The sequence below is a fragment of the Saccoglossus kowalevskii genome, chromosome 11 (assembly GCF_978046115.1).
Source record: "Saccoglossus kowalevskii chromosome 11, keSacKowa6.1, whole genome shotgun sequence".
Lineage (NCBI taxonomy): Eukaryota > Metazoa > Hemichordata > Enteropneusta > Harrimaniidae > Saccoglossus > Saccoglossus kowalevskii.
This window is the reverse complement of record NC_140651.1, coordinates 26,998,841-27,062,790: the sequence shown is the minus strand read 5'-3', so window position 1 is coordinate 27,062,790 and position 63,950 is coordinate 26,998,841. Positions and strand designations below refer to the sequence as shown.

Genomic DNA, 63,950 nt, shown 5'->3' with positions numbered 1-63,950 from the left:
TGTTTTCAGCAAAAAACGAATAACCCTGGAATACACACAATATACTGAATTTCGGAACAAATCGTGCATTACTTACAGCAGCAGAATACCACAGAAATATCAGACGAAACATGAAAACACTATATATTGTATTTCAGCTTGAATCCTCTATATTGCAATTCAAGGAATTAACCCCATATGTGCATCCATTTCCCACCTTGGTATCACCCACCCCTGAAAACAAACTCTTAATACCACGCTGAAGCGTTTGGTAATTAGTGGCAACGATACCATAGTTACAACTAATTCGGTCCATGAGCTCGTTACAGAAATGTACAATCTGGATTTAATCGATTACGACACGTATAAATATAAATATACAGACCCATTTAACTACAAAGTTAGAACGCCCCGGCGGTATTTACTGCCTAAAGTACACAAACCACCACCATTATACTCGTCGGTAGACCAATAATCAGTCGGTGGTTGCTCTGGTCCGACAGAGAAAATATCAGAATTGATTTACCACTTTTTAATTCCAATCGTTAAAAGGCAACATACATACATCAAAGATACTACTGATTTTATTAACAAAATCGAAAAAAAAAATAACTGAAAATAACATCCATAACCATGGATGTCGTATCAATGTATACTAATACTGTTCACGACGGAAGAAGCGATTCGAGGAACCGCTAAATGCAATGCAATGCAACCGAATTACAATAACAATATGGAATATATTGTGACATAAATTGTAAGTTAAAAGTACAGAGCCCTGGCTGTGTGAATGAAAAGCGCAAATGTTTGGATACTTTGCAACAACCCATTGCACATGTTTATTTTTAAGACTGCTGATACAGTCACTGGATTGTGTTGTCAGCAGAGGTTGAGATACATACATATTGTCCCTCCATGTGGCATAATGGTATGTCTCAGACAGTGACATGGTGATTGTGAAATACCTTGGAATGTGCTGAGCCCAGTGTTGTTGGCAATGAAAATAGATATGACATCATTGACCCGAGTCTCCTACTTTAAATTGGTAGAGCTTGGATTAAGAGTGGTTTATTCCACTACCAATATTGGCATCCTCTGTACACTGATTTGTCGGCTATTTCGAGATAACCAATCATTTCGCTATATACATTTTATTATTTGCATGGCCATAAATTAGCTAGGGTATTTAAGTTGAGACATAAGGGGAAAATCTTTAGTCAGGAAGGTGACCTGACTTGATCCTGTAACATCTCGTGATGCTGATTCCTGACTCCAGTGAGCTGTACCTTATACAGGGGTACATATGCAGACGTGCTGTGCAGTAATCCCTGCTGATCAACAGGAACCACTGAAGCTCACTGCCTGAACTACTCCCGTTGTACCAGTAGCAGCAGATAGCAGTGTAGTTGCCGATACTCCCTGGACACAGAGCACGAGTTTAAATTGTAGTGCAGCTGCTTCGTCAGTGTGCCAGATACGAAGGAACGCAACATTGCACATTGCTGTCCAATGGAGAGTGGAGTGTTCCCTGCAGCATCGATCAAGTCTCTAATTTATTTTATTTTACAGTGTATGCCCCTCCCCTTGCTGGTTCCAATGACCAGCATCCCTGTTATTTGTTTATTAAAGTACAGGAAACCATATATATTGTGTTGTGTTGATTTGTTATAATCGTTACTGGTATATTTCTTTCTCTGCACAGTCTCAGTTGTGGTGATATACATTCACCAAACGATCCCCACCCTGTGACAGCGGACGAGCTGAGAGAGAGGAGACTTATAAGATAAACACGCTACCAAAGACAAAGACTATTAGACCGGTATTAAAGACAAGCTCCCCGATTCTGAATACGGTGTAGCCCCATAAAGCCCCCCCCCCCGCATTTAACGTCACAATATAATTAAACTTCTTGAAATCATTCTGAAAAAAACACATTCGAGTTTAATAATGAATATTATACCCAAACATGTGGAGTTAGCATGGGATAACCATCTTCACCTAATATTGCTGACATTACATTCCATCTACTGAAAATAGAAATGCTAGCTTGAATTGATTGATTGATCAACTTCGTAGAAATACTAACTTGAAAGATAAACTTACAAGTCATACTCTACGTACTGACAAACTCGTGAAAAACGACACACCATGCAAACAGCGAAGAATTACTTTCCATTTTAAATAAATTGTATAATGAAAGTAATAAAGTCGAACATTCTGAAAGCTAAATAAATCGAACGATTCGGTTAAGTACTGTTCCGGCTGATGAAGGGTTCAACAAAGAACCCGAAACAGCACCATCACACTAGTGAATAATCCAATTACGGATAAATTTGAGTGCTGTATTCAGTTTCGTATTCTAATAGTGTTTCCGTGTTAATATTTTTTAACACGGAATAATATGTCTGTTACGTATTTAGTTAGCTAATGCAATACTGCCTTCAGTCGGCAATCCACCACCCCCATCGATAATAAATGCATTGTTAGAGACAGTTTATACAGAAATATAGCGGAAAGTCATTGTGAAAGAACTGTTAAATAACATAGTTGATGAAATTGTTGAGGTAAAAGATCAATCAAAGTCATTTTTAAAAAAAAAATAATACTTTTTGTCCTGTCTTGTCTTGATTTTTTCAGGGGGTCAGACAGTTTCAGAGTTTTTTTACATGCATATAGTGTAGGATTGTTTTTCCAAGCATTGTCATAGAATTTTTTTTTTACAAAATCTTCCTGGCCCGCCCCAGGATATCAAATGGTCCGCCCCTTATACCCTGCCCTAAAGGCTGTTTTGCCAACCCTGCGATATTTTTTTTTTTATGTAAGTACCTTACCCACCAAAAAAATGTTTCCCTGTCCTTGCATTTTTATTTTTGTAAATCTGCCCTGTCCACTGGGAAGGTATTGATACAAAAAATAGATAAAAAACCCTGCCCTCAACAAAAAATCCCTTTGGAACAGCTTTTCCGATGAATAGCTGTATTGGCTGCACCTGAGAGCTACCGTAAAAACGTAAATCAAAGAAACTGAAATCCCTCAAACTATAACAAGTAAACAAAGAACGTTGCGAAAAAATAATAAACTTCACGAAACTCCACCATGCAAAACTGAATGAATAAATAATAAAATAACTTGCGTCTTAAACTGGACGACGCGCAAGTTGTTCAACAGTTTCCAGATTGTCACAAGAGATAAACAAGACCCAAGTCAAGGTAAGTTTTGTTAAAGTGTCGATGGCGTTCCCTATATTACGAAAACAATTCAGGCAACAGACGAATATATTATGTGGTGTTGTGGTATTTATATGGTGTCTGGAATTGTTGAGGGTTCGAAGTCAGCAGTTAACATTTTGTTAGAAAGTTTCACAATTAAATCAAATATCCAATTATACCAGTATATTTATTATTGATATAGTAACATAAATGCCAAAACGACCAGTTAGTCCATCGTGGTATTGTGGGTCCGTTGTTCAATTCCCATCTCTGTCAGTCTTTTCTCGCAAACACTAACTTGCAATAAAGCTAAGTATGACAACAAATTATTTTGTTTGCATGACTGCCCACATGGTTCAGTGGATTTGTACACTGTCACCAAAGTTAGAGATCGCTGGTTCGAATCTACTGGTTAGTACGATTTTTGAATCCTAGTAAGAACAGTGCTCCTATAAATAGGACTTAAACCCTATCACATGTGTGAAGACACTCGTGGTACAGTGGACAAGACAGTTCGAATCACGGACTGGACACTCCTACAAAAGATATGAAAGACGTTAAAGACATATACAGCTTCAGTATATCAAGAACTCAAGTCTTTTGTATTGGCCCCTAAGGATCGTTAATTCTCCCTTTCTAACTCTTGCCCCAAAAAATATTATATCTCCCCTTTTAGAATGTATAGACCAACTAATTAATGAATATTCTAGAGAACAGAAACTGCCATGTCATGAATAAATTAGCATAATTTTTAAAAATTTGCGTAAAGTGTAGGTACGTCTCCTGGCCATTAGACAATTGGTCCTGGTCTGACAATCTAAACAGTTTCTAAGATGAGAATCCATTTGAAAGCACTAAATAGTGGACATATCGTTAAAACTGCTTTGAAAGAATTGCTTATTGGATCATTTTAAATCACGAAACAGTTTAGTATGAGTTTTGAGGCTAATTAGGAGCTAAATATCGACAAATGATATAACTGCGCTAACAATATTTGTCAATATTTAGTCTGAATAGATGTGTTTAGCTTCATTACATTTAGTTCAGCTGGCACATATTTAGGTTTAAATAGTGGTTTATGTTGATCAATGTGTATACAATACATTACCTTTATTACCTTGAATTAGTTTTAATTAAGACAAATTATTAATATATTTCTATGGCAACGAATTGAAGTGTTGAAAAAATTGTGTGAATCGGTTAAGAAGTTGCAAAGATTTAAATAATTTACTCTTTTTTTCCTATATAATTAGTGCTAATTGATGCCACTGTATTGTCTATTCATCAATGCTTAACAAAGTGAATCATTGTCTAAAATAATGACAATTGTATTTAACTTCAAAGTGGTGTAATTTAAAACAAACATCATTGCTGATTATTATGTTTTGTTCGCTAAGCTTCTTTGGTGTTAGCTAGATTATGTTATGATTTTGTTTTGTGGATCCAATTCAAAGTTTAGAAAATGAATGTGGTAGAATTATTTATTTATTGTTAAATAACGATCATGTATCTTGTAACAATGTTTCATCATTAATAAAAAAAAAATTGAGGCATTTAGCATTGCTAGCTCCCGGTGTAGTTTCAAGCAATTGCACGCCCTCGTCGTACTACTAGCTCGACTGCTCGTGTTAGTCCTGCTGTGTCGGTTTTCAGTAAAGAACGACCCGGTAAAATTTACTGGTTATGGAAAAGTTCATTATATTATTCGTAATTCAGTTTTTAAGACGTAGTTACAAACGCAGTGTATAAGTATTTTCCCAACAAAAACACGAGTAGATCAACGTCATGTTACGTCTGGTGATAACCACGTGATGATCACGCCATCACTCGCTCTCTCGTGGACCGCGCTGTCGTAGACCCTTTCTCTCGTGGCCTGTCTGCAGCCACACCTCACTCCTTCTGGAACCCTGCCCATTATTGTAAACCATCTGTAGAACTGGAGTTTAAGTAAAACTCTTTCAAATGATATATAACTTGATGGGTAAAAGTTATATTTTATTCGTGTAATTACAGTAGTTAGAGCCAATTAAAATTAATGTCTCCCAACCTACCTTAAAGCGCGGTGGTCGTCGCGCAGCGCGTGTTCGAATTTCATGTAAATAAACAGTGTATTTTACACGCGTTGTATACGTCGCTATGAGTCCCATATCAAACAGGACGCGACACGACACGACACGACGACTATCGTCCTTTACTAGTAAATACCATTGACCAGTACTTTAATGTTATTATTGTTGGGCAACACAAATTGTAAATTCGTTAAGGCCAAGTTCGATAGTTTTCCCTTCGTCAAACTCGTGACCTGACCTAAGTCTATGATTCGCATATGAACTTACTTCCTTTTCTTTAACTCGAGACGAAGCTATTGGCCCGAATGCATGTGTAGGCATGAACTAACCAGTGCAGTGCGAAACTTAGCCTAATTGCCTGCAGTGTGAAGTGTGGTGATTTTTTCCACAAAGTGCATTGAACCGAGCTTGATACTGTTTTTTAGCTTGACACAAATCTGATCGGTGAGTGAAATTACATCGCCTGATGGTCATTAACGCCACTGTCTACTCAATTTTGTATATTGGACAATATTTGATTTTCGTAGTCCCGAGCAATTATTCAAAATAGCGAGACATTTTGGCGATTGTCCTTCTTCAGTAGCTTTTGAACGGCATATTGCTGTTACCGGCGGGTATTTCTGTATTACGCACACCGTTCGGGTCACACGTCAATCTTAAAAAGGTGCCGGAACAAGTATACCAGTTCCCGGGGGGGAGTACCCCCATTCAAAATGAGTGTAGGTATGCAGCAAAAGACCCACCAACCCCGGACAAGTTCCGCTGACGGTAAATTTGGTGCATTACGATCCCAAGCCGAGACTTTCTGGGAATTTACTTTTTGTTGTAGCAAGTCCAGAACCGGACCGGCATGCAAACAAGCCAATACCCTCCAAACACCTATATATGTTTTGTGAAAACATACAGCTTTGCATATGGGGGTGGTTATGTAGTAGTCAACAACAGTAGCCTCGCTATTATGCGCAATGAATTGAAGTCGACAACACGATTCGGCGCGAACATGGTTATAAATGCGTGTATTCACTGGCACGAAACTCCGGCATACGCCCCACTCAAATCACAGCATGGGGTAACTCACGCCCACCTTTATTATCAATCTTAGTTTTTGAGACCGGATACTTTTTTCAGATTTTACGGGCATAATTTCACATGACGTAATCAGAACTTGTGTAAAATTAATATATATATTTAAACCGAAAATTAATAAGACAATGGAAATTAAAATATATGTTATTTTGAAGCTATAATTTATCACTCTGAGTTAATTTTACGGAATATTATTTTAGAAAAACGCGTTTGTTCATGGAGCACCATTCTTCCAGTTTGTGTATACGGTTTACAACATGCAGCCAGGACGACCCGTCCAACGGCATATATATATTCCAATTGAGATATATGACCTGGTCAAGATATAGCTTTGTATCCCGATAAGGATATTTTACCGTATCGCGTTGTTTTAACAGCATGGCGCATCTTGAAACGAGTACGTATACTTTTCTTTTCTAAAGTTCTACAACAAAAAACAGATGTCCGATCGAACACAGGTTGAGAGGATTATTTTCCCGATTGTGGTATTTATCCCGATCGGGGGTTAGCCCTGACTGAGTCTTCACTTAGTGCTACGAGGGTTCAAAGACAAAATATCCCGATCCAGATAATAGTTATGTGTCCATGTTAAACGGTTAATCCTGATTAACACGTGTTTTAAATTTACGTATTTATATATTATTCAAGGGTTTGAAAAATGGATACCTGCCTTCATTTCGCGCTTCTGGGTCAAGGGTCAATATTTTGTCCAGTTATCGATTTTGGTGCAACCTTTTTACAACTTTTTTCTGGAAATCTCTGTTAAATTTAGAGACTGACATAATTTCCCATTCACTGCGTGTCTTGATCAAAAATTGTGAACAAAAGTACAAGATTATGCGGTGACTTTGGTGTTACATGATGAATAGTTATGCCAATATAATTGTTACTTTACATCGATGCCAAAGGAAGTAAGCATTGAGTCATTATACACATTTATTAGGAATTTTGTGTGCAATATTGAGGGAAATAAGCATCTTTTTCAGAAAAGTTATTTGTTTCACATTGCATAAAAATATCTTAAATTTTTCATCATTGGTTGGTGACACAGGGTGAAAAATTATATAAAGGCACGACGTCATTGTCTTACGAGGTCAAAAAGTAATAGGAAACAAAAAAATACGTGTTCATTGTCGCTGCTATATGCGCACATTTCTAAATAACGTGTTGCTGTTGGTGATCTTGAAAGTAGCACAAAAGCGATCTATGTATCAACAGGTGTCTGTGATTGAAAAATTGCTTTATGTTTTGTAACATATATCGTAGAGGGCGTAGTTGTAGAGACTCCTAACGACATGGCATAGTAAGAATACACAAACAGTTCGCAATACAGTGGCAATATATGAGAGATCATAGATACGTGAGGTGGTTAGATTATCACTTATTTAAACTACCACTGCCAGTTTTTAAGATCAAGTTTATAAGTAGCACTCGCCGGATCATCTTATAAATAGTATGGTTTGGCGAACTCGATGCAAACATGCCCCACGCACAATTGTCGAGCGGATAGCCGAACGTACAACCTTGACTGGTGAAGATAACACCGACTTCGGTAATCGGTAATTTCACCCACCCGACCCCGCTCACAATATCTAGACACAAAACTTTTGGTGAATATCATGGTGATGCATTCTTCTAAAAAATCGTGATTACTCGAAGAAGGGAAGTTAAGGCAGACTACCTGGAACCCGAGGACACATGTCCAACCACCGGTAAATGCAAATTCAACAAATTTTCGCCTAATTGGTAAGAATACTTTTATATGTATTATATATATTTGTCTATATGTATATTTGTATATTTAAAACGGTTGGAAAAAAATCATAGTGATGTTTGTACGTATTTTTCTCCCTGTCACACATTCTGTTTCTAGATCATAAATTAAAATATACTGTTTTGGAACGTACTATTAATGCGAGGGAGGTTTGACGCGGCGCGGGGATTCCTCTACGAGACAAACAAACACAATTAGTATTCATCGGTCATTCGTGAAGTTACATTAAAATGCACAAAATTTCTACTTTTGGTATTACTACTTTAAATATAAATAGTACTTGAACCGACAAGTTCAATCTTCACGTTCAACATTTAATGCTCGGTGGGGGCGCACCACTATCGTCCACTATTTTGACCGAGTCGACTGAACAGGTCCACGATATAGTCTGATTGACCCACGCCAGTTGCGTCAATTTACGGTGTCCTGCGTTTTACTGAAATTCAACGGGAGTGAATTGAATTGAGTTTCCTGCGCGCTCATATAATTTGTAATATACCAGGTGAGTGTCAGGTCTCGGCGTCCTTATTGTACTGCCTATGTATATGTGTTGACTTCATTTATTTAACCAATAATAATAATCATTTGTATCAACTAAAACAATAACATCGCGTACACGATCTTACCAATGTTATTTTCTATTTCCTACGTACGAATACAGATTATTAATTGTTGATTTTATCGATCTTTGCTTAGGAAATAATTCAACCTGTGATCATGTTTGTAGCTCGTACGAAACGTACATTACGGACCATATTTAATTTGCATGGGGTATTAGTCTATTTATACATTGAACCTAAAAAACTGTGAGCTTATAGGGTGGTTTAAAATAATACCGGTAGATACGCACACAGGGAGTGTGCGATTGTGCATATGTCGATCTTTGCTACCATAGCAACTGAAGTTGGTTCCGTCTACGCATGCATGGTTTTATTTAAGAAAGTCCCCGGGCCAGTTCTTGGGACGTTGGATGCCGCTGCTTATATCAACATCGGACAAGGTTTTGACATTTTGATTGGAGAGTATTCGCGTAGTAGTCAGTTATTTGGTTTCCATGGTTGAAGGATTTATTTATGTGACAAAATGTCACTCCCAATTCTGAGTAATTAATTTTTTTTCCCGGAAATTAGTTTTCCGCCTCAGTGGATCATCATACTTAAAACGCTGCAACTTCCGATGTGCGATTTCCATATCGGATTTTGGACATAAAATTTCAGATTTCATAGAAGCTAGTTTACAGCTGTAATTAGTCTAGTTCATCTACTGAACTCCATTTCAGGGTACAATCTAATACAAAATTATGGATTTTATCAATTTCACACAATTTCAAGAAATTAATACTTCAAGCTTCTCTATAATTTTGTTAAAAACTGACGAAAATAAGATATTTACATTTCTTGTGGAACATTTAGGCTGCTTTACACTTTAGTGAATGGTTTTACTAAACTGCAATTAATTGCCATACATTTACCTTCTGGTTTAAACATCACTGATATCTCAAGAACCACATATCAGATTTTAAAGCGCGGTAGTCGTCGCGCTACACATGTGCGACATTTGTATTGATAAACATTGATTTTCCCACAATCCAATGCGCACTTCAAGTGGAAATCACAAGTATGGGATTTGACCTGGGCGCGATTTGCACTGATTACTGCTGGTGACTCTTTCGATACCTTCCAATCACTCGAAAATTACCTAATTAAAGCTTGAAAACGTCTCAGTTCGCACTCGTTGATCTGCGCAACAGTCAAAGCCGCCATCTTTGTTTATATGAGACCCATATATCTCGCACATGCGCAGCGCGACGACTACCGCTCTTTAATGAAACTTTCTGGGATGCTCGGGGATAATGCTCAGACCTTTTTAGTTTTTGGTTGATATCCGTGCATATTAATTACCTATTCAGTATAAATAGTTTTATGTGTCTAAATATGCACTGCTGCAGATAGTGGCACGTGACCAGCACTAAAATTAAGGTATCTGCAATGTGATATGACTAATATATCAGATGACTATATATGGTCATGTGACCTCATTAATATGCATAACTTTAATATCTTAAGTAATGTTGCAGATACGGAAATACAACTGGTACTATAATTTTGTTGTCTGACAAGATATGTGACCAAAATATCAAGTGATCATATATGGTCACTACTCATTAAATATTCATAACTGTAAAACCAAAGCTACCACCCTAATCACTGCTTGCAGTTATATTTTTAAATGCTGTATTTGCTCTATTAGAAGCATGTATTACAAAGATATGTCTATTGTCAAAATAAGACATATTTCAATAATTTTGCATGCAATAAACACAATTTTTGCTTTATCTGTATTTAAGATGTGTTTATAATATAGTAAATACAGTATATCTTATGTGTATGCCTCCAATACACGGGAGTTCTTTCTAAGCTTTCTTTGATTTCTTATTGCGATTAGGTGTGAGAGACGCATACGTTTTCATGGAAGTATTTCGTTGACACTGTGAAAATGGCGCTGCAGTGTTCTCTTCGCGCATTAGAGGAACTGAGGGTTTTCGCGTCAAATTAAATTTACAGAACACTTTTTGCATACTGGGGGCGGGGTCATTATCAGAGTAGACGGTGAGGGCGCAGCAGAAGGTCACTTCTTATTGAAAAGTGACCGCTTCTCAAAAGACTGTATGCATGGACATAGCTACAGACGACAACAAACAGTAGGTGTTAATTCTTTCGATTTGTCAGCAGACTGGCCTGATGAAGGGTTTTAATCTCTGGTAACAGTGTTAATGAATTTATCGAAGTCTTTGGGATCTATACAGGTGGGTATCCAGGTAGCGGTTCTGGCTGTCACAATTGTCTTCGAGTGACACTGTGCTTCATATATGTATTTCAAAGTTCAACAACACGCCATGACTTGTAACAGATGCTTCTGTTATAGTGGTTATTCACAGATCACAAACTCAGTCACTGTACGCCATACGCTGGGAGCAATGAAATATTTGTTATTGAATTGCGGTGTTAAACCACATACCCACACGAATGTACTTTCGTTTAGGAGGACACACCTGGCTGGTCGTTCCAATCGGGACAACATTCAAGGCAAAGTCGACGCGATAACTCAGTTGCACAGGACACTCAACTCAATTCACCGAGACATAGTTAGTCAGGGTCTATTGTTACGACAGGTTACTCGAACAGTCACCTGTCCTATGATTTACAGAGAACACGGCTCGTAAAAACAACATATGAAGCCATGAATGTTACGTGTTTATTGACGTGTTATACTCCCTGTGCCTAAACTGGGTCGCATACAACGGCGTTTGCACGTGACCAGTGGGAGAACATTTACCAGCTTTACTTTCGCTTACCTATCGGGAATGTCACGTTCAGTTAGATCTTGTAAAAGAGTCCGTTGTCCACGCCTTATCCACTTGTATTTCTGGCTATTGTTCGTATATTTGAAACGTATTATTGTGATCACGTGACACATACCCAATATGCGTTTTGAGTGAGATAAAGCATGAGACGAAATCATATTATAGCCAATTTGGAAATCATTATACATGAGCGAATTTAGGAGGCGGGCCGAGGGGGCCGCCGCCCCCCCTATTTTTAACAACCAACAGAGCTAGCTTCACGCCATCGGCGCTCGCGAACTTTGCCTTCGGCCAACTTATCGCCCCCCCCCCTATTCCAGAATCCTAGATCCGCCCCTGTTATACTAATTCAGCTCAACTTTTTATGTTATCGTAACAGAGCGCCACGACAGGAAAAATGGGTGATGCTGTGAATGGACATTCATCGTCCTCTGACCTTTTCGTGCGGGAATATGACTTCGAGGCATGTGTTAATAATCATTACCTCGCCACGAGAAGACATATGGAAACAAGATGGCATTACTCAATCTACGCCAGCGTGGTCTATCTTATAGTTATATTTGGTATACAGCGTCTTATGAAAGATCGACCCAAGTTTCATCTTCGACGGCCGTTGGTGGCGTGGAATTTAGCGCTCGCAATATTCAGTATAATCGGCGCTGTCCGTTGCACAATAATGCTCTACCTGGTCGTGACAGAGGATGGATTTTATAACTCTGTTTGTGACAATACGTATTATTTGCGAGAGACAGAGTCGTGTTACAAGTTCTGGGGTGTTTTGTTTGTCCACTCTAAATTTGTTGAGCTTGGGGATACATTATTCGTAGTTTTGAGAAAGCAGAAGTTGACGTTCCTGCACTGGTACCACCACACTACTGTACTTGTGTTCTGCTGTTTATGCCACCGTGAAATTGCCTCATCCGCCTACTGGTTTTTGACAATGAATTTCATAGTCCACGCATTTATGTACCTGTACTACGCAATTAGATCGTCTGGTTATCGTCTGCCGGTTAACATTCAGATCTCCATAACCATTATGCAAATTAGCCAAATGATAGTTGGTTGCGGCGTTCTGATATACGCATGCGTAATGAAATTTGCCGACGTTCGATGTGACGTCAGTTTCCCTAACCTCACTTATGGCGGTGTTATGTACCTAAGTTATTTTATGTTATTCGCTCATTTCTTCCATCGAGCTTATATCGGCAAGGTTTCGTTGTCGAAAAATGTCAAGACAGAATGAAATGGGCACGTATTTGGCCACGAATTATTTATTTTTCTGTGTATTGTTGATAGTACTAAATCACGCACTTGCTTTACTGGGCTGTGGCCAATATCAATGTCAAAATCAATAATAGCAATTTGAGTTCGATAATTCTTGATATCGGCCGTCGCCGGGTTCAATAAATATTTATTATCCCTAATAACGACAAGAAGACAGTTATGATATGTATGGCGTGACACTGTCGTATTAGGTATTACAAACGCACACATTATTGGCTTGGTATGTACTGTTCCTAGTCTTGATCATCACAGAACCCCTTTCCATCAAACACATGGTAACACTTCTTTTCACGACCAAACGAGATTTTTCAGACCTATAATGAAAATATATGTAAATTGGCTTCTATACCCGACGAATAGTGAATGTGTTGCCATCAGAATATAATTCCAATGCAGTGCTGGGATGCAGGAGGCAAATATAAAATTCGCACCCTAACATAAACTTCCTAATTCCAGATTAAAGCGGAGTGTTCGTTACCTGCGCACGCGCGGGAATTGAGTTCAAAGCGATGATAACAACGCAAGCTGAAAACGCGGACGCTTGTTTGTAAACACTATATGACGCATGCGCGGGTGACGATCCCCTCGCTTTAATATTCCGCGACGATAATGTAAACATGTATGTATTAGCCAATCAACTTAATAGTAATAGTATTCAGACGAGTCACGGGGATAGAGGTCACATGCCAATAGAATAATCCAGATAATGAAATGAGTTAAGTATAAAAAAAAAAAAAAAAAAAAAAAAAAAAAAAAAGTATAGGAGTAAATTACTTAAAAGCGATCATTTGGTGTAATCAATTTGTTGTACATGTAACGAAATAAAGTGGCCGTAAATTACAATTATGTGATGTCTTGTCAATTATTCTAAAGTTCAAGTTGAATCTCGCGTGAAACAAAATTACCATTGTAAAATATAATATATTTCCATTCGAAATGTATCAGCTTCAATCCGTAATGGGTACATTGTGATAAATTATAAATATTTTGCAATATTAGAGAATATTATCATTAATATTATCACAACACTAATCGGATAGCCACAGCCTTTTGACTAATATCTATAAAATATTTGTTGTTTTTGTTTATATTGCAATATCAATAATAGTCTCAAATTTATCTATCAATATATCGATTATTTTGATGACTAATGGGTGATAAGTTCAAAGTTGAAATATAGTTAATATTTAGTTAAAACTCATAGTTCAATAATGTTTGTTTGTTTACACAGTATTTGTTTTTTATTACTGTGCATATAAATACTTGCTCAACAAGTTAGTGTGATAACTGCAGCGGCAAACATTAAGCAGTGGAAATTGCGAAGCTGTTCCATAGAAATTGAAACTTGTAGCACACCACCTTTGAAATATACTTGGCAATTTGGTAATGGGTTTATACGAGTGCAATTGTAAAGCATGTTGTGCGCCACAGTGACAACTTTCATAAATATTGAGGATTTTCTCATTCATTATCAAACTATACTTTAACAACTCACAAACGTTGGAGATGCTGAATTGTTCGAGTTACGGACATTGAATTACGAACATCGAGTTACGAAAAGTGCCACGCCCATATTTTAGAAACCACGCCCAAATTGTAACTCGCCTACACAAAGGCCAATTTAATATTGGAGGTATTTTTTTTTAATTTCACTGTATGTTTTGCTGATATTTATGGTTAGTCTAGGAACAATGTGTTATTACTATTACTACGAATAACAATTACATTACTTATTTATTCCCATCAGTTTGAGTCCCTTGGAATATTCTAATATCGCTTCCGTCGAAGATTCTTAGGGGTGTTTGTTTTGACTTTGGTAATTTCAATCCTGAAAGCCCCCCCCCCCCGGACACAACCATTCTCACCAAGGGTGTTGGGTTATTTGAGAAAATCATATACAGAATTCTTTTTTTTCAATTTTTCTATTTTACACATGTAACTCACGTGTTGAGAATGAAAATTCAAATCACTGTAAATATGGCTGAATATCAAGAGACGTGGTCGCTTGTATTCAAGTTACAACTATTGACTAGCCCTTTTCTGAATCACGTTGATGAGGATGTATGCGGCCGCTGTGGGCGATGTTTCTCTGTGAAACCGTTATCAAATTTTCAGCGAAGGAACTGTGTGAAATATTACTAAAATGGTAGATTTTTGCATCATAGGAGAGTTCTACACTTGAACACAATGAATTACTAGTATGTCATCACAAGTGTAAACTTGTATTTTGTACTTTCGATATGCAAGTTTCCAACAGTTGAATTCAAAGTCCTACCAAACACTCGGCTCTTTGAAGTAACAAAATATTTAATTTAATTTATCGTACAAAATCAAAGAAGAAACGTTTTTTCTCCATCGTACCAAAGGTCAGACGCATCCGGGCATTTTATGTGGTTTGACATTTCGAATATACTTATTTTCTGATTGTTACTGGTACATACAATAAAAATACAGTATTTGCATAGTGTCTCTCATATTACAGCCTACCAGACCAATACAGAGAAAGCACTCTCCGGACCCAGATTCACTTGTAAGTTGGTTATTGTATACGTTGTTACGGTTATTTAGAGCATTATATTAGTCAAGAAGCTGTTTTTCTTGTATGACCTAGAAATTAAGTTTCGTTAAAATACTATATAACAGATCTGAAATCACAGTCTGTTAGAGAAATGTCTCTATGATATTTTTTAATACCATATTCTACAGGAATTTGGGCTATACTTAAATGCATACTAAATAATGTAAGTTATACATTTGGATTTTTGGAATCACTGATGTATCTGAATGGGTATAGATGTCTTCATGAACAATCGCTATTCTATTTATTACACCAGTGTATGCCCAATGAACAACATGGAGCTGTAGCATTGTATGTATCTTATAAAAAAAACACTTGGGATTTCCGAGATACAGAAGTAGATGTTAGGTTGTATAGTCACCTGACTCTATCTTGCTTTTTGATTGTTACAGTGCTAATTAACAAACTGCATCTTGGAATTATGTTTGTATTTTTTTTTTCGAAAAAAATAGCATGAAAAGCAAACGCAAATTATTAGAAAGCTAAATTCTGCAGAGCTCCCGCGTAATGAAAACAACACGGGGTCTCGCATATAACAGAAAAGGGTTTATTGATAGTTACGGCATATAAACCTCGTTCGCGAATTTGTTTTTTGTTCACATTTAGTAATTCGAACTTTAATTAACACTTACATTCGAAATTCGGATTACTAAATTTGAACGTTAAACAAAAAACAACAAATCTATGTTGCCCGTAACTCGAAACTCGGTTATAACAGTTAACTGAACAACGAGTTACAATTTGGGCGTGGTCTAGGCGTTGTCATGTTTGTGGTAACTCCCGATGTATGTAACTGGGACAAGTCAGTATCTCGTTTAATTGAAAGGTTTCGTTCCTGATACAGTTTACAGTAGAACATTGCTGTGTTGTTTGAAGCAATAAATGATAAATCATGATTTGTTTTCCAGAAAAAAAAGCGCTTCGTCTACTTTTTGATTTCCCCTTCGACTGTTTTTGTATTGACCTTTTTTTTCAAAGCTGTGCGTTATGTCAATCAGACAATAATATCCTATTTCACTGCACTTTTCATATTTAAATGTTTATGAGTGGTGATATGTTCAAGGTGGTATGCATAGCCATATGTCACGATCAACAAGTAGAACAGCGAACTTTAGGTTACCGCGTGTTACAACACGTTTTCGAAAACCGGAAAAGTTGTTGCACGCACCCAAACGCACACGTGATAGATTATGACGCACTAAATGACGTCTCACGTTTTCCGTAGTTGCATGCCTCTGTATTCAAGTTGTCTGGTGTATTTTAGTCAATCCAACTACACGTGTTGGTTGAAACAATTTTAGTTACGTGGGTCAAAATGTATATGTTTGCGTATACTGTGCAATGTGCCTATACGACGTATTGGTGAAAAATAAACATGTTGAAAAAGCGGCATGCAATTTTAGCGAATTGTGGTAAAATGACATAATAGCGAAATGTTGATTTAGCGAATCTCTCTTGTCATTGTTTTTTTTTTTTTTTTTTTTTTTTTTTTTTTATTTAAACAATATTTTTATTTCGTTTCAATAATGGACATACAACACAAAAAATTACAACACATAAAGGAAAAAGGAAGGAAAAATAAAACTAAGAAAAAAAAGAAAAAAAATTATTAAAATTAGTTAATGGTTCCCATTTCTGATAATGGATAAGCTCTTTGTTTTTGTTTATTGCGATTTGTAGTTCAATATTTCTATTTTCCCTGATCCAACTTTTATATGCGTATTTTGTTGGATGAACCTTTTGAACCCTACATGTATATACATATTTTTTAAATAATAAAATAAAATGATTTAATAATATATTTTCCGGTTCACATAGACCTATAATAATATTTTTGACATTACAAACCAAATTGGCAATAAGTTTGCAATCACTTTGCAACAGTCTCCACAGTCTCTTTACAACAATACAGTTAACAAATAGGTGTTCTAATGTTTCTTCTTCTTTTTCACAAAAAGAACAGTGGGGGGAATTGATTATTTTCCATTTATACAGTCATTGTTGATTTTTTGTTTGGCGGCCATTTTGAATTGATAATAAAGTCATTAGCGACGTCTTGAATTAGCGAATCAGTTCTCTCGCTAAATTCGCGAAAAAGGCATGCTCGCGAAAAAGACATGTTTAACAGTATGTTCTCAAAAAATAGTTCCTAATACCGGGCATGTTCGTTTTAACCTAGAATCCAGCTATACTTAGTACACTACATAGTCGGCACAGAATTCTGTGTCATGATTAGCTGTCTCCATGACTTCAGTATATTACCATGACAATACGCAGACTAGCCGATTCACTATTCAATTTTTCAAAATCTCGCGACCATAGACGGCATCGTTTGAGATTTCTCAAGCACGCCACCAACGGCAGTAATCAGTCGATGCATGGAACACGCAAATCATTCCGTCGACCACTAGGGGCGCTGTAGAACACTCGTCCGGCGATTCGCACCCAGGCTTGTCAATTGAGTATGCAACAAGTGTACCACGCCATTCACAGTTGTATTAAACTTTTAGTTAATAATATACGATGCCGGTTCGGATAATCATACTGGTCCAAAGAATAGGTCAAGCGCAAAAACAATCATGTCTTACCTAAAGTACAATGGCGAATTATGCATGATTATCCTGTCATCCACCCACGAACACCGAGGGCATGGCATTCCCAAAATATGGGCCAAAGCCTGTACAATTAAACCCACCCAGTACGTAAATAAACACATGCACGTACACTGATGATATCATGCTATACAAGAGAGTCATAGACATTCCACATTGCGACCCTTACACACGCATCTTGTCTGTCTATGTTGTTAGTATTCCACTATATTTGTATGGCAAAGTTGAAATACGATACTATCCATAAATACATCCTACCTTAGTATCAAAAATAGTGGAAAAGAACGGTAATGGGCACATCAAATTATTGGGGATGCCCCCTGCAAATTTATCAGTCGTATTAATAATATGATCAATATGTTATTCCATTATGTTTAAAGGGCGGTTGTCCTAGCACGACGCGCGATTATAATTTCGTGTAAACAATGTATATTACACGAACACGTTGCATGGGACCCGCCCTTTATTAATGCTCTGTATTATTTTGCATCGTACCTTAGTAAATAATGCGGTTGATATCAATTATTTTTACAAAAGATCTGCTAACACGTGTATGCACACTGTAATACTCTACTTTTAATTTGAGATTTGACCTATAAATGCGGAGATAGGTTCATTTCTTCTTATCTGACCCTCGCAAATGATGACATAAGTTTCAACTACATCTGTGCCAATATTGACATATCAATGTTAATACTTAATCACTGACATCAGTTTGTTCGTACAATATTTATAAACTATCATAAGTCATAGGTTATACCGTGTTTGTATCTTATTCACGTTTATCCACTTCCATACACGACCCCGGCGCTTCGTAAATGTTGAGCACTTCCGATTCTGATCGCCCGCATCAGTGGAAAAGGTCATCAGCGATCTTACTAGTACGAGTCGACCCACCCACTTTGTTTTACATATATGGATAAGCGGGCACTCGGCCTCGACATTTATCGGTTCGTTCAGTACGACTAGTGTAATCATTGACTTGGCGATATTTGCTTCGACAGTTTGTATTCGTATGAAGGTGACAGTTGGTACCACGCACTAAACAACGAAATTTGACGTCAGACCCAGCACTGTTCCGAGTTAATATTGAGCTGGTGTCATCCTGAAGTCGATCGCTGTGCAGTAACGGGAATTGTAGACGTTATTTCTCTTGGATTCCAGTGTAAGATTGTGTATTTTTCTTAAATACGAATCGTTGATGTATTAGCCGCGGCCGTTCGCATCAATAGCGCATTTTAGACCTTCTATTATCCACTGAGGAAAACGTAATAATCTGACGACAATGAGGCAAGGTTATGTGTGTTGGAGTTTTACTCTGCATTCGCTGACTCACTGAACATTTTTATTTGATAAAGACATGTGGTATTGATGTGGTGGTGTTTGAAGTACGCGCGGGCAGTAAACGTTGGATAATGACGTCACGTGGGGCTATAAAAACTGCTACACAATACAAGTTTCGCTGATTGCATGAGCATTCGATGCGGCAATCAAAACACTAATCCGCTAATTATACAAAATGGCTATTATCTAGGGTTCAATTTGACGTCTAAGTATAAATATGATGGAGCCTTCGGTCTGAACGGCTACCAAGACAGGCAAAGATATAAAATTATTGTCTGTGCGTGTATAAACGTAAAGTACGTTTTCTAAATTTTCTGAAAAACGTTTGTAGTAGTAAAATAGCAGCCTGACATTTCGTATTTTTTGTTGACCGGAAGTCAATCTACGTAGATAGTACCTGAGAAATTGAGGAAAATCGTTTTTATCCGGTTCCACTTCATTTTAATTCTAGGGGCATAACATTACAGATACTAGTATGCCCATTTCTCGTATGTGTTGTCAATGGCAACGAGAATTAACTCAGGCGCGTCGAGGAGGAAACTATATTACGCCATTGAACTAAAGAACCACAGAGAAATAACAAACTGTTTAACTCATTTCCAATCTACCAGGCAGGTACGAATATATCTCTGCCACCACACGATATTATGCTTGTCGTTGATTGGTCGATGCATCATAGTGGTACTCAATCTCTTTCCCATAGGTCTTTGCGCTTTACGCAATAGTACCTCTGCCACAAGCAGCCTTCAATTTTGTGGTCAATCACCTCACTACTAGGCATGGCCATTTTCCCGTAGTTGTTACATCTTAAGCTGTTTTTCGTTGGTGCCGACCAGAACCATATTTATTTTGTGCATTTTGTGCTAAAATGTGCTTTTTTTGGTGAATCTTCATTCTCAAAAGTACAGTAGCGTCAGCCTCGGAAGTGTGTATTTATGTCACGATGTCTTCTTTTTTTGACAATTTCAGAACCAATTTTGAGCTCCGTCGCTATTGTTACCACAATCGTAGAGAATAACGTACGCATGTTGTTTTCACACGATGTAAGTCGTTTATCGTCAACAGTTCTATATATCGTATATCCTAATGTATGATAAACTAACGTTTTATAGTTTATAAATATATCGTCTGTATTGTGTAGGGCTTACCCATGAGCTTTGAGATCTGGCACGTCAGTGGCTTGCAATCATTATTTTATGACGTAATGCCTCCCTCCTATACAATTGTATTGGAGTTAGTAGCTTGTCCGAAGACCATTTCGCTGTACGAATAGACCATAGACAGCTCGCAATATTTTACAGTAAACCTTCTTCTTTATCCCGTCCGAGTAAAAGGTTACCCACCATAGACTGATAGCTATTTCAAACACTGGTAAAGACTGCTGGGGTCTAAGTAACGACTCTTGCAGCCACCATATTTTTATATTTTTATATTTTTGGATTATTTTTTTGATTTTTCGCCAAAGGGGGTTATTTCAACTATATTCCAAAACACGTTGTGTAACCTTTAAACAACAAAATCCGCTCTTGAAACATCAAAAATACTGAATTATTTGTGGTTGGAAAACCACGGCATATTCTATTACGTATGGAAGGAGTATTCACTTTCCCATTACGGCTGTCTGGAAATGGATAGGGATTTTAGTGGTCCAGATGGTGCGTCCCTGGTACATTTCCGTGGAAGTACAGCCGTCCCATCTCCCGGGCCGGGCGGTGCTCCGCCATATGTCGCAAAGAAACCATGACAAAGAGGCCGTGACAAAGAGGCCGTGTTTTCACTATGCCTTCTCTTGGTCGATACACATACCAACTATGCACCACCTGATTAGGCTACATATCTACCAGTATTTTACAGTCTTCTTATTTTGGTTCATTTACTATTATTGTAAACATATTTTACTATTAATACACATAACCTATCATACATGACCCTTGTACAACGTGGTAGAATGCCACTTGTACAGCACGTGTGCATCGACGGAGACACCCTCTGTTTCTGACTCCTACAATTACGCAGTATCCAACAGTTAATTACCCCAGTTCCTCTGTGTTATTACACTCGTCTACAGTCCGAGTCAATGAGTGTTCGTATACGGACAGAAATTCACTGGCCTTAGGCAATTGTGGTTGATGTGTTCTGATGTCACGAAGAACAAGAAAAAAATTACTCATATATGTACATTTCTTTCAGTTGACCCCTACAAACACACACCAGTCACATTTTTTTAACCACGATACGCGTTTAACCCCAAATCCCACCCTAGATAAATATTATGAATGTAATAATACATTCTTGAAAGGCGGCAGCCGTCGCGCCGCGCCCTGTTCGATATGGGACTCATATCGACGTATACAACGCGTGTAAAATACATTGTTTATTTACATGAAATTCGATCACGCGCTGCGCGACGACCACCGCGCTTTAAAGGCTCGTTTTGTGCCGAATGCAGGGTAGTGAAGCAAACTGAAACGTATTCGGTTAAAGGTTAACTCTTAATCAATTAAATCTCAGACAACTAATTAGATGTCTGAGATTAAATAGAAGATCATTCACTTCTACGAGTAAACCTGTTCAACGGTTTGACTTGTGACCTTCCGACCTTACCTCGGTAATACCACGGTAGAACTCTTGGCGTTCAGAGCGTACTATGCAACGGTTGCTAGGATACAACCCACTACGAACAGAATCGCAACGTACTTAAACATTATGTATTCTTGCCGCTTATTTCGGGTTCTACTATGCCATGACAACGCAGGCACGCGCTCGCGACTGTCACGTGGTAGTAGCACATGGAGTAAACACTACTGATCCCACACCAGTGTCGTCGTACGTTACTATATGATTGCGGGCATGGCGAGCGTGGAAACGATAAAATAAATATGCACGGGTCAAAGGCCGGTTTCGATGAAAGGGTTATATCTATTTTTATGCACATAATTCAGATTAAGGTAGCATGTATATGTACAAGACTGATATTAATTCCTGCTATGTCAGTTTTACGTCACTATGACGTCAGTTTCTATCGACTTATGGGTATAACAATCGATAGGGTGGTTGTACTAGTATAGTTAATTCCCGGGAGTTAATTCCATTTCTGGTCGTGAATTTACGTCTATATTACTATTGTGTTTTCTTTATCGTTTTACAGCGTAATGGACAGTATTGGTAAATATGCCGACGGTGAGATGGTACGACTCGCCTCGATGGGTAACGGTCACGCCAAGGCTACGTTTCTGAGACGAGAATACGAGCTGGAGAGACAGCTTGTGGACGTGGGCACCTGGATTGAGCATATGCGCGATTATTGGCATTATTCAATCTACGCCAGTGTTATCTATGTCGTAGTCATATTTACTATACAACGTTATATGAGAGATCGACCCAAGTTTCATCTTCGACGACCGTTGGTGGCGTGGAATTTAGCGCTCGCAATATTCAGCATAATCGGCGCTGTACGAAGCACCACAATGCTCTATCTAATCGTGAAAGAAGACGGCCTATATCGATCCGTGTGTGACCATACGTATTACTTACCGGGTGTCGTGTCGGCGTTTAAGTTCTGGGGTGTTGTGTTTGTGCATTCTAAGTATTTCGAATTGATTGATACACTGTTCGTAGTTTTACGAAAACAGAAATTAATATTTTTACATTGGTATCATCACGCCACTGTTTTGATTTACTGCTGTCTATGTCATTGCGAACTTGCCTCATCCGCCTACTGGTTTTTGACAATGAATTTCATAGTCCACGCATTTATGTACCTGTATTACGCCATCAGATCGACTGGTTATCGTCTGCCGGTGAATATTCAGATCTCTATAACCATTATGCAAATTAGCCAGATGATCTTCGGTTGTGGTGTTCTTATCTACGCATGCGTGATGAAAATGGCGGGAATTCGATGTGACGTCAGCAATCTCAACCTCACGTGTGGTGGAATTATGTACCTAAGTTATTTTATGCTATTCGCACATTTCTTCTACAAAACGTATTTCGGCAAAGTTTCGCACTCTCTGGCAAAATCTTATAAAACAGAGTAAATCGTACGAACCGCGTGGTTCGATGGGAACTGTATAACGTGGCGGAGGAATACACAAACCTACAAGAGGTCAGTATCTTGAATATACCGAGCCTTATAAGGGTGGAACGTTGATAGACTAATACGCATGCGCATAGATACATCAGGTCTCAGATCACTAAATATTTTCCCATGGATACAAAAAAAACAAACATTCTTCGTTATAAAAAATTGAACAGTTCAAGGCCATAAAATATGAATGGACACAGAGAACTCAGTATGTCTACCTTAAACTACTTCTGTATTTCTGATCAACATCCAGGCTAGGAATGTCGACCTTGAATATGTCGAGCCACTAGTCCATGTCCAGGTGTTTAATTTAAAATTATTAAAAATTACGTCAATGTTTTAAAAAAATCGTCTAACTATGGTCGCTATTAGACTAATTCAGTCTTGGGTTGTTTAACAGATGGTGTACATGGTGGATTGTTACCAGGTGTTCCGTAAGCATATTCAAAGCTTTGTATTTATAATATTAGTAGAACTGACTTCAAAAAGGTTATGGGGAAACTAGGCTGCGGATACTAGTAACTTCTGATCGAGTTTGTTTTTATTTATAGAATGTGGTGAGGCGGTTGGTTTGGAAAAAAATTGGGTTGTTTTTATTGAATGTATTACAATTGTATAACGGATAATTTCAAATGAAATGTTTCATTAAAATATTATATGACGGCTTATTTCATTGAATCTGGGCGACATATACATAATATTAGTAAATAGTATTTATAAAACAAATTTATAAATAGTGTCTTGAAAAGTTGCTGTGTTGGTTTAGAATGTTGTTTGCATTTGTTTTTGTTTTTTATTTAAAACACAATTTTTATCATATCTAGTGAAAGGAACGAGCAAGAGAAATCAAACTATAAAACCGTCCGCTCGCACGACAATCAGATATCACTATCAACGCAAACACGTGGGCGCTTTACAGGTACATTACACTGTGAAGGTTGCTCACAGGAAGTACCAGCTCTGATCGAGGCTGTAGTCCGCACTGTGACACTGTCACAGTCAACAGATACATTTGACAAATGATAAATACATTCGGCTTATTTCACCTTCTAACAATCATACCAGAGTAGCTTTATTTTTGTGACTTTCAAAATCTGTGATCCTAGTGTTCACAATTTGTTATGATTTTAGAAACTGAAAAAAACACTCTTGTTCTTGTTGAATATTTGACTGCGACATATCATACAATAAACATGAAATTAAAAAAAAAATAAAAATTGAAGTCTATATCTATATCGGATTTAATCAGACATTGTTCGAGTTTTCACATTGAATTGTATAGGGGTAAGCTGAATTGTAGTAACGCGCCATAACCAAATATCTCGCAAAATTAACAGCAACAGAGCGTGTTTTGCATACAGTATCATATGAATCAAGTAACCTGCCTATCGCCATTTACACACTCCCATGATATATTTTATTTTATTAATAAAAACACCAAAAAAATAAACAAGAGACTGTATGCAAGTCTAGTAATGATCTCCATGTTACTAGGCAACACGCTAACCCGGGCACATCTAAGATCAAAATTACTGAAATATTTATGACGATGTATTTGACTTACTAAATTATTGCAATGTCTTCCGTACATTACGTCACTCCCTACCCGATTAGCCCGTACGGACATAATTAAATATACAGTGACGTGTATTTACTCGTTATTAATAAAATATGCTATTTGAAAGCGGGGTGTGTAGGTGATGAAAAAAAGACATTGGTATAGTATACCATGGGTATACTAAGTGAAATACAATTATATGTGTACACATTCAATGAATTCCTACAAAAATGCCTTCGCACACAGTGTTACAAAGCCCTGTGGCCATACAGCGCCCATTGAATGCCTTTTCGATACCGTGCGGATACTAGAAGTGCGTTTTTAGATTGAATGTTTTCTAAATACGTCTTGATAAACTGGTAACTGTTAACTTTTCCGTGACCCAGGACCGGGATTCAGTTTGTACAATTAGCAGGTTCTTGTTTCAATTGGCATGGCACTGACACACTAAGCCACAAGATGCCGTTCGCAAAGGACATCGGGAAGCAGCGAATTTGAACTGACCATAGCGCGCTCTCATGCTTCACAGCAACGCTGTTTGACGATCAAACATGGAACCAATCGAACGCCGGCAATGCGTTCGTATCAAGGTGCAGTTGTCATGGAAATAGGTAAGTACAATACTGTGTTTCACACTGTAAACTAGGTGTTACATCAAGTACATACTCAAGGAACAAATATATCTCTAGTAGCAGCAAAGTCGACAGATACAGACATACTTTTTTTCGTAAGTATTGCATACCCTTTTGCGTTCAGACGTCGTTCAACAATTGTCAAACTCCGTAAGCAATTACTCTATCATAGCCTGAGAAAGTAACTTGCATAACGTGTCATTTGACGGCCATTGTATGGCGGCATAGTACTAGTTGCACTACCACCTGTTGATTACCGGTAATTCCAGGATGCCGCGCTTGAACAACTACAACGACGGCATTCATCAATCTTTCTCAGTTCTTGAAAAAGAATTACGGAATTTGAAATGATATCCTGGGAGGGGTATTTACAAGCTAACATACCCATGCAATTATATTATTAGTTTCTTTCAAATACCCGGAGTAAAAACAGTTGTCTGCGTTGATAACAGTCTGTCATTGTAGCTGCCATGATGAGCAGGTTGTGATCCAGTATCCAGTCTTCACCGAACTCGGTTTTACCATAAACAGGTAAGGTATTTATTTTTAAAAAGTTAGAATATAATAGAATATAGTAATATTTATATTGAGTTTTTTTTTACATTACTATATTTAACTACGAGTGCAGTGTCTCACCCAGTCGTTATCTTCCCTTCTTTCAAGTTCATGGTAGTATGGTAAATTCATGTTGGTAAAACTCATATATAAAAAAATTAAATAATAAAAAAAATTAAAAAAAAACATGATTCCCATCGGGCCAACGCCTCATATTATATTATCAATATATTATATATATCGATGACGTCATCCCAAATATAGATGTAGCGATATCGATGAATATTTCTTGCATAATTGATGACGTCTATCGGACTCATATTTCAATTCATGCCCAGTCTCGCTTATATCCGAGACATGATTTATATACTTACTCGCCTAGGCCTCATGCCCTTTGTTGTAAACTCACGTAAAATGTCACAGCAAAGCGCTACTAACTTTTGTTCAAGTTGTATATCAAAGTCGCTATGTATTATGACGGTGATTTTAGTTAGTGTAAAAAAATGCGATTTCGTATTGTGATGAGACAAAAATCGCGTCGATATAACGATATCATATATTATCTATTTATGTTCTCATGTCTCTTCCGCTAAACTAAAAATAAAGTGCATTCACGTTTGATATTGAAGCATTTTATTTTCGCCGGTTCTCCTTGAATGTTTTACAAAACCAATTTCGTTTTCCGTATTTTACGACCTGTCGCATTGTGGAATGGCCTTCTTTTTGTCCCAAGCCCTGTTTAATGAGGTCAATGTCACAGGAAACATTACGCCACCAGCGTCCTATGTTTTAACCACAACAAGTGGACTTTTAATTTCGACTGACAAGGCATTCCGTGACCATACGCCGTGCGCATCGTTGAAACATACAACTCAACGCGTGTAAGTAAAACTTTGTAGTATTGTATGTTTGCCCGTCTCACTATCTGTGCTAAAAAATAACTATACGTTATTTGGCGCCTGAACCAATTTGAATATTCTTCATAAATGCTATCATGATTTATTATGTTTGAATTTGAAACTCTCTCCATACTGCACTTTTGCTTGTGCTAACGCTAATATAAGTACGTGATGTCAAAGCTTGACAGGGTACGTGAAATAATACACGTGTTTATAAATATGGAAATACGACACGGCGGTGAATCTGTGGCGTTGTTCTGGCCTCTTTTAATCATTCGTATAGGTTTTATTTATATCGTCCGAGTCAAGTGAATAGTTTCTTCTTCCGAGAAACGGTTAAGTATATTTGCTGTCGCCATTTATCAGTTTACTTGTGACATTGACCCTGTCCAATGCCAAGACATGCACTAGTGTTGTAATGTTGAAACGCAGATAATTATCCGTGATTTGGACATGACATTGAACATTAATCGTTTTCACCACACTGATTTTAAACAAAACAACCTAATTTCGATCGGTATTATCTGTTGCTGTGTTGTTATCGTTTTAGAAACTAGGGAATTGAGACGAATAGTTTGATTTAGTAGTACTAACTGTCAGTCTTGAAAACATTCGTTTACAATATTTCAAATTGACATACTACGTATTTTTCTTATATGACTAATATTTCATTTAAATAATAGCTTCCAGATTTCCCTTGTGGTGTTTCACCACGAGATCTCGTTTTATCGTGAGTACAGATTGCGGCAACAGTTGTTTTATATCCAATAATAACGATCGATTTTAATAGAAACACTATAGTTACTTCCAATGCCTAATTGAGGCATATTATAATGCAAATTTTGAGTACAAAACCTTGCTCTGACTCAAGTCAAATTGGTGTTCATATCTGCGCCATGTATCATGTACTGTGAGTGTTTCAAGTTACCGTCTGCTCGAGACGGGTAATTTTCCAGTTCATGGTGGTAAACAATAGAACACTCATGCCCGGTGATCTAGTGAAATGTGTTCATAATCTGCTTCAATTTTACTAAATAATATTATTTAAACGCAATTCTCCTCTGATGGCACAGACACGTGAAACAAAAGGCAAGATTTATAGTTTATCCGTTGTGTGAGTTGGCTGAATGTTGAGTTTTTGTCACGCTTACTTGAAATGGAAACGGGGTACTAGTATTTTAAAATAATCGTCGCTTGGCTAGTAACTTTCTGGCAGGGCTGGCAAAATTTTAGAATCACTAACCCTGACGTTAGGCACACAATTGAGAAATTTCACTGAATATGATTGGTTGAGCACGTGATCGCCTTGGACCGCATGGTGGCGATCGTAATTTTTCATTATACATTTATGATAAAACATACGGGAAGGAGTGGGATTAAAATATTGGTTCGATGGACGTTATCAAACACTAAACAAAAATACCCTTGCAACACCTCCTTCATCGGACCGACCAATAGTTTCATGTTATATCGTTTTTTACATGCACATGTTGTATCGCTGTATTAAATTAACCACGACCCCTTCCCACATTGAAATGATCAGATAAAAGAATACACGCCACTCATATTAAAATGAGTCTAAACTGTCATACTTTTCGGAAGAATATCTGTCGTCTGCGCAACTTTGTGGACAGTCATGAATATTCATGAAGTAAATTATGCAAATTTCCAAAAAGGACACAGTTATATTCGTTTTATACACTTGTATATTTTTCAGGTGCTGTGAGCGGACTTTAACTGCCTAATTTGATTACTGATTCCGACGCCTGTGTACCATGAAAGAATATTTCGTAAGTCCTTATTTTATTTTACTTTCATTTTATTTTAGTTCATTTCTATTCAATCATATGCCTCAACCATATTGGACGTGATCGCAGGTAAGTATATTCCGTTTGCTCGGCCTTTTTTACATTATATTTTAAAGCATTTATTAATTCAAATATATTACTGTGTACCATTTAGACCCAAATGTTCGCAAATGTTGCAACGGCGGCGGAACTGTTTTTATGTAAACAATTTTAACAGAACAAACTCTTCGTAGCAGACCCCTTCCAGCGCAACTTAAAAAGTTTAAAAATACGAAACGAAATAGTTGATTTTTAAATTCATGGAGTCATAATTTCCAGCTATTCAACTTTTATAATATATGCAGAATTCGGGTGTGTCTAACTTAAATACACTTCTCCCATTAATATACCATATGACAGGCTAACACGGAGGTTCAAATATCCACGTACTATTTCTCCATGACCCCCGTCTTGTCACATTAATGATGTATTGAGTACTTGAGGGAAACCTTTTGTCAGCTGCACCACCAGTGTCCTTCAAAACAACAACACGTGTAGTTAAATTTCATTCTTACGTTTTATGACTTCTCAAATTAAATATCACGTGACTATAACGGTATACAGTGATAATGTACATAATGTACATAATTTAAAGAATTATGTTGCCTCAAAAGTGAAATTTAATAAGGAGTCGGAAATAAGTCAAAGCACAAGAACAAAATCATATGAGCAAAAATGGTTTTAAATCTTTGATTGTCGGTGCTTGAAACGTGTTTTTGTTGCCCAGTACTTCACACAAATTCACTTTCTGTATGTGTTCTACCGGAAACTCACTCACTCGGAGAACTGTTCTGCGAGGTGTGAATTGATTCATCATCATGGAGCTAAAGAAACATCATCAACTCCATCAATCGATGCCAAGAAGGACGGAAAGACGTCATTTAATTGAGAGACGACCCAGCCTTGGATATTTGCCAGGAATGCCAAAAATAATGTTTGTCATTGTATGAGGTCATCAAATTTATGAGTTGTTTTCTCTTTATAAAACTTCAACTTGACTGCCAAAGTTCGGGGTCAGGTTATCGATATTACTTGCCAAGTTTTTTGAACCGGATATGGCGGTGACGCGAATACTGTTAAACTGAACAACATTCATAGAAGTGCTGAACTATTATTTTGATTGAGGTGACATAGTTTGACATTTGCGTATTTACCGTCCGCCAACTTATTTTTCTGTACGGGAACACGTGGCATTTTCATTTCCAGCATTTAAAAAAAGAAATTTGTCGTGTATATCAAAATGTTCATGCGAATTGTCTACCAATATTAAGTCCAGTTCTTCGGCAGAACTTAATAGTCCACCCTAAAACTTATTTTCACCACTCACGCAAAAGTTTGTTTTTGTACACGCAGATAGACGATCTCGCCGTGACTTCACAGACGGTGAGGGAAGTTTGGTTGGCGGAGCAATGCTCGGCGTTTGAACAAGAACTGAGAACCTTCGTACCAGCAGACTTCGTCGAAGAGTTCCACAAGAAACTTCAACAAGTGACAAAGCGATGGAACGCATGGAACCATCGGGCATTTGGTGTAGTCCGGTCACGTGACCAAATTGAGGAACTGATCAAGTGGGAACGGGACATCAGGGCTCGAGGTGAAGCTTTAGAATTGTCTTATTTCCATTATTGGTGTAGCGCATACACTGCACGTCGGATGCCTGGGTTTCAAACACTTTTGGTGAATTAATTAACATAATAGATGCTTAAAGCGGGAGGGTCGTCACCTGCACACGCGCGGGAATTGAGTCCCAAGCGACGACAACAACACACGCTAAAGCGCAAAGGCGCTTGTTTGTAAACAATGACTCGCTATGGCCATTTGACGCATGCGCAGGTGACGACTCATCCGCTTTAATTGATTGTTGAATGTTAAAATTTTGTATTTTACAATCGTCGTTTTATACGTCGAATGGGACCCTATTCGAACACGTGGCGCTGCGAAGACTATAGTGTCTCAAAACGTAGTCGCTTGTCATCAAGATTATATCAAAATCTCTCTAACATTCATTTAGTGAATGACTACAGATCAAAACGATATTGAGCGCCATTCGCTGACATTCAGTTACGTCACAGAACCGCTTCGTCGCCAGGGGGCGATTTAGTAGATAAGGTGTACAAGCATTCGAAAGTGGTAACAAATAAAATACGAACAAACACACAAGAAAAAGGCAAAAAGATCGCAAACGTTCGGACGCTCTGTCAATCATTGAAAATCTGACATTAGGTATAATTCAGACACTCAAATATTTTACATAATCGTTCTAATACGTAAATGATGATAGAAATGATATATAGACGGACACGCATCAAATGGTTGACTTTATTTTTCTAATTATAGGGGTGATGGATCCGGTAATGAAAGACGGAAGTGTAATCAACATGCTTATCAAATTCCAAGACATCTACAATCGATTCGAGTATCTATTGGAAAATTTCAAGAACGGTATCTACAAGCCGCTTCTCGACTTCTTTTACGACGACGATAGAAGGTCGGCCAGGCGTTTGAGAGAGATTAGAAGAGATTTAGATAAGAGTCTGTTATTTTGGAAAGGTTTGCTGGCACCTGGACCGATCGATATAAACCTGTTCAGTTCAAACACCGTTGAGCTCGTAAAGAATGAACGTGTTAAGGCAGGGAATAGCGATTTTGAACTTATACTTCGATTGATTCCCGACTTACACGAGAAAGCGTATGAGAGTCTTCGTTTAGCTCGTCGCTGGCGTTTGATGCAAAAGTCGTCGGGGTACAATAAGCGATCACTGAGTCTTTCTGATGCGTTCCCATCGATTCAAATAGACGGCGTGGAAGACGACTTGGATTCGTACGAGTCTGCCTTTTCCCCTTCTCAAAGCGTCACCTCAGACGAGACCTTGTCTTCCCTGCAAAGCGAAGTGCGGCGATCGGAAAGTCGGTGCACCGACCTGAGGTCGCGAATCGGGTCGGAAAGACGACGATCACAGGGCCTCGAAGTCGAACTCAAAACCACGCAGTTCAATATAAAACACCTTGAACAAATCTCCCGAAAAACAAAACGACAGTATCGACGTTTGAAAGATAGGTACAACGAGGAGAAACGCAACAATTACTCCATGCAGATGAACTTGGATAGTACTCGTGACCAACTAGTCGGGGCTGATCGTGAATTAGAAAACTTGGCGAAGAAAAACAAAACGCTGAAAGTGACTCTGGAGAAGCAAAGAAAGAAATGCGCTGATCTTGAAGGCGAACTCGAGAAAAGCAAAGACAAAATTATGGGTTTGGAGTTAGAGATTCAAGATGCGAAACGAAAATATTTCTTCACGAAACAAAAGTTGGACACTCAGTCTGACAGCACGAGGTTGGTAATATGTGGGTGTGTCATAATAGATCTGTCAAATGCGGAAATAAAACAATTTTTTATTTTTTTTTTCATTTCTGATGTCGCAATGTTTTCTAAGTTAGTGGTGACAGGTCATATGAATGAAACATGGGACAAAAATTGTTAACCGACTCGACACATAAACGTCTTCGGGGAAAATATTTACCGAGTATAAATATTATATACATGTTTTCTTTAACTTGTCTGAAGGTTGTTGGAGTCACAGGTGGACGCACTTCGGGAGCAGAGTAGTTCAGCCCAGAGTATGCTAGAGGTGTCCAAGGCACGATGTACTAGTCTCGAGTCCCAGCTTGAAACCAGGGAGAGAGAGTTCCGAAAACTCAAAGAAGAGCTGATTATAAGTCGATCACGTGAACAGAGACTGGAGATGGCAAACACCCACCTACACGACGTCGTAAACGGTAAAATGAACTTATAAAATTGTAATTTACAACAAGACCCTCGTGCTGTAAAATGATAAGTTGAAACCAGCAGACGATGAAATGTGGAGTTTCAATCCCCCACCTGTCGACCGACTACAATTGTAAAACCTCGACAATTCACGTCGAAATGGAAGATATTGTATTTTTTTCAGTTGGCTGGCGGGATTCACTGAGAAATGTCAGAAAAGTTTAAATATGTGCACAAATGGTTTGGTGTCGACCGATAATAAGCAGTTGAAGCATATCCACAATTATTTTTCGATAAATATTTATCTTTTGGTTAGAATACGTGTTGCATTTGTTATTAATTGTATTGTCGCCATATTATTAAGTCACCAACCCGCAAAATCGGTAATATCGTCTGCGCGTAACAATGCACCTTTGAAAAAAATAATCGCACCCTATATCGACGAAGCGTTTATGTGACGTCAATATAAAATCTGTAGTACTATTCACTGACGGACGATACAAGATCAAAACAATGTCAATGCAGTGAATGGCGTTCCTTGCACCCATTTACGTCACAGAAATGGTCGTCGATAGAGGGCTATAGCATCGTGATTTTGTTTTAAACGTGGCTCTATTTTTGTTACAGAATGGCCACAGAATGCAAGCAAACCAATAACGACCCTTCAAATCGATAAAATAGCAGGAATTATCGGTGATTACTGGAGACGACTTGCTCTCAATCTCGGCCTCTCGGAAGCCGAAGTGCACAACATAGAGAGCGACTACAGAGGCAATATGCGGGAGCAGAAACACGCCATGTTACAACTATGGAAACAGAGGAGAGGTCAGAGCGCCACCTTGCGGTCATTGGTTGCGACCCTGATTCTGATTCAACAACAGCACGATGCAGACACAGTTCGTGCCGCCTGCAAGGACACGACTCACAGATCACTGGAAGGACTTTTCGGAAATAACCAGGATGGTCAGAAATTCAATGTTTCAATCTGAACTAGATTCCCTAACAGAATACATCACTACGACTGTCAGTACTCCGCCAAAAACAACATATTTGACAGAATACTACTCTAGTCAACTAAACACAGGTCAATACTTTTTAAGAAAATACTAGTGTTAGGTACTAATAGTTTTTTGAAACCGCATCCCGATGTTAGATCTTGACAGCCTAGAGAGAACGATACAGTTACAACAACAGAGACTCGGGAAAAAACACCACTGATAGGATGAACACAAAATAAGCAAAAGAGAGAAAAACAAAAACGGTAATGCTCAGAATCAAGTTACAAGTCATTGCCATATATTAATTTATTTGAGGTTTATTTGAAAATTAAAGGGTCGCCACGTTGGTCGCCCGTCCAGCTCGATACGGGACCCATCATGATAGCGACGTATACAACGCTAGCAAAATACTTTGTTTACTGGTATGTGCCACTCGAACACGCGCTTCGTGACGACCCAGCCATTTAAGTTAACTTTTCAGTAATTCTAACGTATTTTCTCGTGACATGATATAAGATTGTCAATCATATTTATTCAAAATTTACATTTTTAAATTATTATTTTCACTGTATTATGTGTGATATTATGCTGTGCAAAATTGATTCTTTGTTAGACGACTCTTTGAAATAAACAAAGCAGAAAGAGTGGGTTACAAAACAAGCTCATTAAATATTCCCAAAATACAAATCGATGTTTTATTTTCTTACTCCAATGAGAGAATATGACACGCTGTGATTTACAGCACCTACCACTGCATGATGCTGTTTGACTATTTACAACTAGTGTCACTAATGTCAACATTGAGGGCAGCAGACAACTCTTTCAAACAAATTTGATTTGAAAACAAATTGATATGGATGCTTATTCTATCATTCGATATTATTTAATATAAAATATTAATATTTATTTAATTTACAAGTTAATGTGTGCCACGCCCACAAAATTGCCTGATTTTCATTATTTTCAGTGAAGCAGGTATCTACAGGTGATATATCAACATTTTTAGTACTGTAGTTTCAGGAGATACCACATGAATTGCTACATTCATTCAATAGTAGCTAAGATAATTGTGAATATATCGATAAAATTGTACTATTTCAAGTGGTCTTTTTAGTTAACTAGTGGGGCACAATTTCCCTTCAATTATACTTTATTATTTGATGGTAATATTTCTAATAAACACATTTTAAAATACAAAATCTATCAAGTATTTTTTTTATTTATTCACATTGAAATAAAATACATGGAAAGTACATTTACATGGAAATTAAATATTCCAGAAACTAGTAGATTTTGTAAAAATAAAAAAAAAAACACACGAAAAATTCTATACACATATAGGCCATTTGACTTCTGTTAACTGTCACAGACTGGTTCATAATCTTTTAACAATACTATATAAAGATGCTGATTGGTGACTATTTGTGAATAAATTTGAATACATAATTTCAAATGTCATGTTGGGGACTTTTGATTGGGTAATACTGATTTAAATTATAATACTGGGTATATGTGTTTAAGACTGACTTCTAGCCAAAGCATTCACTTGTTGTAGTTGATGAGAAGATGCAACACCGGTAACATGGGAATAAGTACAAAAACTGAAATATACTTACAAATCAGTGACACACTTTTCTGTATTTTGTAAACAATAATTTCAAGACACAATGCCATTGTACAGAATTTCATGAAATGTTTAAATTCTTGTTGGAAAAGGCTATGATTTACTATAGAGAAACAAATTACATAATATTCCACAGTATTAAGTGTATATACTCAAAACACAGAGGCACAGTTGTCACAATATTTCATTTTTGATATGGTTTTCTTGAGATAAATACAACGTATGTCAAATACATTGTCTGTTGCCATGACAATTCAAACACAGCTGTGGTACTTTAAACTATACATGTAACAATGGTGAAATTTGACAATACAAATATTTTAAAATTTTTGTTCACCTTTTTACCATCAGACATTCTCTCCTATATTCTTCAATATTTCTGCAAATGAACCCTAATTTTCGAGTCAACAGACAAGATTTGAGTCAATTTTTACTTAAAAAAATTGGCTATTTTTGTTCAAATCTTCTAAAGGACAACAGTGTAGACTATAAACGCGACTATTTTGTGATGAAAAGAGAAAACTGGTGATAAAAAGGTTAAATAGACTTTATATATACTGTTATAAAAAATGTAATATATCTGTTCATAGTAAACATAATCTCTTTGTTTAGCGAAGAGAGGTCAAAAGTGATTTGCTTTTTGTGTTTTAATTCTCATGCCTTCTAACACGTGTCTAAACTGCAAATGATAAATACTATGCAAACCATGGCAGTGAAAACCGGAAAAATTAATTCATTTTCTTCAATAAAAAAAACAAAAGAATCACATTTCTCTGACTGTAGGGCTGGTTTTTATCACATGAGAATAATCTGAACATCATATAATGCACACTTTAGATATTGCATAATTTACAAAATTAATTAATTTGAGACTTCTAAACTTGGTTACTTTTCAAATCATTCGTTCATAATATTTTCCACACTTTATTTGATATATTTTTGACATACAATGTTTTCAAAATTATTTAAACATGGTCAGCAATTTTCTGATTTGGTCTTTGAAACATGAATGGATTTCATAAGATTGCAAACACTTGGGAACCAAATAAGACCCACATTTATTGGTCAGGCAGTGCCAGTGGCCAACGAATGGCTGGATGGATTTATGACAGAATCCAGTAATATCCTAACATAGAGGGCAGTGTATAAAAGTTTCTAAACCTACAGCTTCTCTATGGTGTGCACACCAATGACATGATCAGAATTTTATTTCCTGGATTCCAAAACGAATGCTGGTTTCCAACCCTGTATAGATACATCCCAAAATTTTGGAATTTGGTCTGAACCATTAAAATCGCATTAACATTGATGCACTCAAAAATCAATATATTCAACCAAAAAGTGCAGTGTTGCATCTATTACCATGGCAACCATTCACTTTATTTTCAGGAAACCAACCTGAAAGAAAGAAGACATAAATGGTGTTAGATTGTTGACTGATAAAAGTGTAACAATTTTACTGTATCAGTTACAGTATTGTTTTTTTTAGCAAGAGTTGTATTAATTTCAACTTTGTAGAAATAAAAGACAATGTTTTCATTTGTTTGAAGATATTGTAGGTGAAAGCTGATGTTATTTTTGCTGGATTCAATTCACATTGAGAATCACAATTTGTAACATGTGAAGATTATTCACTGATTTGTTATAAATTACATACAAACAATAAAAGTGAAGTGTTTTCACTGGATTCCAGTTTAATATACTAATTCACACCATGGAAAAAATAGATACAAGCCAAAATATTTTATTTATAGTATTTTAACTGAATAAATTGTATTGGATTGACATATTTAAATCATTCCCTACTTGCAAACAAGTAAAAAAAAATATATTTCTACTTGACTTTATTTTTGCTGATTTATCCATTTTAACTTTTCAACCCCAGTTTCCTCTCTTCATCACAAATTCACAAAATAGTTCCGTTTATAGTCTGCACTTTCCTCCAGAAGATTAGATGAAAAACAGCCAAATTGTTTGAGTATAAAAACTGCAAATTGACTCAAATTTTGTCTTCTGGCTCCAAAATTAGGGTTCATTTCCAGAAATATTATAGAATAAAGTGCAGAATAATTTAGGCATGGTGGCGAAAAGATTAAAACAATCATTTCTAGCAAACATTTTTTCAGTACACTGTTGTGATTGTATTCTTACATACCTGGAAATTGTTCTCTGTGTTTCTCATTGACTTTGGTAAATGCTGAGTGTTGTTGATGAGCAAGAGTAAAAGTTGATGACAAAGATATGATGGTAGATACAATCTGTGAACTGTGTTGTCTTTCTTCCACTGGTCAAGTACACTGAAAAAACAGATATATGTAACAGAAAAAAAAATATGTTGAGGCTGTATGCAAAGTGGTTTCAGAGAAAATATGTTGAGGTTATGTGCCAAGTGGTTTCAGAGAAATTATGTTAAGGCTATGTGCCAAGTGGTTTCAGAGAAAATATGTTGAGACTATGTGCAAAGCGGTTTCAGAGAAAATATGATGATGATGCTATAGGATTACCTTACAGCCAGGGTCACTATTGTGCTTATTTTTTACTATTCTAACTATAAAAAAACACTGTTTTCAACATTTAGTGTCACATGAATGACCTGTGAGGATTGCATCTTGGTTTTGCTATGACAAAACTACAGACATCTTACTGAAAATGCGTTATTTGGTTGTAGCTGGAAAACTAAGGCACCTAATAGCATTATCAATGTCCTGTGCAATTCACACGTCATTTGCGTGATTCAAAATGTTTCAATAGTTGAATAGTAAAAACGACACAATAGCGAAATTGGTCGTCAGGTATGCACTACCCTATTCATCTATATCTAATCTTTCAGATAATATGTTAGTTGTTATAATAGTAAGCTTAGTAACTTTTAGAAAATATCTGAATTACATTTACAATTAATTTTTAACACGTTTTACCCCTGTTGCTACCTTAATTTACTAAATAACAATAGAATATGCAAATAAGGGTCACACTAATTATGCAAATAACCTCATTTATATTCAAAATGCATCTTAACTACACATGACTCACCTTCTGTTTGCCTCATCCCAAACCGCCTGATAAAACAATTTAATAATACTGTATGTTTGTAAACTCTTCTTTACTCCAGTGCCATTTCTCTCATAGTTGATGGAACCCATGAGTTTGCTCAGCTCTGCGTGTTGACTGATAGAGTTGACATTCATCATAATTTTACTGTCCGTGTTCATCAGCCAAATCTGAAAAGAGGTGAAAAAAAAACTTACCAATCAAAATAACCACTATTCTTCAAGTATCTCAGGTGCTTACATTGTTACTCACAATAACTGATTTATATCTCATCTTAAGATCTCCTTAATAACTATTGTTTTGAATAATAATCACCTGTTAATTATTTTTTTAATGTATACTGTAAAATACTTTATTTTCGCTTAGAATTAATTTTCGCTATTTTAGCTCAAGGAATGATCCAGTGAAAATAAAATCCAGAGAATATATCTTTTTTCCTATATATTAACATTCAACTCATCAAAAATCAGGGAAAATAAATTCCATATAATAAATCTAAAAAGTCTTTTCAGCAAAAATTAATTCCAGCTGAAATGAAGTATTTTACAGTACTCAAAATATGGAAAGTCCAGTTTGCAGAAAAAGTGTCTGTCCAAAAAAAATAAAAAAAATAGCAGTTGCTGATCTGTAGAAATTTTGCCTGTCAAATGAAATTTTGTAGAAAGGTTGGCTGGCTAAAAGCAGGGTTCCAAAATGATCGCTTTTTAGATTATTTTTCATGTTTTCTTGAAAACACATCATTTTTTCTCCGTGAAAACTTTAAATATGAATGACGTGCATGTATGTGAAACATCACACAATGGATGATTTACTGTGATCAATTCTTTCCATGTTTAAATGATATTGAACTACCTTAACTCAATAACTTTCAATCACAACCTCAAAGTAAAAATAATTAAGCTAGCATTATCGACTTCCAACTCACAAAGATTTTTTGTTCTGTGCTCAAACACAGAAAAAAAAATCTTTGTGAGTTGGAAGTCGATAGGATGATCTGTTTGTTTTTATTTTTATTTTTATACTTTGCATATAATTCATCCTGCGTATATGTCATCCAGGGTGGATATATAGCACATGTAGTGTTTAAATATTTCAATAATAATCTTACACTCACCAGAATAGAGTTGTTGGTGGCAGTGTCCTGTCCCTCCAGAATGAACTTATAGCTGGTATTCACACTGGACTGTGTTGTAATGTATCGGGCAAAATAACTCTCTAGTGTATAGGACCTGAAATAACAATGACATATGACCAGCTAAATCAGAGAAGTGATCTATGATTGGCAGTCACTTTACAATGCTGATAACAATGACATATGACCAGCTAATTCAGAGAAGTGATCTATGATTGTCAGTCACTTTACAATGCTGATAACAATGACATATGACCAGCTAATTCAGAGAAGTGATCTATGATTGACAGTCACTTTACAATGCTGATAACAATGACATATGACCAGCTAATTCAGAGAAGTGATCTATGATTGGCAGTCACTCTACAATGCTGATAACAATGGCATATGACCAGCTAATTCAGAGAAGTGATCTATGATTGGCAGTCACTCTACAATGCTGATAACAATGACATGTGACCAGCTAATTCAGAGAAGTGATCTATGATTGGCAGTCACTCTACAATGCTGATAACAATGACATATGACCAGCTAATTCAGAGAAGTGATCTATGATTTGCAGTCACTCTACAATGCTGATAATAATGACGTAAGACCAGCTAATTCAGAGAAGTGATCTATGATTGGCAGTCACTCTACAATGCTGATAACAATGACATATGACCAGCTAATTCAGAGAAGTGATCTATGATTTGCAGTCACTCTACAATGCTGATAATAATGACGTAAGACCAGCTAATTCAGAGAAGTGAACTATGATTGTCAGTCACTCTACAATGCTGATAATAATGACATATGACCAGCTAATTCAGAGAAGTGATCTAGGATTGGCAGTCACTCTACAATGCTGATAACAATGACATATGACCAGCTAATTCAGAGAAGTGATCTATGATTTGCAGTCACTCTACAATGCTGATAATAATGACGTAAGACCAGCTAATTCAGAGAAGTGATCTATGATTGGCAGTCACTCTACAATGCTGATAACAATGACATATGACCAGCTAATTCAGAGAAGTGATCTATGATTGGCAGTCACTCTACAATGCTGATAACAATGGCATATGACCAGCTAATTCAGAGAAGTGATCTATGATTGGCAGTCACTCTACAATGCTGATAACAATGAAATATGACCAGCTAATTCAGAGAAGTGAACTATGATTGGTAGTCACTCTACAATGCTGATAACAATGGCATATGACCAGCTAATTCAGAGAAGTGAACTATGATTGGTAGTCACTCTACAATGCTGATAACAATGACATATGACCAGTTAATTCAGAAGTGATCTATGATTGCCAGTTACTCTACAATGCTGATAACAATGACATATGACCAGCTAATTCAGAGAAGTGATCTATGATTGGCAGTCACTCTACAATGCTTAACAATGACATATGACCAGCTAATTCAGAGAAGTGATCTATGATTGGCAGTCACTCTACAATGCTGATAACAATGACATATGACCAGCTAATTCAGAGAAGTGATCTATGATTGGCAGTCACTCTACAATGCTGATAACAATGACATATGACCAGCTATTTCAGAGAAGTGATCTATGATTGGCAGTCACTCTACAATGCTGATAACAATGACATATGACCAGCTAATTCAGAGAAGTGATCTATGATTGGCAGTCACTCTACAATGCTGATAACAATGACATATGACCAGCTAATTCAAAGAAGTGATCTATGATTGGCAGTCAGTCTACAATGCTGATAACAATGACATATGACCAGCTAATTCAGAAGTGATCTATGATTGTCAGTCACTCTACAATGTTGGTAACAATGACATATGACCAGCTAATTCAGAGAAGTGATCTATGATTGTCAGTCACTCTACAATGCTGATAACAATGACATATGACCAGCTAATTCAGAGAAGTGATCTATGATTGGCAGTCACTCTACAATGCTGATAACAATGACATATGACCAGCTAATTCAGAGAAGTGAACTATGATTGTCAGTCACTCTACAATGCTGATAATAATGACATATGACCAGCTATTTCAGAGAAGTGATCTAGGATTGGCAGTCACTCTACAATGCTGATAACAATGACATATGACCAGCTAATTCAGAGAAGTGATCTATGATTGGTAGTTACTCTACAATGCTGTGATAGATCTGTGATTCGGTGCACTAACAGTATCTTATAGTGTGTGTGTGTGTGTGTGTGTGTGTGTGTGTGTGTGTGTGTGTGTGTGTGGCAGTGTGTGTGTGTGGCAGTGTGTGTGGCAGTGTGTGTGGCAGTGTGTGTGGCAGTGTGTGTGTGTGTGTGTGTGTGTGTGTGTGTGTGTGTGTGTGTGTGTGTGTGTGTGTGCGTGCGCGTGCGCGTGCGTGTGCGTGCGTGCGTGCGTGCGTGCGTGCGTGCGTGCGTGCGTGCGTGCGTGCGTGCGTGCGTGTGCGTGTGTGTGTGTGTGCAACCATTCTCTATTGTTTTGTGAAAGTATTCCCTTAAAATTTTCAGCACCAGACTTTCTCGGCCAAATTTAACTGCAACTCTTTTTTTTATATTCTTAAATGTTTCTGGAAATGAACCCTAATTTTGGAGCCAACAGACAAAATCTCAGTAAATTTTCAGTTATTAAAAAAATGTGGCTATTTTTGTCTTGATTTTTTGAAGGAAAGTGCAGACTATAAACAGAACTATTTTGTGAATTGAGGTAGAGGTAACTGGTGGTGAAAAGGTTAACAAAAGACACTGACAAATAGATAATAAATTCCAACCAAATGTTTTTTGTGAGCCCCAGCTCTATGAAAAAAACAAAGAAAACAAATTTACACTTACTTAAAAACGTCCAATGGCAGTGAATTTTTATTCAGATTTATGCAGTGTTTGTAAAATTTAACAGACTCTGTCAACTCTTGAATGTGCTGATGTCTTTTCTTGACATCTGAAACAAAATACAAATATTGATATCTATGAATTGTGTAACACAATTATTACATTTCTGTCATGGTAATTATAAATAATTTCATATGTCATATTTGAATGATTCAGTATCCAATAAATACAAGTTTGATTTAAAATATGTCTTATTTGAATGATTCAGTATCCAATAAATGCAAGTTTGATTTAAAATATGTCATATTTGAATGATTCGGTATGCAATAAATGCAAGTTTGATTTAAAATATGTCATATTTGAATGATTCAGTATCCAATAAATGCAAGTTTGATTTAAAATATGTCATATTTGAATGATTCAGTATGCAATAAATGCAAGTTTGATTTAAAATATGTCTTATTTGAATGATTCAGTATGCAATAAATGCAAGTTTGATTTAAAATATGTCATATTTGAATGATTCAGTATGCAATAAATGCAAGTTTGATTTAAAATATGTCTTATTTGAATGAGTCAGTATCCAATAAATACAAGTTTGATTTAAAATATGTCTTATTTGAATGATTCAGTATCCAATAAATGCAAGTTTGATTTGAAATATATCATATTTGAATGATTCAGTATGCAATAAATGCAAGTTTGATTTAAAATATGTCATATTTGAATGATTCGGTATGCAATAAATGCAAGTTTGATTTAAAATATGTCATATTTGAATGATTCAGTATGCAATAAATGCAAGTTTGATTTAAAATATGTCATATTTGAATGATTCAGTATCCAATAAATGCAAGTTTGATTTGAAATATATCATATTTGAATGATTCAGTATGCAATAAATGCAAGTTTGATTTAAAATATGTCTTATTTGAATGATTCAGTATGCAATACAAGTTTGATTTGAAATATGTCATATTTGAATGATTCAGTATGCAATAAATGCAAGTTTGATTTAAAATATGTCATATTTGAATGATTCAGTATCCAATAAATGCAAGTTTGATTTGAAATATGTCATATTTGAATGATTCAGTATGCAATAAATGCAAGTTTGATTTAAAATATGTCATATTTGAATGATTCAGTATCCAATAAATGCAAGTTTGATTTAGAATATGTCTTATTTGAATGATTCAGTATGCAATAAATGCAAGTTTGATTTAAAATATGTCATATTTGAATGATTCAGTATCCAATAAATGCAAGTTTGATTTGAAATATATCATATTTGAATGATTCAGTATGCAATAAATGCAAGTTTGATTTAAAATATGTCTTATTTGAATGATTTTTTAATGCAAGTTTGATTTGAAATATGTCGTATTTGAATGATTCAGTATGCAATAAATGCAAGTTTGATTTAAAATGTCTTATTTGAATGATTTTTTAATGCAAGTTTGATTTAAAATATGTCTTATTTGAATGATTTTTTAATGCAAGTTTGATTTGAAATATGTCGTATTTGAATGATTCAGTATCCAATAAATGCAAGTTTGATTTAAAATATGTCTTATTTGAATGATTTTTTAATGCAAGTTTGATTTAAAATATGTCTTATTTGAATGATTTTTTAATGCAAGTTTGATTTGAAATATGTCGTATTTGAATGATTCAGTATCCAATAAATGCAAGTTTGATTTACGTATCATAGTAAATATAATGCTATGTAAAAAAGACTTTTTAGGTATTTTTTTATGGAATTTATTTTTAATGATTTTTGATGAGTTGAATGTAAAATATAGGAAAAAAGGTATAAATGCTGGATTTTATTTTCATTGGAAAAAAATGAAAAATAAATTCCATGCATAACATTCTATGTTAAGGTCTGCTATCTGCATATTTTTTCTAAATACTTATTTTTTCTGGGTTTTCAAATAAATTTAAATATTAAATCCTGGCACTTGTGTTACATGAAGACACATGTATATTTGAAACTCAGAAAGGCTAATGGGTAATTATTTGAAAATATTAAAAAAGGTCATCCACTTAATGTGTTGATTGGTTGACAGCTTTCAATTAACCAATTTTCCAATTTACAAAACATTGATGAAGTTAAAATAACACTATCAAATACATTGTTGTTTCACTCACCTGTTAACTTTGCCTCACCTAGAGGGCATCTGCAGACCTGACAGATGATCACCATATTCATACCCTGACAACAGAAAACACACTTTTAATTGTTTGATTATGATTATTTGTAGAACACAAGGTCAATGTATTCTGAGGCAGAACTACATCACAGAATGTTCTATGTTGCTAAGACACGCATCTCTGTACCATGTATTTCTATGGGCTCTGCACAAGCTGCAGTGAAATGCCGATCAAAGAGCCGGTCAAAACAGCTAAAGTCAAGGAAACAGTGCAAACTCAACTTTGAAGTAATCTTGAACAGGCAAATTTATATATATTACACAAACAGGGGGAGTCTTTTTACACTGTTCAGGAGAGTTTTAACAGCTAGCGGTAACCCAAAGTACAGTTTCCGGAGAGTTGTGGGTTTTTTTGTATCATTGTGGTCTGTTGAGTTTCATATCATTGTGGTGGTGGAGCAAAGAAATAACACACCATCTATTTTATTTAGTCTTATAAATTGTTACAGTTCTACTCACTTCTTTCAACTCAGTCTCTAGGGTACTTTCCTGAGATGCAATTTTATCCTGTCGCAAGGCAGCCATATTCAATGAGAGATAGAGATCAGAGATGAAACAGTCTGTTGCTCTGGGAACCATGGAAGCCTTCTTCATCTTTTCAGTAGTATCGTTGTGATGGCAACACCAGTCATCTACCAGTTCTTGCCAGTTTTCTGAAGGCAGTGGAAGAACCCTTTCAAATTGGCTGGAAACAAAACATATTTGTCAATGGATATAAACAGACAATTTGCGTAATACAGAAAGAAAGTCCTGATTTTGATGCAACATGAGGTTTTCTGTAATAAGTCAGGAAGTTTCTTCAACACCAATTTAAAGTTTGCATTATTTAAAATTTTGTCACTTGGTGTTTTCATTTGGTGCTATACTGTTTTGTTTATAATAGTGAAAATACATTTTTTTTTATTCACATGGTACTTAATTTTTGTTGTTGATATTAGTAAAAATAATTGTTTTTTATTTTTTTTTCAATTTGGCGTATATCAGTGAAAAAACATTTTATTTATTTGGCTCTTCACTTTTTTTCCCTGTAGACAAGCAACACATAATTAATAGTTGAAGTGGAATTAAATCACATGCAACACAACAAATATTGTTTTGGATTTTTTCAGTTACAAAAATTACTATAAAAGACTTGGTAGAATGGTGATAAAAATTTAATAAAGTTTCTTTTGTTCATTAAAAAAGAGTTAGGAGCCGCTCACTAAACATATCATATATTATATCAAACTTCAAAACTTCTTTTTAGAATGAATGTTATTTTAGCTTTTTTTAAGCTAAATCTGACAACTTGTGAATTCAAGATGTAGTTAATTTAAACAATGTCTATTTTTACAATGATATTATCATTAGCTACATTAAAAATCAACAAATTTATGCAAAATTTGCTAAAATAGCATGTAGATACTTTAAAATAGTATTTCTATTGAAGGTAGAAACCCCCTGATCTTTTTTTTTGGAATATTGCTTAAATTGAGAGTATGGTCATGAATCCAGTTGTTACACAGAACCTAGCAAATAATAGACTTACCAGTTTGGGCGTAGTAAGGTAGTATTGCATACCCGACAACTCAACTGGCAGTTTTCGCTTTCGAGGTATTCTATTTCATGGCGGTAGTTTTTCACATCATTGTGTTCAATGGGTTGGCTGTGATTAGTATCATCACTCCGAGTCTGTACCCGCATATGTAGTCCTTCCCCCGGAATCCATTGCAAGCTGTGACAGGAGTTCGGAACAAGACTGATGTTCGGAACCTTGAATTGTCGCTTTTTATCTTTTACTAGGTTAACTTCAATGCTGTCTGGTTGTACAGTTACAGTGATCTTGGATGCATCTCTATGAACAATAATAATAAACTGAATTGATACTACCAGGGGATATCATCATAAATAAGCATGTCTTGGTATACTGTGCAATATGGCACAGAAATGTTAATTAGTTTGCATATGAAGTAGTTCTGAGCATAGCAAGTGTACCCTAGCTTAATTTCTCTATCTGTTTGTTTCCACTTCGTTATCGAAAGTAACGAGGTGGAGAAACAGACGGAGGAAGCTTAGGTACTGGGTATATCATTTAGGGTCTCCAGGTACATTGTATATCGAGTGGTATCCCCTAACAAATGGTTTATTACCATTTTAATACATTTTCCAGCCTCACTCTTTCAATCTTGACATTGTACTCATTATTTAATCATATTCTAGTGATATAACCAACATGTGATATATCACACTGCAGCAATGACCTATGCCTCAAGCATAAAGAAAAAGCAGTGCTAAAAGTACCCTAGCCCTTGCAACTGACAGATTACTGTAAAAGGGTTAATTATTCACTGGGTTTTAATTTTGCTTATTTCGCTGACTGGAAAATGCGCCAAATTAAAACCCAGTTATTATCTAAATGATAAAACCGTGAATTTAAAACCCACTGAATATTCCTGAAATGGTAAATCAGTGAAATTTAAACCCAGTGAAAATTAGTCATTTTACAGTAGTTTTGATGTAGCAGTCTGTACAAATGTCCCAGTACTACAATGGCATCAGGACTGTAGAATAGTGCAATGTTAAACTATCGTTTTATCAAAAATCTATTTTATAAAATGACCATAATGTTGAAAGTCAAAATTACTATTATTAAAATCTAATGTGGTGCTAATTGAAGAAATGATTTTCAGAGATTAGAAACACACAGCCTTTTACAGGTTAATTAATCATAACAATTTAATTAATTGTTTTCGATGAAATGTTGTGCACCATCTATTATACAACAAATGTGCAATTTAACTGTTCATTTTAAAAGTTTATGAAATGTTGTGCACCATCTATTATACAACAAACGTGCAATTTAACTGTTCATTTTAAAAGTTTATGAAATGTTGTGCACCATCTATTATACAACAAACGTGCAATTTAACTGTTCATTTTAAAAGTTTATGAAATGTTGTGCACCATCTATTATACAACAAACGTGCAATTTAACTGTTCATTTTAAAAGTTTATGAAAAAAAAATGATAATGTGTTCCTGCTGTTAGATTTCTTCAGATGACAATAGTAGACAAACTGAATTAACTCTAATTCAAGTATTTTTGAAGGACTTATTTTTAAGTGCATCACACATGATATTATGTATTTTCGGTCCAGTTACAGCAATGGGAGTAAAATCTTATTTCCCACATTGTTCTGAATATCATTGAAAATCTATATATGTAATTGATAAGGCCACACTGATAAATGTACTGCTTTGAGTATGCATATATTTTGGAAGATACCGGTACTGAATGGATAAACAAAATCAACAGAATATTTTCAAGTACACTCAAATGCAAGTACAAACTGCAGAGAACACAACAATGAATGTGATAGAAACAAATCAATCAATCAATAGAATTAGAATGCAAATGTTGATTTATGGCCACCACATCATCAGCTGATTCACACAGTTTGGCCGAAGCCTGAAGCATGTATCAACTTAATCCTTAACAACAATTTTAAATAAAAAAGAAAACTGCATGATGAGTCTGTTTTTTTCACAAGTCTTGTGTCGACCTCTTTAGATTATCTCTTTAGAATTTATATATGTAATTGATAAGGCCACACTGATAAATGTACTGCTTTGAGTATGCATATATTTTGGAAGATACCGGTACTGAATGGATAAACAAAATCAACAGAATATTTTCAAGTACACTCAAATGCAAGTACAAACTGCAGAGAACACAACAATGAATGTGATAGAAACAAATCAATCAATCAATAGAATTAGAATGCAAATGTTGATTTATGGCCACCACATCATCAGCTGATTCACACAGTTTGGCCGAAGCCTGAAGCATGTATCAACTTAATCCTTAACAACAATTTTAAATAAAAAAGAAAACTGCATGATGAGTCTGTTTTTTTCACAAGTCTTGTGTCGACCTCTTTAGATTATCTCTTTAGAATTTAGTGGCGAGGCCAAACACAGAATTTTTTTTTATTTTGACCGTTAGTTTATGTCTTTAGAATTTTGTGGTGAGACCATGGTGAGACCAAACACAGAATTTCTTTATTTTGGTCGTTTACACATACGCTTGAAGTAAAGTACATACATAGATTACTTAGGACAACATATGATAGTCACGTGATGACACAGTGTCAACAGTTGTGAATTGCTGACTCATCCAGGGACCAGACTATCTATTTGCCATAGCAACGCGACAAACTGGAAATCGGCGTAAGTTAGAGATTAAATACACATGTGCAATAAACTAATCGGAGGAAAAAAACGATTGGTATATTTTACATATACGTTGCAAAAAACGATATATCTATGATATTACGAAGGTTACACAGCTTGATAAAACAAAGAGGTGTTCGTTCACACTGGGCATAACGGTAACCGCTGTCATGGATACAACGTCTCGCTGGAGGTATTGACATCGCGCAGAAACGGTTGACGAAACGGCACTACACATAAAACTAAAGATAAAAGCCAGATGAAATCATCCAGAATCTATAGTAACGATTTTACCAACCACAGTTACTTGGTAATGATAACAACTTGAAGATTCGCCGGTCAGGCTGGGGACTCATCATTCACAACACGAGGAGGTCGAAGGAACTTAACGAAATAATTATTTGTAAAAACGTCTTTACTTACTCTTTGCATTTTTCAGCGACGTCCTGTAAGCCTAGTACGATATGTGCAGCATGAATTTTCTCTTTCACTTCGACGAAAACAGAGAAATCGTCACTAGTCCCTTCTTGTCCGACCTCCGCCATGATCGCTGTTGTCCCAGCTGATTGCGTTAGTCCGCCCTCAGCAACAAACATAAAACAAGTCAGATGACAAGTCAGATAGGCGGATTGGCACGAGAGGGCGCCGTCTTATCTGAATGGAACTTTTCAATCGAAGTCAGTAGTCACGGTCCGTAGGCCATCGTCGAAGCAACAACGTCCCTTTTACGAATAGACGAAATTATTTCAGCGATTTCTTTACAGAATAATGCTCAACGAAACTTAGAAACATAAAATAAAAATATACAGGCACTAAAAATGTGTCACGTATTTTGCATTTTTTTTTCGTATTTTACCTTTTCATAATTAACATTGTAATTTGCATTTTAAAATTATTTTGTTTTACTGAAAAGCTTTTTGTTTCTCGTGAATATTAATTTATGCAAATGAGATTTGTTTAGCCAATCGTGCCATGCACCCTTCTTTCCTGAACTCAGGAAAGGCCGTGAAGAATGTCAGGTTAGAAGACTTGCCAATCATCACGAGGAAAATACGTTTTTTATAGTACTGAATCAGTGAGTATTAGGTTAAATCACGATTTACGGTTGTTTAAAATATTTATTTGAATATTTAAATAGCTCGTCTTTATTCACTAAGAAAGAACTCCCGTGTGCTTAAGGAATCGAAGACACAAAGTACGGATAAGGAATATTAATACCGTATTTACTATAATAGAAACACATCTGAATACACATAAACTATTAGTAGCAGTACTCAAGATATCTGCCGAATTATTATGCACAAATTGAAACGAGCAACTAATCAGGTCTGCGCAATATCTCTGACCATATATGTATCAAGTTCAAAGCCATAGGAACCGCACCGGCCATACCGGCTATGGCCGGACCACTTATGCACGCCCCCCCCCCCCCCAGCAGACGCGGTTCTTCGGCCCACGTCATCATACGCCTCGGGCTATGGCCCTCGATGGATGGCCGGACAAACTAATTTTTGCTTCCTACGGCCTTGAAGTTTCATCAAAATCTGTTGAATACTACATGACAAAAGTATATTTAGTAAGACGAATCAGTGAAATATTCAAAGCAATGGTGTAAACAAACGTAAGCTGGTTCAGATTTAGTACAACAAAAATTAAGAAGTACTTTCATTTGTGATTGGCTAGGCGTCCTCTGTAATAACTCTATTTTTTTTAAAGATTGGCGTTGGGGGCGTCAACATAATATTCTCTAATATAGCTTTCGTGGTAACTCAAACCCAAATTTGAAGTCCTTTAAACCAAAAGTGATGTTTATTTGTAAATTGATAAAACCGGCTCAACGTTTGAAAGTGTGCAGTATCACGGTCCGACGTAATACATACCCTGAAAATAACAATATTAATACTGAATACGAGGCATGGTAAATACTATATGTTGAATGAAGGAAACATGTACTGAGTGTGTGACTCAAACTGACGCTCGCACGCGACCCCCAAATCACGTAGCTTCACATGTTTTCTTTTTTCAACGTAGTATTTACTATGACGTATACTCGATTTTATTTCGGTTTTATGGGACCACAATGACGTCATTATCCAACTGCATTATGGATGATGTGTTTATGGTGATGTGCACTATTGTTTATCGATTTCACAGAATGGTTAAAATTCATGCCAATTTTGATAACAGCGCTCTGTATCCTTGATTACTGTGCTAAAGAAATTAAAGCTGGAGGCTAGGGTCGCCACCTGCGCACGCGCGGGAATTGAGTCCCAAGCGACGATAACAACTCACGCTAAAAACGCAAAGGCTTATGGGTAGACGCTTGTTTGTAAACAATGACACGCTATGGCCATCTGACGCATGCGCAGGTGACGAACCCTCTTCCCCCCGCTTTAACAAAACAGGTAAACATGATGGGGGGTTGTACACTCGTTTATTTACAGGACAATGAAGGAGAAATTTAATTACTCTGAACAATTTTCCAGTCACATTTTGTTAAATTTGACCACATTTTAGAGTTGAAATACAGTTCTATACCATATAGATAGCTCATCTTGTGACATAATAAAAAAATGCGAAGAGACTTGGGTCACACTTTACGGCCAAATCCTGTATTTGAATTCGTCATTACACGCCAACAAATAGTGTTGTGATAGTTAACCCTAAAAAAAATACGTACCAATTGTTACGTGCAATATAATAATCGTAATACTAGTATATAAGGAAATGAGAGCGTCTGCCCCACTATGTAACAACATGAACAAGTGTTCCAAAAAATTAATAAAAGAAAATGCAGATGAATTGTAGCTAATACAAAATTTGTATGAACACTAGAAAGAAGAGAGGTTCGCGATTGTTATCATCGTTTTATCGGATTATGTAATCGGCATGACAACAGACACTCTTTAATCTCACTGAATCACAGCAAATCACTGAATAACGCTTACTAACAATCAATTCGATATTTGAAAAGACTGGGTGCGGTATTCATCAGAGTAGACGACACTCCTCCATTTAGCACATTCATATCGAGACGTGTTCAACGCGATTACATTCAACAAATAAAAAAAATAGCGAAACAGCCTGCGAAGCCACCCGATGCAAAGCAGCTCTCGATAACCAAGATCAAATATAGATTTTTTCGCTCTCGTGATTTCCACTCAGCAATATTTATTTTATTAAAAAGAGTCGGGCAGTGAGTAATATCACCGAGACCATCAACGGTGCCAACTGCCTCGATCTGATTACATTTGAAATATAGTCGCTAAGTTACCACCCAGATCTCTGCTCGGCTGACAAATAGGGTTCATTGCCTTATTACATGCGCCTACTTGCATTAATTTGACCGTATCCATTTTAAATAAATTGGTATTTGTGAAAAATAAATGAATTTGAAATAAGGCACAGTTATCGTGTAAAACACGCACCACACTAACCTGCTGAATTAAATAGAAAAATAAACACCGGAGTTCACTGATTGACAAATTAAATAACTGCTAATATATGTTCTTGTCACGAGTGTACTGCCATACACCAATTCTTGTAAGACATTTTTAAATGTCATAATTAGTGAACATTAAACAGACAAACATGAAGTGGCGGGAAGGAACTGGAGGAAATCAATAAATTGCAACGCGTTTTTTTCATCGACATACTTCTTTTTTTCAGTTTGACAGCCGAACATCAACATATTCTGTGAATCAACAGTATGGTACATTTCCTCAACTACCCATTCTTGGTTTAGTAAATGTTTTGTATCAGTGGAAATGACATGAAACACCAGACAAGCCAATATACTGCTGGTTGCATATATTTATAAATGATGTCATTGTGTTAAAATATCAATAACAATGTCACTGCTATTATTTTTAGCATTAGCGAGGCAAAATATAAGCCACATTAGTCTATATTTTCGAAAATAAGGTTCAGTTTGTTAAAGAATTCTTTTCGAAATACTTTAGAAGTATATTGTTGCTTTGACATAATTTTTATATCTAATAAATTATCAATAGAATTGACTTGAACGTGAACACATAGTGTTGTTTTCAATCCATTTACCGCACTAACCTTTTTTTAGTACAAATCGTTTTGTTATATTTATATACTCCATACATGCCAAGCATGTATGTTCTCTTATTTCACTGATTGGCACCAATGGTCTCATATGCAATTTTTCAAAAACAATGATTTTATTCAAATTATTTTATTTTCGTATTATAACATAACATTTTATTTACTTTTCTCACATATCACTAAAGAAATAAATATGTCAATGTAGTACATTTTACATAGTTAACATACCTATGTTTCGGCAGCTTTTTGAGGTAATATATTTTTAGAGAATTTTTGGCGTTTGCGAATATTTTAGTGCATTGAGAACATTTCATGTCAAACTCTCTATATAGGCGTGCTAGTATAAGTCACGGCAGTTATAGCCTGGCCGCATGATACGATATTAATACGTTTTTTTTGTTTGGGGGGGGGGTGTGATATACGGTGACTAGAATGTCCTGAGTTAGAATCTGATTGATGCTACGCTGTCACGCTGTAATTATCTCAATTAGCATAAATCCAAAATGGCCGTCATGAAGAAATATTCAAAACCCTACATAAGGTTACTGTACATCTACTTCCACCACAACCCAACAATCTTAACATGTTTATGTTGCCTATTATGTTAATAATATAACTGAATGTTAACCGGATCCTGCATCTTGGTTATCCATGCAACTTAATAAATAAAAACTTGCGATGCCTATTTTACAAAATAGGTTTAGAAATTATGTAATCGATTGATATATATATTTGTCTAAAACGGTTTTGGGTTCTGTGTCTTTTCAGTCATTCAACATATGTATCATGATCGTCACACAAATGACGGCTACGTGAACTATGTTCGTACGATTTCACTGATTTTTGAATAGATTGAAATCAAGATGATTAAAAAACAAAACACTATTTTTTCAGATATGATTTGATTTTCTAGAATTATTTGGCTGTGAAAACCGAATACCCAAATTTGGTATGAAATAATAAAACATCACTCGGTGGAAGAACTAAAAACTAATTTAAAAGAATACCAAACACTTGAGAATATTTTTTTTGACGTGACAATTTGTCATGTTTTAGTAGTATGTTTTGAGATATTTAGATATGAATTAAAAAAAGACAAAAACAAACATATTCATGCCAACCCCAACATATCATATAGAAAAAGTATATTTATGTTAATTGGTTCTAGGATTTAGTGACACAAGTTACATCATTTTGTGTCAGTACATGACATACTCCTAATGTGGTAAAAGTGGGTTTTTATCAAATGTGAGTTTGGCGAATGTTATAATATCATTCGCTATATTTATATCAATAAACATAAGCCGTAATTTCATAGTATCAGTATATACGAGTATGTGAGCATTTCGATCGTATATTATTACTTGTGTTAGAAAAGCAGACAAGTAAGTTTACATCGTATAATCAAGTACCTTTCAAATTGACAAAGTGATCTTTCATAGAAGAGAGACCGTGGTCGAAAAAAGTTCTTCAAGTGTTTTGATCACATGTAAATTGAGTGAATTTAGAGACGCGAGATGAAATGCGCACGGAATAAAGTACACATATAAATATAAAAAGTAAGGAAATATAAATAAGTTGAAAGATAAATTTGTAGTTTATATTTGAAGACGTTGGTTACAGAGTAATCACCAATCTGACGAGGCAAATTATCAGATGACTGAAGTCATGGGTAGGTTCTTCACTCAAATACAGACGATAGCAGAGTTATATTGCCGATATGGAAATACAAGTGAACTCCCATGTGTGGGATTGTTGGTAACATATCCATACTAACATTTCAGAGAAAAGGTTACCTTTAGGGGAGTTATAGTATAAATTAACCATACTTATATTGTTACGATGAGAGGAATACGACTGGGTATTGGGTCACGTGGATTCGCTGTGTTGTTGTATTAACAAATCTGTCAACGTCAAATCACAGGCGTCTGTTTTACATTGAAATAAATGATCACGGAAAGTAGCATGAATCGATTTGATTATGTATGAAGTTTTGAAAGTTGTATCCATTCTTTAGTCTGTTCGCGTCTTCGTATTTATGCCCAATAATCATTGCAATTTCCATACCGTGAAGGAAACTCAAAACTACGATATCGGTTCATTAGAAGCTTAGTTGACCCAAGCCGATGTTTTCTGCTATTGGGGAAACGGTATCCATAATTCAAATGTTCGTTTAAGTGTCAATCACCGTTGGCAGTGTCAGGTGTGTGCCATATTACCATACCACTTAGGAACCTTCTATGTGCAGTGTAACATATACCCAATACAGTGCCGTCGTCTTGGCTGCTGCGAACCGTCGATGCTGACGGTATCTTAGCTAAGATGAGTTGATTTCCCAAACACGCATTATCTCAACTCTTTTTCCCCAAGGATAGTACTGTGATATCATGGCGATTGTATAAATGAGCTGCGAAAAACTATATCAAGAAAAAACAACATATCTTGAAAGCGTCATGCCATACAGCATGTTTGCTTCAATTCCCACGTGCTATTCCCGCGGCTGTCGTACTATATTGCGAGAATGCAGAGTGAGATGGAATAAAAGTGCCCACGCCGGTAAATATGCATGAACGCGTTCATGCTTAGCGGATCTCGCTCCGTAAGACTGTGCTGCTAGCGATGCAATGACATCCCCGGACCATATGTCGCTGACTTAGTTCAAGTGTAAGTCATTGTCCTCATAATCGATGGCTTGTACTAGTACATTTGTGGTCAATATCATCAGACTTGGGTTGTACTGTCTTGACAACTTGAAATGTTTTGGTTTATACACAATTTTATATTTTAAGCGATTGAACCTAGGAATCAACACCGGAATGTTTGCGTGAACAAACACATGCTATGATTTGTCTCCATATCAACATGTATGCCTGACTTTATGGCGATTGTGGGTTATTAGTCTCCGTTCGATAGCGGACTGGCAGCCATCTTGTTTTTTTAAAACGCATCTCTATACATGTTAGGACACATGTCATCAAAAATGGTCGACTGGCAGCCATTTCTATTTGTTGGCCATACTACTATATCTATTTTACTTATGCATCGTTTTCATTGATATTTTGCATATAAATGGATACATGGTACATGTATAAATGGATACATGGTACATGTATAAATGGTACATGTATAAATGGATACTAGTACATGGTACATGTATAAATGGATACATAGTACATGTATAAATGGATACATGGTACATGTATAAATGGATACATGGTACATGTATAAATAGATACATGGTACATGTATAAATGGATACATGGTACATGTATAAATGGATACATGGTACATGTATAAATAGATACATGGTACATGTATAAATGGATACATGGTACATGTATAAATGGATACATGGTACATGTATAAATGGATACATGGTACATGTATAAATAGATACATGGTACATGTATAAATGGATACATGGTACATGTATAAATGGATACATGGTACATGTATAAATGGATACATGGTACATGTATAAATGGATACATGGTACATGTATAAATGGATACATGGTACATGTATAAATGGATACATGGTACATGTATAAATGGATACATAGTACATGTATAAATGGATACATAGTACATGTATAAATGGATACATGGTACATGTATAAATGGATACATGGTACATGTATAAATGGATACATGGTACATGTATAAATGGATACATAGTACATGTATAAATGGATACATAGTACATGTATAAATGGATACATACTGTTACATTTTGTGATATGATTAAAGATGGCCGCATGGCCTGTAGGAATACATGTACATGATAATTTATTTTCTGATAGCATAAAAGATGCTCTACTGCTGGTAAACATTCTTTTTGACCATACAACTGTATCTATGATACCCACGTACAGTCTCATAGTTTTGTCACATACATCATAATACATACCTATGCAAGGATATTTACCAAAGATTGTTCATAGTCAAGGAATCAAAATAATAATAAATTAAATAAAAAATGATGAATGTACATAGATCATTTAGGATAAAATGAGCGAGTGTCTTTGCAGCAGCACGATTCCCTCCTATAACATTAGCTCGTACAACAGATTACGATTGAGTGCGTGAGTAAACTTAGTAGAGGTTATTGTTATTGCAATTACATAGCACATTTCTGAAGTAACATATTCTTGGAATCCCATCAAGTTATATAGTTTTAGAAAGCTTATTTTTCAAATAATATGAAATAAATATACCAACCAAAAATGGTACTGTGTAATCACGTGATCACTGCACAAATAGAGAGGTGTTATTTTTGAAGAAACCGAAATAAGGCCACAGAAATGATGCTCGAACTACGTAGAGATACTATAAAAGGTTTGAATTCAATTTCCCAGTTCGTCTACTGTTGCGTTGCGTGTTTTGACCTCATAACGCTTTTTAAAAACATCGTCAATGTTGTTTTGAACTATGATATCTCATGTCACAGTTCACAAAAGGGAGAACTGTGTCGTATTTTTTAAAGTCAAAGTAGTAGACAAACTACCTTTGTCAGATTTCATTAGCAGCTACCAGAGAATACTGGGAGTCGAGATCAACTCTTTAGATTAACCCCAAATACCCATGTTTTCCTATGCATGAAAAATCACAAAAAACATAAAACACTCTGTATCTCGGATTCAATCAAAATGTATTTCCCTTTAAACCATCGCTACAATCGTTTTTTTCTAGTTATATATTCAGAATGTGGAAAAAAAGTAAATTTGATATTTTCATAGACAAAACCCTCTACTACATCGTTAAATTACACTCCAAGGTGTATATTTTTAAACATACATTGTATGTTAGTCACTTGGAACACAGTTATGTTTTACTGAGACTTCGTTCTCATTAAATTGTAAAGTACTTTAAATTTCATTTTTTAAGAAAAATTTTCATTTGATAACGACATAACAATTAAGCTGGTACACACTTATGAGACTAGAGACTTTACTTCATACATCATATGAAAAATAGCAAATATAAATATAAAGTGTGTGAAGTGAACATATTATATGTTATGAATATATAAACTTAGAAGTCATTTAATCAATCTGGTGTTCCTTGACACTAGATTAGTTCATTATTTACTCTTAATTACTAACCATACACTACAAATTCATTCAGAAATTATTTACATGGTCACATGACCACTGATTTGCATATCCAATTTGTGATTCAACTTGTGATCAGATCAAAGACGACATCCTGCAATATTACTCTATCTTAAGCAGGAATAACATTTCTCCTAATTGCAACGGGGACTGTGTCATTAACAACGACTTGTTGAATTAAGTAGTGGAGACACGAATTTTTGAACGAATTGGACGAATTTTTCACCATTGCTAGATCGGCTATTTTTTAGAGGATAACTATAAGGGTTAAGGGTCAATTATCACGACATTTTTGGAAGGGGCTCGACCTTGAGACAAGGGTCTATCGATTAGATGTTGGAAGAGACCTGGTTCCGGTTCACTAACACTTTATAATAACCAATCATTTTCCTGGAGGACGATAAATAAACAGGACGATGTACTTGAATCTCTAGTTAACTAGTTGCAAGTATTCAAGTTCAGCCATTTCGTGGGGGAAAACAACTTAGAATAAACATAAAATAAGTTCTCGTTCAAGTGAATGGCCAAGGGTAATACTGTAAAATACTTTAGTTTAGCTGGAATTAATTTTCGCTGAAAACACTTTTTGAGATTTTTGTATGAAATTTATTTTCACTGATTTTTGACGAGTTGAATGTAAAATATAGGAAAAAGGTTAAATTCAATGGATTTTATTTTTACTGAATCATTACTTTAGTGAAAATTTATTCCAAGTGAAAATAAAGTATTCTACAGTATCTAAACATAAACTCTTATATAAAACCGTCCCCATCTCCACACCAGGTAAGACAATACTTTAATTAATGTATTAAACATACAATACGTGTCAATAAAAGACGGAATTCTAGAAGCATTTAAATGTATGTAAATGAGTATATCGCCCTTATCTATATTCATTAACCGTGTTTCGAGGGCAGACATGACAGTCTACTGGCTGTCTATTGTCAACCAAACATTGACTTAAATTCTCTATCTACTGTAACATTGCAAACAACAGCCAGCCACATTACTACTTATATGTGTGTTTTTTTCCGGACAAATGCTGCTGACAGTGTTACGCGGATTCCTCTTGGGTCCTATCCTATGCACTCAGACAGTACGCCGTCGCATCGACCTCCGCTACGCGTCGGTCGACACTTCTGCTGTACTGTCTTCGGCCATACTTTGAGGTATCCTCGTCACAACCTCATATTATACAGTCAATGATTTTACATATTACAGTAGGGAAGGGAAATAATAATCCAAAGACAAATATAATTTCATTTGTTAATTCCCTGAATTAACATGAGTGATTTGATTTCCCTGAAGTTATATCCTCCAAAAAAAACTGATCGTACTAGGTAAAGAGTCTAATCTCGTTAGTATTAACACTGTCATGTAATTGGTTGAATACCTAGACCGGAAATGTTTCAAATTAACGGAGGTAACAGTGTATCTCGTACCAACACGTGATGATAACCGTGACTCTTTGCTGAAGTTAATTAGACCATAGACAGTATAGTAGACTCACTTTTAATGTGTTTACACAGTAGATAATGTAAAATCCGATTTCTGTAGTGTGACTTGAATTTGTGACGCCGAACCGATATTGCGATAAGAAATACTATCATATAACTATACAGCTATGTGTAGTTTGTGAAACATAAGACAACTGAAAGAAGTCTGAAACTCACAGTGAGACGTGTAAGTACGTCCATATGGTGAGAATAAACGTACTACTCCGGGAAAAATAACGTTCATACTAATACATTTGCGCCGGTCCATATGTAACGTCTCAGTGAGCACTTTTGTAATGAGGTGACTGGGTGCATGACTATATAGTCTGCATACAACACTTGTACAGCGGGTTATTTTACTGTACTGCACGCACCACACGCAAAGGCGCCACAAGGGAGCGTTTACGGGGGTGATGGGCACAACGTTTCTGCTGATAATAAATATATTGGTGCTCTGTGGTTCTGACGTGAGTAGTGCAACAAAACACATTAACTCTATGAGTACAAATACACTCAATGAATAAAAAAACTATACGTGACTGAATTATACTTTTGTTAATATATTTAAGTCTATCGACGAAACGATTTTGTACACCGCTTTTGAGAGATTCAATATATTCGATTACGCAACCAAACACGGCCTATAACTTTGAGCGACATTACTTCCATACATTTACGTAATTGTCACGTCACATGCACACCCAAAGACCGGAAGTAGTGAGGCTTGGGTGCAAAACTACTCCTGCTTTGTCACGGCTGAAAATACAAACAAGTACGCCCAGAAGCACAATATCACGCGTGGAAATTTACGAAACGCATGGCACCGTACTTTAAGAAGCGCTTCGCCGCTAGAGGGCGCAACTTAAGAGAATGGTGTATTTATCGAGAAAGAAGAAGGGTTGTCACAAATAAGTAGTGTACATGTGTATTACGCAACATGTCATTTAAAGTAGCAGTAAAGTATTAATAAAAATGAAAATAGTTTCATGCAGTTGTTTATTAATTTATATTTTTGACAGGTGAGATCTATCACGCAGTCAGCTTAAGTCTGTAATAAAATGATGTCCTGTGGGAAGTAACTCTCCTAATCTAATTAAAATCGCATGTTGGCATCATCCGTTTCCCTCATTAGTACTTTTGGCATATTATACCATACATAAAATCCCGCTTCATATGCCTTCCAGCCAGAGACGATTACACTAAACACAGTTTTTTTTCGATGTAACGCTGCATTTTATCAAGCGGGATTTGAATCTTGTCGAATGTTGTGAGTTACATACAAACACAAAACGAATCAGAATTCAAATTTGACCGACAATTAAGTTAAAAACAGAAGACCACGATTTGTGCAAATCATTGTCACTTAAAAATAATAATGCATTTTTATGCATCCTATTTTACTTACGTCAATTAACTATTGCTTTATTTCAAATACCCACGTGACAGACATTGTAAAAAACATAAACATTATCGCCTACGATTGGTAATTAAATGCATAACCGACATTAACGGTTATGTTTTCAGACACGCCGTGTCTCCATGGCAACGGGTTTATATTTCCCGACTGTTAGTACACGAATTAGGATGCTAAAAGCACAAATCAAAATAATATTAGACGAAACGATAATTTAACCGTTTTGTCTGAATCTAGTCGTCATTTTATGTTTAAGGATCCGGCGTCCTCATTGCAGAAATTGAGTATTCCCGCCGGCGGTTTGTATATATATATATATATATTGCGCGGATTGTCCGCGCAAACAGAACTAGTGCCGAGTACAGCTCTTTCCGTTGTATTGTGAAATCAACAGCGAAATCTGACGGTGATGAAACACACAAAGCGATGTATATTTCAATTTGAATTGCAGCTGCTGGCTTTCAAGTTCCGTTGCCTGTAGTTGGCGTGCGTGTTTTGCGTTAATAAAGTTGCTTTCTGACGTCACAAAGCCGATTTTTTATTGATGTGTCATTAATAGGGTGTTGCATATGTATACTGCAAAGGTAACCATGGTAATCCCTGCTGCGTCGAGCCACGCCAAAATTAGTTTGTTTTATCGTCAAACTAATTAGCATTTCTAAAGACGAGTTATTTTTAGAAGTCGTGGAATCATTAACGGCGATCATCAGAATGTACTTTTTCTTCCTTGAATTAGAAACGAGAGTATTTTAGACCAAAGTTTGCACTGCCCGGATAAACGTAACGCGATTTTTGTTTTCGCCCCGTACGTTGCTCGGTGGACGTACGAATTCTGGGATTCGCTAAGGAACTGACATCGAGGAATCGAGAGCCGTAAAAACGCGCTTCGACTTGAGGCTATTTTTTTGATATTTGATCAGTGAACAAAACAGTGGTTCTATATTTTGCAAGAAGGACGTATGACGCATCAACAGACTGCTCTCGGCATCGCTAGAGTTTTTTTACATGCGTGGCCGTGAAGACACAGACGATGATTACTGTTATCAGATTTGGACCGCTTGACTGGTTCTTGCATCGACAACCACCGTTACAGCAGACATTTATGTAGGATCTTATCACATCATTTAAATCGACCAATTCAGATTATTTGTTTGCTTGATATTGTTTAGAACTCGGAGTGTTGCATCTACCCTGCGCTTTTACACACGCCACTCGCTGATTTAGATGTATTCGCTGAAATTTCACGGTAAGTACTCCATACTGAGTTGTGTAATTTTCACACTTTCTAGATTAAGCATCCCAACCTTAGATAATACACATCAAGTTATATGCGAATGCTGCTTGAACGTACGTACTGATGACGTGTTTTCAAGAAATATCGTATCGGCAAAAAGTCGTACTAAAAAGACACTTAAAACACAACAAAGGACAATTCTTATCTATATAATGATGGTGGTAGTTTTTAAGGTTTGAAATTAAATTGTTAACACTCAATGGAAGTAACACATTTAATTAATAAAGAAAACACACTTAGGATACTGTAAAAGCAACGTTTCCGGCAAAATATCATGGACAGGTTTTGGATGATATTAAATAAATAAATACATGTACCATAAGAAAAGAAAACTCGTAAATCAATGTGCCATTCATTGTGATTTACAAAGGATACAATTATCGATATCGACATGATTGTATATGTGTCGGGTACACTTGATTATAGATGACAGAGGACAACCTCGAGTACAGAAATACAGCGAACCTCAGCACGTTACAACACTACACATGATTTAATACTTAGTTCTCGCGGGTCATTCTCTGAGTGGTTGTCTTAGTGCGGGGCATTATCTAGATAATGACCACCCGCTATACTCAAATACAAAGTCAACACTAGTGCCACTATTACTGACACTGTGACTGACGCTTCGACGTCTTTAAAGAAAATAAGCAATTTTAAAATTACAGTACTAGACCAAGAGCCTATGCCTGGGCTCGAACCTACAATCCCGAGGTCAAAAAGCAACGTCTCTTTTGCTCTTCCAGAAATCGGATATTAATACAATAAATCCATTATTTTCACTACTTTTCTATTGTGAGCATATTCACTGGGTTCTAAGTTTACGATTTTGACAGGGAAACAGTGAGTTATATTGTTATTTGACATGTCCATGTGGATTTAATTTAGAGGATTTTTTTTCTCAAAGAAAATAGCGAAATGTTACAATTAAATGTTTGATCAATTTAAAGGAGTTGGTTCTCGAACCTTGGCAAAACATAGTCATTAATATTCATAAATTGATCATGCAATGTAACGTCGTTCACCTGCGATATGTAAATGTATATGAACAATAGAAACAATATTCCGGAACACGTGTATACCAACACAATCACTTAAACGTGATTGGTCAGTACAAAATCCAATCGCGTTTGACGTATTGTAAGTCACTTAATGCACCCGTGTCGTTCACATATTTGACCACCACTTGAGCCTGTGTAGTCCTCGTGTCTGTCTCGTGTATGTAAGCGAATGCCCTTCACTCGTCAGTGCACTGTAATGAATGCGACCTCTTGTCACTATGCATTTGACCACCCAACTGTTTACAGTGTGGGAGCTCCGCACTTGATGGTTTCTTATCACCTCTAACCATATCACCAATAATTCCTTTGCCCTCAGCCTCGGATTCATCTCAAATGGTTACAGTTTGCTAACACTGGATTTCCTTGTAAAGCAATGCATGCCACAATTATACCGCCAACTTGATGATCGAATTAACCAGTTTATATCACATTGTCATGGTAACCACCGTTGCCCTGGACAATAATTCTATGTCGAGAACGACAGACCCGAATAGAGGAATTCCAATTATTATTTAATTTCTAATGTCGACGCTCACATACTAGAACATGTAACAGTCATTTCATATAGGTATTACACGTAAAACGTCTCGATTTTGAGACAATGAGAAATGACATGAAGTATCTATCTTTAGTAGCAGAGTTGTAAATCAATTATATTACAGATAGATCACATCCCAGTGTTAAATCTATACCAACATTGTTACACACTAATACTAATATGTTGAATATCACTCACTCAGTTATTTATCAACATTCGATACCATTGTTATGGTCAGTACCAATGAATTTTCGCATACCGTGACTGAAAGTCTGAA

General features: G+C 36.1%; 2 protein-coding genes and 1 pseudogene across 3 annotated transcripts; 2 read left to right on the top strand and 1 right to left on the bottom strand.

Moving 5' to 3' along the window:
* The first annotated feature begins 10,381 nt into the window (after nt 1-10,381).
* Nucleotides 10,382-13,608, top strand: LOC100372544 (very long chain fatty acid elongase 6-like). The gene is made up of 2 exons (XM_006822907.3): nt 10,382-10,923; nt 11,861-13,608. The coding sequence occupies exons 1-2, from the start codon at nt 10,891-10,893 to the stop codon at nt 12,722-12,724; spliced, it is 897 nt and encodes a 298-aa protein (XP_006822970.3). The 5' UTR covers nt 10,382-10,890; the 3' UTR covers nt 12,725-13,608.
* Nucleotides 13,609-15,260: 1,652 nt separating this feature from the next.
* LOC100372396 (very long chain fatty acid elongase 6 pseudogene) lies at nt 15,261-24,054 on the top strand (annotated as a pseudogene). The gene is made up of 2 exons (XR_014930857.1): nt 15,261-15,295; nt 22,448-24,054. The product of XR_014930857.1 is annotated as a very long chain fatty acid elongase 6 pseudogene (transcript).
* A 10,791-nt stretch (nt 24,055-34,845) lies between these two features.
* On the bottom strand, nt 34,846-49,247 carry LOC102803239 (E3 ubiquitin-protein ligase E3D-like). Its single transcript, XM_006822905.2, has 9 exons — nt 49,107-49,247; nt 46,001-46,306; nt 44,932-45,157; nt 44,411-44,474; nt 42,260-42,365; nt 39,434-39,548; nt 38,302-38,489; nt 37,424-37,565; nt 34,846-36,666 (listed from the first exon to the last, which is right to left on the bottom strand). The coding sequence occupies exons 1-9, from the start codon at nt 49,226-49,228 to the stop codon at nt 36,643-36,645; spliced, it is 1,293 nt and encodes a 430-aa protein (XP_006822968.1). The 5' UTR covers nt 49,229-49,247; the 3' UTR covers nt 34,846-36,642.
* Nucleotides 49,248-63,950: the final 14,703 nt, after the last annotated feature.

Bases quoted from the DNA above. Each gene is read 5' to 3' on its own strand.
- LOC100372544 (XM_006822907.3), top strand. From the start codon at position 10,891: ATGAATTTATCGAAGTCTTTGGGATCTATACAG. The intron at 10,924-11,860 runs GTGGGTATCCAG...TTATCGTAACAG, and splicing joins AGTCTTTGGGATCTATACAG to AGCGCCACGACAGGAAAAAT.
- LOC102803239 (XM_006822905.2), bottom strand. From the start codon at position 49,228: ATGGCGGAGGTCGGACAAGAAGGGACTAGTGACGATTTCTCTGTTTTC. The intron at 42,366-44,410 runs GTGAGTGAAACA...ATTTTGTTTCAG, and splicing joins AGGTGAGGCAAAGTTAACAG to ATGTCAAGAAAAGACATCAG. The intron at 39,549-42,259 runs GTAAGTGTAAAT...TTGTTATTTCAG, and splicing joins CTGCCATTGGACGTTTTTAA to GTCCTATACACTAGAGAGTT.